General features: G+C 40.3%; 3 protein-coding genes across 5 annotated transcripts; 2 read left to right on the forward strand and 1 right to left on the reverse strand.

Annotated features, from left to right (window-relative positions):
• Window positions 1–30,302: 30,302 nt before the first annotated feature.
• On the reverse strand, window positions 30,303–40,511 carry qdpr (quinoid dihydropteridine reductase). Its single transcript, NM_001011492.1, is given in 7 exon segments — window positions 30,303–30,566; window positions 31,536–31,619; window positions 32,956–33,064; window positions 35,612–35,752; window positions 38,673–38,769; window positions 39,995–40,087; window positions 40,400–40,511. Coding segments are annotated over 7 exon segments (726 nt in total). The 5' UTR covers window positions 40,496–40,511; the 3' UTR covers window positions 30,303–30,460.
• Window positions 40,512–46,729: 6,218 nt separating this feature from the next.
• Window positions 46,730–55,432, forward strand: clrn2 (clarin 2). The gene is made up of 3 exons (XM_018091001.2): window positions 46,730–47,665; window positions 52,465–52,644; window positions 54,392–55,432. The coding sequence occupies exons 1-3, from the start codon at window positions 47,413–47,415 to the stop codon at window positions 54,655–54,657; spliced, it is 699 nt and encodes a 232-aa protein (XP_017946490.1). The 5' UTR covers window positions 46,730–47,412; the 3' UTR covers window positions 54,658–55,432.
• A 4,029-nt stretch (window positions 55,433–59,461) lies between these two features.
• On the forward strand, window positions 59,462–71,878 carry lap3 (leucine aminopeptidase 3). 3 transcript variants are annotated; one of them, XM_012960775.3, is made up of 13 exons: window positions 59,462–59,531; window positions 61,647–61,762; window positions 62,270–62,324; window positions 63,448–63,553; window positions 64,222–64,381; window positions 64,554–64,718; window positions 65,563–65,721; window positions 67,141–67,265; window positions 67,412–67,500; window positions 68,022–68,124; window positions 69,381–69,460; window positions 70,059–70,171; window positions 71,261–71,878. In XM_012960775.3, the coding sequence occupies exons 1-13, from the start codon at window positions 59,508–59,510 to the stop codon at window positions 71,454–71,456; spliced, it is 1,491 nt and encodes a 496-aa protein (XP_012816229.1). In that variant the 5' UTR covers window positions 59,462–59,507; the 3' UTR covers window positions 71,457–71,878. The 3 variants fall into 3 exon arrangements, with proteins under 3 accessions (XP_012816229.1, XP_017948259.1, NP_001011124.1); XM_018092770.2 differs by lacking the exon at window positions 59,462–59,531 and adding an exon at window positions 61,257–61,449 and having other exon boundaries at window positions 64,557–64,718; NM_001011124.2 differs by lacking the exon at window positions 59,462–59,531 and adding an exon at window positions 61,329–61,449 and having other exon boundaries at window positions 71,261–71,528.
• Window positions 71,879–72,089: the final 211 nt, after the last annotated feature.

Raw genomic sequence — 72,089 nt, forward strand, 5'->3', positions numbered from 1 at the left:
CAACCTGCCTACACCTGGTACATTTAGCTCCACCATTGATTGTTACTAATTTTCTTATGTCATCGCCATGTTTTGTCACCATAGCAACAGTTTCAGTCTGGACTACACAAATGGGCTTCTCTTGTGCTAAGAGCCGGTACTTTCACTGAAGTTACTAGCGTGCTTTTGTTCTGTATTCAACCACAGACAAAATTTGCTTAACTCCTTGAGACTTGGATTGCGTTTCCACATTCTCTGTAATGTAAAATATAAATGGACAGATGGTACCAAATAAGCCATAGAATAAATGGGGGTAACTTTTTTCAAACTGATAAGCAAGGCCTCCATCAGGGAGGGACAGGGGAACAGTTGTCCCTGGGCCCAGTGGGTTTTTGGGTCTTAGGGGAAGCCGGTAAGTACAGCACTGCAGGGCCCACCTTAACTACACAAGTATCTCTATGAATAAAGAGCGGGCAGGACAGGTAGCAATTAATTGCAGTTTTTAGTATACACATTATATATACATATATATATAAATATACATATATATTAAAAAGTAAAATGTATGGCACTGTGTGTATCACAGACATTATACGTTGTATGGTACCACATTTGCTAATCCAATAGGAAAATCATACTGGTTTTTAAAAATAAGTTAAATTCACATTTGGCTCATCCCTTTGTTCTGTATTTGTTTGTGGGCTAAACCTCCCCCCTTATTACTCCAGGCAGCAGATGTTTATTGGAAAATGTTGTGTTGATGGTGCAGTCAGGGTTTTATTGAGGTACGTGTAAACGGGAAATATAGTCAGAAAACTGTGATAAAACAAGATTAGCAAAAAACAGAGAAAATAAGCACATCTTTACAGGTGGTGGGGTTGGGTTGGACTCTGTACCAAACAGAGGCAGCCACCAAAAATTCTCTAAACAAGGAAAACAATTGTTATGTTAAAGATTATAATTCACAAATAATTTCTCAGCCTAATTCCTACTCACATTAAGCCATATGGTGCTTGGTGTGTGAGAGACGTATGTGCCCAATTCTTTTGGCACAAGAGTTCTGTGTAGTTTTGTTCGACTGACTACAGTCACCTAAAATGAATATCCAGAGAAAGAAAAGATCTTATGTTGCTCTCTTGATGTGACACTTCTTCGCTCACTAACTTCATTTTCTAAGCAGAGCAACATCACAAGACGTTTCTCACTTAGTGCTGCTGTACCAAGATACTGTTGGAAGAATCTTTATGTCTAATCCTACTCAATAATAGATCCTATTAAGTAAAATACAGTGTTCTGATTATGAAGTTTTGAGCTAAATTCTCTTTCTTTTCCATTAATTATAGAGATTTGAAACCAGAAAGTATTATGTTAGACAATGCTTGTCACAGCAGGATAGTTGATTTCAGCCCAGATTTAGAAAATATATGAGGGCAGACAGGCCACAGCCTACGCACAAAGCTATAAGTACATGGCCCCACAGGAAAGAAAGACATTTTCTCGAACTGATATACTTGACAGTTTACAAGATCCTATTTTACATTTGAAAACATTTTGCATCCTGGTCTGTATTACTAGTAGCCAACCTTTAATATACTGCACCTGTTAAATATGTGGCTTATGTATGATCATTTTGTGCCTTAGGTAATATTTTTCTATAACTAGGGTTGCTGCACTTGGTAACCAGCTGATGATGTGAGGCCAAAAAGCAGCGGACATAATAGGACGTGCCTAAGTGGGCAGAGATTTGGTAAGTAGGCAGGGTTACTAAGATGTCAATGGGAATTGATTGGGACTGATTGGAAGTAAGCAGGGGTGGAAAAACCAGGGATTACAAGTTTACCAACAAGTAATAAGGGGTAAGACCTTTGCTAATTATGTAATGGGATACCTATGCAGACATAGTTTATCTTTATAAGCTATTAATGAAGGTAGTTGTTCATGCATATAGTATTCCATTACTGGTCATACTGCAGTCGCCAATGGGCTACTGGATAAACTCGCTGTTTTATTATAATTTTTAAAAAAAATATTATTTGAAGAAGGTTATGGAAGTTGATAGAGAAGGTGTGGTCAACTATTCTAGGACTAATGGACACCTGTGCTAGACTCAAACTGCAAGCAAAGTGATTGAAACCATCATTAAAGACATCAAAATCAGTCATGTAGGATCAACATTTATGGCAGTTTTAACATTTCTTTCTGCTAGTGTTTTGATGAAGCTTGGCTTCTCAACAGAAGCCCAGGGCACACTGAGCATGTGTAGTGATGGACACCAAAAGATGGTGTAGTAATACCCAAGATTGGAAACAGCTTTGAACAAATTGAGCATTGATTATTACTGTTATATAGCTCCTGGATCTCTGTGCCGGTACAATATATAAATACAGAATTTCTAGTAGAACTTTTTAAACTTTAGTTTTTTTTTTATCCTATTGATTATATGTTGTATACAGAAGTTATGTTGCTGCTTTCCTTCAAACATCTTAAAGTCTTCCCAACTCCAATTGCTTAAAGACCTTCCCAGCTGACTCTGGGGTATCCTGCCCCTCCATGGTAGTGGTTCCCATAGTATTGCTTGGCTAGTTGGCTGCTTGAAGACTTTAGGTGAAGAATAAGAGCAGGGGATATGGGCTACTCCACAACTATTTTCAAAAGCAAAAATGGGTCTGTGATTATTAATCATTAATCATATCAATTTAACAATAAAATAAAATCCTGAAATTAAAAAGCCTAGCGATTGAGCCTTTCTCCAGAGGGATCTGTATTTCTGAATGTATGCATTGGCAAAGCACCAAGCCCAAATTTATAGTTTTATTTCCATCCTGCCAGAAGAAGGGGATTATACAGTAAAATATGGATGGTGACATGGCTCTTCCTATTACTGCTAATGAATCATTATCAATAAAGGCAACTTATATGGATTAAATCTATGTTAAAACTGATACCATTTGAAGATGTTCTTAAATGTGCAGGAATATCATCCAGCATTTGGAACTAGAAACAGGCAATGAGAAAGCATTGGCTGAGACATAAATCAGATGCAGATGAGCCTGGCTTTCTGCATAGTTGCTTTTGTCACAGGTCTGCCCCTTCATGAACCAGCAGGAACCACAAAACAAAGGAAGGCCTAGTATGGATGTTTAATGCGACAGATAAGCCTTACTCAATCATGTGCACGACAACACAGAAAAGCTTGTTATAGTACTGTACACGGCTGGATGGAGCCTATCGGACTGTCTGTCGGACTGTTCATTTGTGCACCACAAATATAAAGCAAGGTTTCAGGCAGTTAAATGCCGGCGAGTTTTTGCATTGTGTAACACTTAGCAAATAATAACAGCAGCTCAGGATTCCATCCGCGTATCTCACACAGATCTCTTAAACTTGTTCCAAGTCTCAAAAATCCCACAGTGTCAAACAGCAGATGCCGGCTCATTTGGTGAGGCGCAGTAATAAGCACAGCGAGAGAAAGAGAGACGCGCTTAATTATGAACTCAACCTGGCTTGTTTAAATGCTATTCATTACCTGCATTGTATATTTATTTATTTGTCTTGGCAAGCAAAAAAACACCATTGAAAAGCAGATCAAATATCTTAGTTTAAAAATAAAAAAAAGACAAATAAAAGTGCTATTTTGGACAATATGGACAATATTACTAGCACTGGAGGGGCACACAGACCACATAATGGTCTGTAACATGGATATTATTAAATAGTACTAAATGCAGCTGGAAGGCATATGGGACAAAGAAACATGTTTATTTATTTTTATCAGTACCCTTTATTTGCAGAATTATTCAGTCCCTGCCCCTATTATTAATTTTTATTGATATTCTGCTCACTTTACAGAAATGATATATCATTCACACGATTCCCTGCACAAATGGAGATTACAATCTAAGTCCATATCACATTCACAAACAATGTGGTCAATTTATTAGGATCCAATTAACCTGCCTGTATGTTTTTGGAACGTGGGAGGAAAACTACATACACACCAAGCAGACTAATTAACACCAATTAACCATTCAATGTGTTTTTGTAGGCAGAAGAAGAAGACATCCAAAAAACAGTCAGAACATAACATAACTAAGTAGGGAGCACCCTGGAGCCCAGATGCTATAAAACATCAGTGCTAACCAGGATTCAACACATGGATAAATTACTAACAGGCCATTGCCTAGCTACACCTTGCACTATAAGGAAAGCTTTATTATTGGCAGTTTAAACCATACAGGTCAGTGTTTGGCTAGGGTAATGCTACCTGCATTACTAGAGTTTAATTGTTGAGAGAATTTTTGTTCTAGGAGTAAAAAATACAGTTCCTGTGCTTAGAATTCTCCTGATTTGGTTGAGGAGCTATGTCCACTGCAATTGCCTTAGGAGTCCAAGTGTTGATATTTTTTTCTTGAAAGACAATTATGTTTCAGGGATGTTCCTTGTATCAGTTGTATAGACTGTTGTTCTCTAACAGGAGGCACTAAGTGATGACAATTTTATGATTACCATTTCTGTTTCAGTGGGCCATGCTTATAGTATACGTTTATGATCTCTTGTGGAAAGATGTCCAACAGTGCATGGTTTGGGCGGCCTGCAGTGCATGGTTCTGAGATAGATTTCAAAATCTGTTGCCAGTTTTTCACAGTTTTCATATTTTTCACAGTCCCCTCAGTGCTTCCTCGGATCCTGATTCACTGGTACATACCTACAATTCAATTCTGCCACAAACCATACCCATGCCCCCCTGCAACCAAAATGCAGTTGTGCCCATAATCCCCATCCAGGCTAAACTCTCTGACATGATCTTTCCATTCCTGCACACAATCTGCTGAGCACATTTGGAGGAAATCCCATACTAAAGGCCACTTCCTCCACAATAAATTTATTATGGCCTGCCTCAATGCTGCCCTATCCCAGGCTAAACAAGAGTACTGTAGCACACTCATAAATAATAATAAATCCAACTCACAACACTTGTTTTCCATATTCAACTCACTTCTTCATCCCTCAACAAATGAATCTCTCACATCTGACCATACCCACCAGGACTTTGCTTAATTCTTTAAAAGCAAAATAGATTCTATGCAGAAACAACTTTCTCACCCTTCAAATACTAGTAATCCCAACCTTCCTTAATCTTATCTTTCCCTATTTAGTTCTTTTAAGTTTGTAATGCTGTGAAGTTTCTCAGCTTGTCCTAAAGCTGGCCATACATGTGGCGATCTGACGCCACACACCGTCAGGGCTGAAACAGCAGATAAGGAGGTAGAAACAATAGGATTTCTACCTCCTTCTGCCGATTCAGCCCTGACGGCAGATTTTGGTCAGGCGCCTTTTATGGCGCCCGATCAAAATTTTCTAACCTGGCCGATAGGTGAATCGTCCGATATCAGCAGCTTCCTGCGATATCAGTCGACTCGCCGGCATGCCATACACGCACCGAATATCGTACGAAACGAGGTTTCGTACGATAGTATCGGTGCGTGTATAGCCAGCTTTACTCTCAGCCTATAACCCGCTCACTGGATCCTATGCCCTCATCATTACTAAGCAGAGTGCCCCTGCCCTTACTCACTCATATATTCAGCACTCACTCATATATTCAACTCATCTCTAGCTTCCGGTACTTTCCCCTCTTTATTCAGGACTGTGTCAAGCCTATCTTAAAAAAGGCTAAGCAAGACCCAGCTTGTCTATCTATCGTCCTGTCTCTCTTACCCCTAGCCTCTAAACTCCTGGAACATCTTGTACTTTCTTGTGTAACTTTCTCTGCACCCATAACCTGCTGGACCCTATGCAGTCTGGCTTTCAGACTGGACACTCCACTGAGACAGCCTTATATAGAGTTGCAAATAACCTCCATACTGCCTAGGCTAAAGGATACCTCTCTATTCTTATTCTTCTGGACTTACCTTCTGCTTTTAATACTGTGGACCATTCTGTCCTTGTGTAAATTTTCTATTCTCTGGGTACCTGGGATCAAGTTGCATCCTGGTTCTTTTCCTACCTTCCTAACTGCTCTTTCTCCGTCACTTTTTGCTAACAAATCCTCTTTCCCAGTTCAGCTTAATGTGGGGGTGCCTCAGGGTTGTGTACTTGACCCCCTGCTCCCTGTACACTCTTTCTTTAGGAGACCTTATTTCTTCAATTGGTCTTAAATATTTCTTACATACAGATGACATTCAGATATATTTAGATACCCCTTTACTAACCACCCAGATCGCTAACTGCCTCCTAGCTATCTCCTCAGGCCCGGATTTGTGGAAAGGCCACAAAGGCCCGGGCCTAGGGCGGCACAAGTTTAGGGGCGGCATGCCGCCCCGCCGCAACAGATTTTTTAAATTTGGCTCCCATACGGAGCAGTCGGGACCTCTCCCCACTGCTCTGTATGGGAGTTTGAATGTGCGCACTGGTGAAGCACGATCGCGCATGCGCACTCGGGGGGAGAGGGTGATGTACGATCGCGCATGCGCACTCGTGGGGGGCGGGGGCGGCCTCGGGGCGCCCAGAAGTTAAATTCGGCCCTGTATTTCCTCCTGGATGAACCAATGGCAGACCAATGGCCACCACGCCTAGCCCTTCTCCTCATTTCACAGAAACTATTGATGAAATGACCATTAAAGGACAAGTAAACCCTAAATTTTCCTACCATGTTTATAAGTTGGGCACATCTTCCCCACCTGAACCTTATCATGTGTACTCCATATATCCCCTCCTGCCAGCGCCACATTTTTGGTAAAACAAATAATAGCTTTCGCCTTGTGGCCATTTTCTTTCTCACACATCTTCAGTGACATCTCCAAACAGCACATGTGCACTGTACAGTTTATGCAATGAAGAATGCAGGCTTACATAGGCAGAAGTTAGTTTGATAAAAAGTCCTGCTTGAATTTAGCACTGTTAAGCTGAACTCAGGAGATGTGGTTAGGGAAAAAATAGGAGCAGACAGCTAGAGCAGAGTTTTTATGGGAACTCCCAATGCAATCTCTTCATCATCTGCTAGACTGGTGGGCGTGTTTAGTAACTTAGTTGAGAAGAATTGAGCATGCTCAGTTAGCCAAGAGCCAAAGTAAATTCCTGAGGGAGGGGACTATCGTCGTCTCTGCAGTAGAAAAGCCGAATTTCTGTTTAAAAAAACATAAATTTGGCTCTGAAAGCTATAAGGGGCGGCTTTTCGCAACCCCTGGTAACTGGCCACTGCCGCCTGATGCAAAGTTCTTGCATCATGGCAGGAGAGGTCCTGATCATATTAATAATACTACCAAAAATCTCAATATTCTTTTACAAGTAATGGTTAAATCACTGACCCACGCCCTTCTCCTATCCCATTTAGATTACTGTAATCTCCTACTTACTGGTCTCCCAGCTCTCTCTCCTGCAATCTGTCTTAAACTTTTCTTCTAGGATCCTCTTGCTCTCTCCTAAGAGGGAACCAGTTCAGCCCCAAGTAAAATCTCTAGCATGCTGTTAAGCAAAGAATACAATAGAATAGAATAGAATACAAAATACTTTTGCTAACTTGCAAAGCCCTTCATTCCTCTGCTCCTCACTACATTTTTTCACTTGTCTCACTATTTTTCCTGGCCGTCTCCTCTGCTCCTCTCAGGGCCACCATCTGTTTATACCATCCACACCAACTTCCATATCTTGTTTTAAACCTTTCTATCTTGCTGTTCCTCAGTCTCTCAATCTCTTTAAGAAAAACTCAGATTCTAACTTCTGGAGCACTAGTGAACTATTTAATTATTTTGTCTAGTCCTGCACTTAAGGGCCAGCCCCCAAACCTTGTGCACTTTTACCCTCCAATTTGTGCCTATATGTTACCCACAAATTTAGATTGTAAGCTCTACAGGACAGGGACCTTTTGAACATTGTAAGATTGAACAGTGCTGTATATTTTTGTAGTGCTTTATAAATAAAGTCATGCATACATACATTTTAGTATATAAGAGACTGTGTCCTTTACCTCATTCTTGCTAGTCTTTATCATAATCATTCAAAACAGTATACGATCATATACATTAAGCCAAAAAAATGACACTTGGCTAAGCATATTAACTGCATATGAAGAGGCAATCCCTGCTTTGTGCATTCTGCACTGAAGTTATACATAAGTTATACCTTGACAGTGCAAAGATCGCTTGATCCACAGTTATTAATAGAGAAGAAATCTGAATACATAGGAAGCCCAGTGCTTTTCCTGTAGAATGCCTTAGTTATGCAATGTCAATAACTGTCACAGTAGTGCACACTGCCTCAGCCTTCTCTTAGGGGCCTATTTATTATGTTGGGTAAAAAATGGCGACAACATTTGTCAGACATGGCCAGACTTTGCCACATAAAAAAACGACTTAATTTTTTATGCGTTTTTCCTTCCACCATAATTTACATAAAATAATGGCATCAAATCTGGTGTTCAGACACTGAAATTCACCATTTATTCTACACAGCCTTTTACACTATTTTTTGGGCAAATTTCTTTTTACACAGCATACTAAATAGGCCCCGTAGTGTTTTTAACTTGCTGCTGCCATCTTCAGGAAAAATGAGTAGTGAACATTAGGAAATCCAGCCTAGAGTGCCTAAATCCTGCTTATAAAGAATATGAACACTGACCAAACAACTAATCATTTGGCTTTCTTCATATAAAAAAAAAACATTCCAAAAAGCTTCTATTCCAAAAGAGAATATTGTTTTGCTTAATGGACAGAAAACAAGGTGGAATCATGCTTACCTACATAAATCCATAGAGTAAGCTGACCGTGCACAGGTAGGGCATTCTGGATTTCAAGCATATATAACACATAGGAGGATGATAAAACATAAACAGAAGCAGCTGGGTAACTTAATAATGGGAATGAACATTTTAATTCCATACAATAAAAAGTATGTTTCAAAAGAAGGTGTATAAACCTTATATATATAAGTGTGGCAAAACGCTGGCCCAAATCTGAGTGGCATTAGCAAAAGTCATTCAAATGTACGTGGAACTGTGGATATTCTAGGTTCAAAAATAGACAAACAAAATCATAAAAATAAATATAAGTATCATAACAATACTGTATATTGTGTTCTCAAATGATATTTGCTTTGAAAATTGTAAGAATTCCTGGAATTTTTATTAAATCCCCCGACACGCTGCAGGTAACCTTGATTTCCACATGCTCAGGGCAGGGGGTCGGACGGGTGGGGGGCCCTGCGGTGTGAAGGCTGCCCTGTGTGTGAAGGCCGCAGTGGGGGCCATTGGGGGTAGCTGGGGCCCCTGAGGTGTTGGATGTCTATAAAGAAAGACTTGTGTATGGCTACCATTAGGTCTTTGATTCTAAAAAAACACTGGGAAGTGTAAACAATAACATTTTGGAGGCAAAAATCCAAATGTTTAGTGATGTACATCTTTATGACATAATATACAATTATAGAACATTATGATGATATGGCATTGATTGTGTTTATTATTCCTGTTAAATCCCTTCTTCCTGTTTCTTTTCTTTCTTCCATTTCTTGCAGTATAGGGTTATTTTGGAAGTTTGGTTAAAAAAAACTTTTCAGGTTTGAGGATCTTTCCAAACCCTTATTACGCTGATGAGACACTGTAGCCTCCAATTTAACAGCTAAATGACCATTAGCAAAAGAGAGTAATGTAGAACTGTGCTGATGGTAAAATCCTTTAATCCAAACCCGGGGAATGTTATTGGTTAAATGTAACATCCTTTGAAGACGGATGTAGATAGATTAGATATATGTATTTTTCTGTTGCCAACCTTTGCATTCTTATGTGTCTCTTTTTTCAATTTAAAATTTCAGCCATTTTATTTCTCTATCAGTTACCCTTGTCTTATAGTATTTCTCATAAGGGTTGGTTATAGAAAATATTCAAAATACATACTTGTTCCATATTCCTTTCTTTGCTGAGCATCCCAGGCTTTTACTGTCCATTCATACATTTCCTTGTGACCGTCAGTGCTAAATTTCATAGCATATGAATGTACAACTTAATACCTAATATTTTGGGTTTGAGTCAAACAATAGCCCAACAGTGAACTGGATAAAAAAATACATTGAAATTCACAGGGAATTTTTCCATGTAGGCAACAAGAAATGCACCGTTTCATGCTCCATATCAATATATCAGATGACATTAAGACCCTTTGTGCGCAATCATCTAGAAAAGACCCATATATTGAAGTCTGCTTCTGACCAATCCTTATTTTAGTCATTCAGAAATCCAAGGCCAAGTTTTACCAACAACAAGTTAAAAGAGTACTGGAGTTTTGTCATGGGACAAACTGTGCCCTATTTCTATTCAGTCAAAGATAAAAGGTTTTGGGCACTAAGCTACCAAGAAATGCACTCCCCTTAAATAAAAACAGGGATTGATTGTCCATATATTGTAATGTAATTGTATTGTAATTCAAGCTGGACACCCCCAGTCTGGTCAGTCCTACACTCACTTTCATCTGATTCATTAAGATTTCTACTGCTTCATTATATATTATATTGGAATTTAAAAGCAAGAGGTTCAGTTTTGAAGACAATTCTCCATTGAATTGGATGCCAGTGTAGGGAATGGGGAATTGCTGTAAGTGACATTGGTGGGTAGTCTAGCTGCCACTTTTTTGTACCAACTGTAATCAGACCAGTTCTGTAGGAGACCATAATATAGTGCATTGCAGTAATCCAGTGTTAATTTTAGGGCCAGTTAACCCTCACTGAGACTTACCTACATGCCATTGTGGTAACTTGCAAAATTCTGTTCGCTTATATTTCAAATTGCCTCGTGGGAATTGAATCTATAAAAAAAATTATTTTAATTAGCTTTTTATTTACATGTTTTATTGTCACACGATTGTCACTGTAATACTATTGACAGGTTTATATTACTTGCAGATGGAGATGGGGGGGTCTTTTTTATTTTTGGCTTCTCTTTCTCTTTGTATCACAAGCCAGCAAATTCTCTTTAAACTCAGGGTTTTTACTGACTGTAAGAACATTTAATCTACAAGTGAAAACTATGCTATGAGTGACAGGGAGAAATGATTTGCTTACTAAATAATCCGCTATGGTTTACGGCACAGTTATGGAGCAGTCTGCTCTGCCACGTGTAAAATAAATAGAAGCAAGAAAAAGAATGGTGAGGTGGAAGCGTTAACTCAGTGATCCCCAACCAGTGGCTCAAGAGCAACATGTCGCTCACCACCGCCTTTGATGTTGCTTCCAGTGACTTTAAAGAAGGTGCCATTTCTACATTTCTGGCTTGGAGGCTAGTTTTGTAGACACAGAGTTACAGTTTTACTCCAAGCAGAGCCTCCTGCAGGCCAGCAGTCCACAAGGGGCTACCAAATGGCCAATAACAATTTGGCATCCCCAAAAAACTTTTTTCATGTTTGTGTGGCTCACCAATACTATTTACATCTGAGTGTGGCTCATGAGTAAAAAAGGTTGGGGATGCCTGCCTTAGATCGAGTTTTTATCTGCAGTAGTTTGTCTATTCCCATGGTGCCTCACTGAACCCCCGAACGCAGATGAGACAAAACGGCATCTCACATTTGGTGGTAGGTATAGACAACATGGAGAATAAGCTCACTTAACTCATGTGTTTCTGGGTGGTGGAGAGCATAAAGCGCCACCAAACTTGGACTGCATATGAAAATGCTCATGTACAAGAACCCTTATGCTTAATCCACTCAAGCTGGGCTTTCAAGAGTATCAGAAACAGGGGTCCCCAAACATTTTTACCCATGGGTCACACTCAAATGTAAAAAGAGTTGGGAAGCAACACAAGCAAGATAAACGTTCCTAGGCGGTGCCAAATAAGGCACAGGCGTTACTTGGCACCGCCTAGGAATGTTTATTTTGTAGCCCTCATGTGGACTGGAAGCCTGCATGAGGCTCTGTTTGGCAGTACAACTGTTTTTTATGCAACAGAAAACCCCCAAGGGGTTAGTTAGCAACATGTTGCTCACAAGCTACTGGTTGGGTATCACTGATCTAAAAGGACATTTTCTTTAATGTCCATCAAGTGGTTGGGGCTGGGTTCCCTTGGCCACTCCCTGGGCTTTCTTGGGGGGCCAGCTCCATAGTCTGGAAACCACTATTTATTGGAAAACATTTTAATACCCATATTTAGCATGCTAAATCCTAAATCCTAACAATACACTCTGCGGTATATATGTGTTTGTGCCGCTATGCCAACTAATTACTAGTCACATAGCATTTTGCATACAACTGTTTTACAAAATAGGTAAAATTAAAATGCTACTTATGACTTATGAGTGATGAATTACTGTTGCCTGCATATGTCTGGAAACCAATAAAGTCTACAGCATGAATGTGACACAACGTATTCTCTAAGAAGTAGCAGAAACTGCCAGTACCGGTGCTAAAACAATTCAGCACAAAAATTCTCTATGTGATTATGACAACTAAATGTGGCCTGCTGCATCCAATTTCCTAGCAGAAAGCAATTTAAAGAACAAGGAAAGCCTAATTTAATGGGGGTGCTAATATGTTATGTGCCCCCTCAGTGAATTAAGATTTTTTTCCCTTGGGGCTCGAGCTCCTTTTAGAAAAAATTGTATTGGCCCAGGAATCTTTCTGAAGAGGTGGTGCACCACCACTGTACCCAACTCTCCCAGGTTTCCTTGCAAACATTAAGGCTTGTACATGCACAGCAGTGTAAAATTGGTAAAACATTAAAAAGGAATGCCTGGAAGAGACAGGTAAGATTGTGGCGTGGCACTTCTTTAGAAAGTTCCTTGAGTTGGTGCAGTTTTTTCCTAAAAGGACTGGCCTGGAAGTTTTGTCACTCCCCCACCAGTAAATTGGGCTTTTCTTTTATTCATTCATGGGTAACCTGATCCTATTTTTACAGTATTCAGATGTTATAAACCACAATTTATAGTCAGTATATAAAATATTTTACATTTATTAAACAGTAATAAATTCTTTTTTTCACCAGTGGAAAAAGGCCTAATAATTATGTAATAACTTTTCTCGAAACAGTTACTAAAACAGCAAATTAAAACAAATCGTAAAAAAACTATTTCTGTAGTAAAGAAATAAATCAGGTAATAGTAATTTTAAGACTTTCCCCTTGTCTCCGTCCCTATATATTAGGAACCTATTTAGTGTTTCTGTAGGCGAAGAAAATCAGCATCAAAAGTATTCCTTCACGTACTTTCTCCTCGTCTCTGGCCCTGTATATTAGGCACAAATCTGGAGTTAATGGCTTCTATTTCCATAGGGCTAAATAATAATAAAGACTGGAATAATTTTCCATGTTTCTGCCATATATACTGTACTACTATGGGATCTGTTATCCAAAATGCTTGTTCAAAAAAAGGAAAAGTTTTCTCAGAACTAAATTGTAAACCTCTAGGTGGGGGTGCAATGAGGGTGTGACCACAAAATTCATATGGACAAAGACAAGAGGCCCTCTGCGCTCATTATCAATTTATAGATAGGACATTTAGACATTCCATGAATTAGGGCAGTGACACACAGGGAGATTAGTCGGCACGCAACAAATCTTCATTGTTGTAGGCGACTAATCTCCCCACAATGCCATCCCACCTGCTAGAATGTAAAACACCGGTAGGATGGCATACTCAGCGCCCCAAAGTTGCTAAAGTTTCCTCTCAAGGCAACTTCGGCAAATCGCGGCACCACGTATGCCATCCCACCAGAGATTTACATTCTAGTCGGTGGGATGGCATTGCGGGGAGATTAGTCGCCCGCGACAACAAAGATTTGTCACGTGGCGACTAATCTCCCCATGTGTCACTGCCCTAAAGCTACTAAAAAATGCCCCCTTTACACAATACAACATGCTGGCCATTGCTCCTGTATAAACTCCTGCAAAAAAAGGAAAGTTGTGTTTACCATAAAATTTTAAACCTTTAGGTGGGGGTGCAATTAGGCTTTGTCAACAAAATTTATATAGGCAAAGAAAAGAGGTCCTCTTAGGTTCAATAATTTGAATGTCTGCTATTTATTAAGTGCAAAAAACCCCAAAACTCGAATGTGAAACTTTTTCCATCTAAAAGCTGGTGAGTTTCTATAGAAGTCAATGGGAGTTGTTATTGGATGTTCAATTCAAGTTTGAAACTCGATTATTCAAGTATTCCAGTTTTTTTTATTGGCACGAGTTTACCAATTTAATAAATAAGTGAGCATTCGATATGTGAGTTTAATCAATTTAGAAAAACAAACTCGAATTCACATATTCAAAAATGGATAAATAAGGCCCTTAGTGTTATGGATCCTGATATCTACAGTAGCAAAAAACAGTACAGGTATAGGACCCATTATCCAGAATGCTCGGGACCAAGGGTATTCTGGATAAGGGGTCTTTCCGTAATTTGGATCTCCATACCTTAAGTCTACAAAAAATCAACAAAACGTTAGTTAAACCCAATAGGATTGTTTTGCATCCAATAAGGATTATTTATATCTTAGTTGGGATCAATTACAAGGTACTGTTTTATTATTACAGAGAAAAGGGAAATCAGTTTTAAAATTCTAAACTATTTGAATAAAATGGAGTCTATGGGAGACGGGCTTTCCGTAATTCGGAGCTTTCTGGATAACGGGTTTCCGGATAAGGGATCCCATACCTGTATTAATCCTTTCAATACTTTTCCTTTGTCTCTATTTCTTGCTCCCATTACTACAGTAGCTAGCCTATAATAGGAAATGGTGGCAATAAAAAGGAGTATAATGGTCACATACCAACACAGTGCGTTGTGCAAAGTGCAATTTTTGGATGCAAAGTGACATGTTTTTACCAACATTGCAGGCTGCGCAGTGTTCATGATTCATCAAAATAGAGATTGAGATTCTAAGCAACTTCAGAAACAGAAACCTTTGCTTCTCAAAATACTGGCGAAACCATTTTCTTCCTTGCGTTTTTATATTTGTTCATTTGCTGCCCGCCACCGAATGTCAGAGAACTGGCCAAATCACTGGATTCTATTGCGGTTTCTAGCTGCGGGTCGGTAGAAGTTCCAATGGTAAATATTAACCCAAAGCTCTTTGTTCTGTAGGTATTTCAGCAAATATTCCTAACACATAGCAGCACTAAAAAAGAAGGCAGAAATCCCACAGAAGCCTACCTAATTTGTGCTTAGCCTTGGGCACATTTCTGGAGACGTATAGAATCACTGGTTGCTATGCGCAATCGACTTTCAAACAGGGTACATTGTTATTAAAATAGCATGTGCCTAGAAACGGATCCTCTCAGTCCCCTGAGTGGGAGAAAGTAACAGCTATACGCTATGTTCTCTGCTCACGTTGCTATACTATGCTCAAAATCCATGTACATGGGCACATTGCTCCTGGAGTACACTTGCACAACAACTTGACAATGCCAGTGCTCTCAATGTATTGTCCTATTGTTTCATATAATCTGTATGTTCAGTGTATACATCCATTTATTGTACAGTGTTTCTGCTATATAGTTCACTGTCTTTAGTGTATGAGAGGGGAAATTGGTGGGCAGTGAACCTGGAAAGATGGCCACTAAATAGATTGGTTTCAGCATGAAAAGGATAAGGAAAGGCATATAGCAATGTAGTGCACATATTAAATGGCTCTTTAAAATATCTCAAAATACCTTAATGTAAAAAAATGGCAATTAAATACACCACACCATCTGATCACCAGATGTCACTTTTTTTTTTATAAAAAAAAAAATTGCATATTTATCAAGTGCATAAAACTTTTCTGACTAAAATTCAAGTGTAAAAAACAGCAGCTGCTTGAAACAACTGTGCAAAAAAACAGCATTTATCTGGGATAGGGGGAATGTTTCGCGGGGTTCTCACCTCAGAATTTACTTACCAACTAAATTTTCCCCCATTGACTTGAATGGGTTATGCCATAAATATAATGATGCTAAATAACCATGTAACATACAGAAATTGGCTGGCATAAAAAAGCATGGTTATTGATGGGAGAATATTTCTGAATTTCACTTTAAAGGAGAACTATACCCCCAAACAATGTAGGTCTCTATAAAAGTATTTTGCATAAACAAGCTCATATGTAAAACCCTGCTTCATCTAAATAAACCATTTTTATAAAAATATACTTTTTTAGCAGTATGTGCTATTGGGTAATCCTAAATAGAAAATTGCCATTTTAAGAATTAAGGGCCACCCTCGTACAGAGACAAGTTCAGCCCTTAGGTAACCATCCCTTAGAGAAATCAGGGTAAAATGAGGTCCATGAATGAGTAGTGTCAGACTAACATCCTGTTATAGTGCACCCAAGGGGTGTAAGAGTCAGGGCTAGTAGGCAAGAGCAGTCATGAGATCCACCAAGGAGAAATAGTGTCCCTAGGTGACACCCACCCGAGTAGGGATTTCACTGCACTAAGGCTTAGGGTACAGTATATTTCCTTGGAGAACCACTGAATATAAAGTTATATTTAATCATTTAATTGCCTATGATATGCTTACATCTATTGCCTTAGCAATTAACAAACAGGAAGTACCTTTCTATTCAATAAAACATTGTTTTATGGTGACGAACCACTGGCACCTTTTCTTTGTACTGTCACAGCATCTAAGTTGTGGTATAAATACATCACCCTTTCTCCAGACTTGTGATATGAGGGTCAGGAAAAACTCAACCCACATCTGAAAACCTAAACCACAAAACCTTAACCCACACTAGACCCTAAACCGCAAAACCTTAACCCACACTAGACCCTAAACCGCAAAACCTTAACCCACACTAGACCCTAAACCACAAAACCTTAACCCACCCTAAACCGCAAAACCTTAACCCACACTAGACCCTAAACCGCAAAACCTTAACCCACACTAGACCCTAAACCGCAAAACCTTAACCCACACTAGACCCTAAACCGCAAAACCTTAACCCACACTAGACCCTAAACCGCAAAACCTTAACCCACACTAGACCCTAAACCGCAAAACCTTAACCCACACTAGACCCTAAACCACAAAACCTTAACCCACACTAGACCCTAAACCACAAAACCTTAACCCACACTAGACCCTAAACCACAAAACCTTAACCCACCCTAGACCCTAACCCGCAAAATGTTGGCCATTGTAGGATCAGCACCCAACCTGTACCAGTGTCTTCTCTCTCTGTAAACTTCTGCATGTGCCTTAGGTTCCAGAACAGGAACAGTTTTGGAGCAGTGAAAGATTGTACTTCCTCAGTCTGGCCTACACCCAACCTAAATCAACAATGGTTCAATGGCTCAAATTTCAACCCTAAACTCCCAGACCATAGGGTAAACCTGCAGGTCCTGGGGGTCAACCCAAACATTACTACTCCAGGCTGAGGATTTAGCTGAGGGAAAAAGGGTTGCAATGTAACACAAAGCAGCTCTAGGATTGTGAGAATTCTAGGGTTGTGACACATGCCTGTGATGTCATAGCACCACCCCAACATCATCAAATGTCATTGGACCACTGCCTTTGCCAGATTTTAACCTGCAGCAAAGGTGGAAACCCTATTACCACCTGAGGCTTCAGCAGACTATAGAACTGATCCTTTACAAAGTACATCTGTAAATGTGTTAAATGTTGTTTGGGTATCATATAAACATATACTGGATCAACTGCAGGCATGTACTATGCTTGGGCTGGGAGGCAGCAATGCAAAGCTCTGATGGGCTCCATTTTTGTCCCTTTTATGAGTTCCTGTCCCTTTAAGCAGTAGTTATGGAAGCACAGTTAGATTTCCATAGCGGTAGCTGATGGATTTACTGTATAAGATGCCATACTGTCCCTATTAGCCTCTGCACACTACTCTATTGTCAGACACTATTGTCACTACAGTATGACCTTCACTCACTGTAAATAATGTTTCATGTTGTGTAAAAAGAAATTATTTGATGTCATAGTTTATCTTTACACAATAGAAATGTATGTGAAATAAACAGAAATGCAGTACTTTGAGCAAGAAAGCAAGAACAAAATAAAAGCCCTTTGCATGCACTTAAATAATAACATCTGTGGGTTTGTGAGTGAATGACAACAAGCACCACTATAACTACCTCTTACAAATGTCAAGGTTTAACCTGGCAACATTCATTTGCTAATGTTTTGTTTCTACCCTCTTATGGGGCCCTCTAGTGGCCATGGCTGGTCAAAACAGAAGCAGAAATTAAACATTAAAGAAATATGCTCCATTTAGGTTCACATGAGAAAACTATATAACCTGCCATCTGACTGGGATCTGGGTCTAAAAAATAAATATAATTCCATTTTGACAACAGAAAAAATGCCATGTCCCAAAATAGCCCTCAATAGGAACTAGGGCAGTTTACCCATTTTCAAGTTCACTCGAAAAAAAGGTAATTTTTAGACTTTCGTATTGTACCAGGCATAATGTATTGAAAGGAAAACTACACTTTTAGGGCAAATAACTAAAGAACAAAAAAACATAAATTCACTGGAGGTGCCAATATGTTAGTAGCCTTGTTATTCTGTTGCTTATGTTTGTTCTCCATGCTAGTGCTACTTTTAGGGAAAAAACACACCGGCCTGGGGAAGAACGACTGCAGTACCTTGCCGGCAACTTACCTTGCTTCCCAGCTGGCACTCGGTTAGACTTAGGGGCACATTTACTTACCCACGAACGGGCCGAATGCGTTCGATTGCGTTTTTTTCGTAATGATCGGTATTTGGCGATTTTTCAGAAAATTATCGCGACTTTTTCGTTGCCATTCCGAATGCTGCGCAAAATCTGGCGATTTTTTCGTAGCGTTAAAACTTGCGCAAAAAGTCGCGCCTTTTTCGTAGCCATTCCGAAAGTTGCGCAAAATGTTGCGATTTTTTCGTAGCATTCGGATTCATTCAAGCTTCAGTATGGTGACTTTTCTTGGGCCAGGTTGGAGCTGCAGGGTGCCATTGAGCCCTATGGGAGACTTTCCTTGGGCCGGGTTGGAGCTGCAGAGTGCCATTGAGCCCTATGGGAGAGTCTCTTTGCGCCGGGTTGGAGCTGCAGAGTGCCATTGAGCCCTATTGGAGACTTTCCTTGGGCCGGGTTGGAGCTGCAGAGTGCCATTGAGCCCTATGGGAGACTTTCCTTGGGCCGGGTTGGAGCTGCAGAGTGCCATTGAGCCCTATGGGAGACTTTCCTTGGGCCGGGTTGGAGCTGCAGAGTGCCATTGAGCCCTATGGGAGACTTTCCTTGGGCAGGGTTGGAGCTGCAGAGTGCCATTGAGCCCTATGGGAGAGTCTCCTTGGGCCAGGTTGGAGCTGCAGAGTGCCATTGAGCCCTATGGGAGACTTTCCTTGGGCCAGGTTGGAGCTGCAGAGTGCCATTGAGCCCTATGGGAGACTTTCCTTGGGCCGGGTTTGAGCTGCAGAGTGCCATTGAGCCCTATGGGAGACTTTCCTTGGGCCGGGTTGGAGCTGCAGAGTGCCATTGAGCCCTATGGGAGACTTTCCTTGGGCCGGGTTGGAGCTGCAGAGTGCCATTGAGCCCTATGGGAGAGTCTCCTTGGGCCAGGTTGGAGCTGCAGAGTGCCATTGAGCCCTATGGGAGAGTCTCCTTGGGCCGGGTTGGAGCTGCAGAGTGCCATTGAGCCCTATGGGAGACTTTCCTTGGGCCAGGTTGGAGCTGCAGAGTGCCATTGAGCCCTATGGGAGACTTTCCTTGGGCCGCGTTGGAGCTGCAGAGTGCCATTGAGTCCTATGGGAGGCTTCCAAAATCATGCTAAGTCTGAAAGTTTCGCCCGCCACTTACGAGCGCTCAATACGAAAAAGTCGCGACAAGATACGAGCGAATTGTAATGGCTACGAAAAACTTGCGTTTTTTCGCGAAAATCGTATTGGTAACGAAAAAGTCGCAACAATTCCCGAAAAGTCGTAAAGGCGTCGAAAAAAACGCAAAAAACACAAAAAAGTCGCAAAATGTTCGTTTTCCAATCGGAATTTTTCGAATTCGTGTCTTAGTAAATCAGCCCCTTAGGCTTGCAAGGTTGTCACTTGTCTGGTTTTGAACTGGACAGTCCAGTTTTGCCTTTGGCTGACCAGCTCACATTTGTCAATCTGGGTTTAAAAAAACACCCACAAAATACTGTGGGTGGGACACCCAGGATGTGGCCAATCCCCACACCCCTATGAGAGAGAGTTTTATTTCTAAAAGAAACACCCCTCTGTGGAACTGAATTCATATTGGCACTAGGGTTGCCATTTATATAGTTCTAGTTCCTCAAGGGGCTGTCTAGACAGACAAAACTCCTGCGAATTGTATGCAGTGGGAACAATAACCCCACCCCCAACATCACTGCACCACCTTCATCACATGACTACTCACTTGAGATGACATTGGCAGTGTAGGTGATGATGTCATTATAGGTTTATAACCTGGCAAAGGTGGCAACCCTAATTGGCACCCCCTTAGGGAAACTGGGTTTCCTTGTCCTTTACCAGATAATTGATATCATCATAAGTGATCTAGTAAGGATTTTACCAAACTGGAATATATCAGTAAATATTGCCCTTTACACCTATATATACACCTTTTCCCTTGAGCCGCCATTTAGTGATGGGCTGTGTGCTCCCTCAGAGATCAGCTGACAGGAAATAATGCAGCTCTAACGGTAACAGGAAGTAGTGTGGGAGTAAAAGGCAGAACTCTGCCCATTCATTGGCTGATGTGACTTAGCATGTAGCTAGTATGTGTGTGCCTTGGCTTGTTTGTGTGCACCGAGATTTATATGAACCAGAGGGACTCCTTAAGGGCACAACTAGAAAAGTATATTTTTTATTAAAAGGCTACATTTATATGAAATAAAAATACAGGTATGGGATCCCTTATCCAGAAACCCGTTATCCAGAAAGTTCCGAATTACAGAAAGGCCATCTCCCATAGTCTCTCCCATAGACTCCATTATAAGCAAATAATTCCAATTTTTAAAAATGATTTCCTTTTTCTCTGTAATAATAAAACAGTACCTGTACTTGATCCCAACTAAGATATAATTACCCCTTATTGGGGGCAGAACAGTCCTATTGGGTTTATTTAATGGTTAAATGATTCCCTTTTCTCTGTAATAATAAAACAGTACCTGTACTTGATCCCAACTAAGATATAATTACCCCTTATTGGGGACAGAACAGCCCTATTGGGTTTATTTAATGGTTAAATGATTCCCTTTTCTCTGTAATAATAAAACAGTACTTGTACTTGATCCCAACTAAGATATAATTACCCCTTATTGGGGACAGAACAGCCCTATTGGGTTTATTTAATGGTTAAATGATTCCCTTTTCTCTGTAATAATAAAAAAGTACCAGTACTTGATCCCAACTAAGATATAATTACCCCTTATTGGGGGCAGAACAGTCCTATTGGGTTTATTTAATGGTTAAATGATTCCCTTTTCTCTGTAATAATAAAACAGTACCTGTACTTGATCCCAACTAAGATATAATTACCCCTTATTGGGGGCAGAACAGTCCTATTGGGTTTATTTAATGGTTAAATGATTCCCTTTTCTCTGTAATAATAAAACAGTACCTGTACTTGATCCCAACTAAGATATAATTACCCCTTATTGGGGGCAGAACAGCCCTATTGGGTTTATTTAATGGTTAAATGATTCCCTTTTCTGTGTAATAATAAAACAGTACCTGTACTTGATCCCAACTAAGATATAATTACCCCTTATTGGGGGAAGAACAGCCCTATTGGGTTTATTTAATGGTTAAATGATTCCCTTTTCTCTGTAATAATAAAACAGTACCTGTACTTGATCCCAACTAAGATATAATTACCCCTTATTGGGGGCAGAACAGCCCTATTGGGTTTATTTAATGGTTAAATGATTCCCTTTTCTCTGTAATAATAAAACAGTACCTGTACTTGATCCCAACTAAGATATAATTACCCCTTATTGGGGACAGAACAGCCCTATTGGGTTTATTCAATATATAATTGATTTTTAGTAGACTTAGTTATGGAGATCCAAATTACGGGAAGATCCCTTGTCCGCAAAACCCTGGGTCCTGAGCGTTCCGGATAACAGGTCCCATACCTGTATATATAAAATAAAAATAATCTTATTGCTGTCCTAAATGACTAGCCAAGTGTGACACTCGGATCTCCTTATGGCAGTTGTTCTCAACCTTCCTAATGCTGCGACCCTTTAATACAGTTTCTCATGTCGTGGTGACCCCCAACCATAAAATTATTCCTAAAGTGATACTGACAGCAAAATAATACTTTCGATTATATGAGTCTACCTCCCAAAATACCTATTACTCATGTTGATCGTTTTCTCCAGAAACGCTTGTTTTCTAAATAGACGCTTCTTAAGATCCTGGACGCGACTGTGAGACAAACCCGACTGTCTCTGTTCCTGAGCGCCAACGTGTGCGGTATGACGTCATCGCGCACTGAATCAAGAAAGGGCAGCGCAGGACCCGTCGCCAATTGGTGTAAAGGTAAGCGTTTTTTTATTGCAGGGGAGGCGATACAGGAGCCAGGAAGAGAAGAAAGAAGATGGCGGCGTTGTGGGACTTAGATTCAGAAGGTGCGGACAGAGGACCAGCTGGACCACGGAATTTTTTTTAATAGCATTTCAGTAGCTATCAGGTAAGTAAATAACATGGCAAGTAAAAAAAAAAAATGTAAAAATCTGTCAGTATCACTTAAGACCATTGGAAATATGTGTTTTCTGATGGTCTTAGGCGACCCCTGTGAAAGGGTAGTTCGACCCCCAAAGGGTTCCCGACCCACAGGTTGAGAACCGCTGCCTTAGGGCCAAATGACTGTGAGGAGGATGACAGACCTGTGGCCCCAAGAATCATCGCGTAATTGACACCAACTCGCCGTTCCAGCTTTCTTATAACTATTTTAACGAGTTCTGCTTATTTTTCCCCTCAGTAAAACTGTCTCTATAAGCATATACCTTCTGTGTGTCAAAAATAAATATATATTTACAAGCCCAGGAAAGAAGCAGCGCTGAGGGAAGTCGGTGACATGGAAGCAGATAAGAGATAGACGTATAAAGGAATTTAATGTGACATACATAAATCAGAAAGCAGATGCAGCAATCTCCGGGATGTGACTAAAAATGTTTGCTCGACAGTTTACTTTTCAAAGTTTTACAGCATCATAACTATTGTAATGGCTGGAATAAATTGCACCCAAACACAAGAATCACTCTTCTTTTTATTCCTAGTTTTTTCCCCCACTTTAATAACCAAGCGAACAGCATTTCCTACATAATTAGGCAGAGAATGTCTATAAACACGACAGAGGGAAAAAAAACACTGTAAACCTGTCTCATGTCTGAGCAGTATATTGTATTCTCAGATGTGATGTTTCTATGGCAACCTTAACTTGCTGCCCTCGTTAGTTTAACCTAATCCTACTTTGAAATTATAGTAACCCCGCCCCTTTGCCTGGCCTGGTTGATAATGCAATCCTTGCACATAGCAACTGATCGAATGAACAGCAGGAGGCGCTAATCCCTTTGCTGTGTAAGTATGTGGACAATTAAACTATAAACCACACATCATTTTGATAATTCGTTCTATTTTTGGGGGATTGTGAAAGCTTGTGGGATCTTGGTGCCTGGATAAGTGCAGCAGGGCAGAAGGGTAAAGCCTATTTACTTGTACTGTTTGTGATTTCTTTGGAATCGTTGGAGGAAAATGCTCATCAGCAGTGATACAAGATTTTTTTTATTGGAGGGTATATAATCAAAGTGTGAAAGACCATATGGGATCTCTTATCCCGAACCACAGTATCACTGCACAAGTGATCCTGTGGCTTAAAGGAGAACTAAACCCTAAAAATGAATATGGCTTAAACTGGCTTAAATATTTTATATACTGAACTTATTGCAGCAGCCTAAAAATTCTGTATCTCAATAGCAGCAATGATCCAGGTCTTTGAAAATGAGGAGCACCCCATCTTAGTAATAAAAGCTAATGTTACAGGGCTGATTATTAAATTCTGATGTTAATTGCACTTCTTTCCAAGCTGCCATGTTGTAATTATCTGTATTAATTACTAGTCAGCCTTATGTTCTATTATATATATACAGTGGTGTGAAAAACTATTTGCCCCCTTCCTGATTTCTTATTCTTTTGCATGTTTGTCACACTTAAATGTTTCTGCTCATCAAAAACCGTTAACTATTAGTCAAAGATAACATAATTGAACACAAAATGCAGTTTTTAAATGAAGGTTTACGTTATTAAGGGAGAAAAAAAACTCCAAATCTACATGGCCCTGTGTGAAAAAGTGATTGCCCCCCTTGTTAAAAAATAACTTAACTGTGGTTTATCAATTTCAATTTTCAATTTCAATATCAATTTCTGTAGTCACCCCCAGGCCTGATTACTGCCACACCTGTTTCAATCAAGAAATCACTTAAATAGGAGCTACCTGACACAGAGAAGTAGACCAAAAGCACCTCAAAAGCTAGACATCATGCCAAGATCCAAAGAAATTCAGGAACAAATGAGAACAAAAGTAATTGAGATCTATCAGTCTGGTAAAGGTTATAAAGCCATTTCTAACGCTTTGGGACTCCAGCGAACCACAGTGAGAGCCGTTATCCACAAATGGCAAAAACATGGAACAGTGGTGAACCTTCCCAGGAGTGGCCGGCCGACCAAAATTACCCCAAGAGCGCAGAGACAACTCATCCGAGGGGCCACAAAAGACCCCAGGACAACATCTAAAGAACTGCAGGCCTCACTTGCCTCAATTAAGGTCAGTGTTCACGACTCCACCATAAGAAAGAGACTGGGCAAAAACGGCCTGCATGGCAGATTTCCAAGGCGCAAACCACTTTTAAGCAAAAAGAACATTATGGCTCGTCTCAATTTTGCTAAAAAACATCTCAATGATTTCCAAGACTTTTGAGAAAATACCTTGTGGACCGACGAGACAAAAGTTGAACTTTTTGGAAGGTGCGTGTCCCGTTACATCTGGCGTAAAAGTAACACAGCATTTCAGAAAAAGAACATCATACCAACAGTAAAATATGGTGGTGGTAGTGTGATGGTCTGGGGTTGTTTTGCTGCTTCAGGACCTGGAAGGCTTGCTGTGATAGATGGAACCATGAATTCTACTGTCTACCAAAAAATCCTGAAGGAGAATGTCCGGCCATCTGTTCGTCAACTCAAGCTGAAGCGATCTTGGGTGCTGCAGCAGGACAATGACCCAAAACACACCAGCAAATCCACCTCTGAATGGCTGAAGAAAAACAAAATGAAGACTTTGGAGTGGCCTAGTCAAAGTCCTGACCTGAATCCTATTGAGATGTTGTGGCATGACCTTAAAAAGGCGGTTCATGCTAGAAAACCCTCAAATAAAGCTGAATTACAACAATTCTGCAAAGATGAGTGGGCCAAAATTCCTCCAGAGCGCTGTAAAAGACTCGTTGCAAGTTATCGCAAACGCTTGATTGCAGTTATTGCTGCTAAGGGTGGCCCAACCAGTTATTAGGTTCAGGGGGCAATTACTTTTTCACACAGGGCCATGTAGGTTTGGATTTTTTTTCTCCCTAAATAATAAAAACCCTCATTTAAAAACTGCATTTTGTGTTTACTTGTGTTATCTTTGACTAATAGTTAAATGTGTTTGATGATCAGAAACATTTTGTGTGACAAACATGCAAAAGAATAAGAAATCAGGAAGGGGGCAAATAGTTTTTCACACCACTGTATATTCTATATATACAGTATCTTGTGACTTTTTTATTCTATATATACAGTATAGTGTGACATTTATATTCTATATATACAGTATATTGTGCCATTTATATTCTATATATACAGTATAGTGTGACATTTATATTCTATATATACAGTATAGTGTGACATTTATATTCTATATATACAGTATAGTGAGACATTTATATTCTATATATACAGTATAGTGTGACATGTATATTCTATATATACAGTATAGTGAGACATTTATATTGTATATATACAGTATAGTGTGACATTTATATTCTCTATATACAGTATATAGTGTGACATTTATATTCTATATATACAGTATAGTGAGACATTTATATTCTATATATACAGTATAGTGAGACATTTATATTCTATATATACAGTATATAGTGATTGGGCCCCTAAGCTCAGGTAAGTGACAGCAGCACAGAGTATGGGCAGGGAATCAGCAGAAAAGATGGGGGGCTACTGGGGCATATTTGGGGGCACTGATCTTCCCTTCTAAAGGGCTGTGGGTGCCTTGGGCTGGTACAGAATCCAAACCATAATGTGCAGCATTACTTCTTTAGTTATAAGGAAAATGAGGAAAAAATAACTGTTCTAGACTCACCAAATCTGAGGTGATATCCCTTCTGTTGTCTGCCTGCAGCAATATTACTGTAAAAAAATAGGTGCATGCTTACAAGAAAGAAACATTCCAGGTGTAGCTTGTTAACTTTTCTGGGCTCTCTGCCAAAAGCTACTTTTTAAATTAAGTTTGAGAAACATTGTATCTTTTTTTAGCGGTCAGTGCAGGAGATCAAAGGGAAATGAGAAAGAATCCAGGACTGCAGGCTGAGCTGTCAAAATCAGGACAGTTGGGAGGTATGATGTCAAGCTCCTGTTGACATCACGATTGCCTGAGGCTATCCTGCCCTTAATCACAGGCAGGCGTTGCTACAATCATCTATAGCACAATAGCACAATGTCCAGTGATAATAATGATAAAATGATAATGCCAGATGGTTATATATTTATATCATTATACCTACAGCAGAGTTTAAATCAGACACATTATATCATATTTAAGGGCACATTTACTAATCCACGAATCCGAATCACGAATGGGAAAAAATCGTATTGGAAACGAAAATTTCGTAAGATCGCAAATATCACGAAAATGCTTACGAAAAAATATCGTATTGGCGATCCGAAAGTCACAAAATTTTCATACCGAACAATTGTAAACAGCGGTAAAACCTTTCCGATTTTTTCGTGCAAACGTCCGAAAAAGTTGTGCGCCATACGAAAAAGTTGTGTGGACGCCTGAAAAAATCATCGAAAATACGCTTGGAGCGTTTGCATGAACGCTTGTGCTTTTGTAAATGTGCCCCCTAGTGTTAAGTCCCTGTGGGGATACGTATTGCTTATCTCAATGCTTACATTCTGAAAGGTAGATTAACCTGATTAACATCACAATTTCCATACCTTTTATTTTTATAAATTCTACCTGTTATATATATATATATATATATATCAAAAACCTTTGCTCACAGGGTCCTCTGCCATGAAGCCCCTTACTGCAGTACCCCCCATAACCCTTAGATGGCAGCCTTGTACATTCCATAAACTGTGCCTTTTCACAGCATTGATCCTGAGCCCCTTGGTTCCTTGTGTTCCTGAGCCCCTTGGTTCCATGGTTCTCATGATCACAATATACAGCTGCAATGTAATTCTAAATACCTGGGTATTAAATATGATCTATGATTTAGAAGGCAATTGTTTTTTAACGGAAGCTTATTTAGTGTTGTTGACTATGAAGATTTTCATTCATCCCAGGTCATGGTATATCTAGTATAAGTAAATCTAAAGCTACAATGCGATATTGTGATTGGATTAGTGGAAGAGTATATATGCTGAGGACTTCCCATACCAGTCAGTAGAACTGAAGAAGCTGTTCAGATGAGTAGTGAAACATCTTCAATGATTACCTAGCAAGCCTAGTTGCTTTAGATTTACTTATACTAGATATTTAGTGTTGTTCTTATAAGGGGTTGGAAGATTATCAACAATTTGTTTGTTTAACTAGGAATCGTGGAGAAAGATCCAAAAGAAAGTTGGTGAAGGTGAAAATTTCTAATTTAAAATACTTAATGCTATTCCTTGTAATTATTAATGATTATCTTATTGTACAGCGCTGCGGAATATGTTGGAGCTTTATAAATAAATGTTAATAATAATAATAATATATTCCTTCTATTTGTTTATTCTAGTAGGTAAATTGTGACACCTAGTGGAAGAAAGTGTAATTTATTGCAAAAGGTTTTATAGCTCTAATATGCCCAATATATATATATATATATATATATATATATATATATATATATATATATATATAGGGACTGGGTTAATGAATTAAATTCACCTTTTTGTTATTCTTAAGAAAGGGCAGTTATGCCAATAATGTATTTATAATGTCTTACAATGACAATAATGTCTTTAATACTATATCTCACTACATGACTTTCAAATAATGGATTCTACCGCTTTATTTCAAAGCTTTTTTTGTTTTGTTTTTAATTTTTATCTCCCTGTCATCAACAACTGAGCATGTCCTTCTATTCTTCTTCTAGATGCTATTCTTAACCACTAGGTGGCGCTTGGATGGCTCTTCGACAGTGCAGATGATTTCTGACAATTTTAACCTGCAGGATGCTGAAACCTCCTCCAGCCTTCAGGTGACCTGCTGTTTGAATGGGTGAGGGGCAATGTTCCCTCAAAGCTGTGCGCTTATGCACACACTAATTTTGAGACCAAGACACACAACAAACTGAACAAAGAATTTGGTGTGATATAACACAAAATGTTGTACTTACTCTGACCTGAGCACAACGTTTTAATACATGCACATGTGTATATGAAAAAATATTTTCTGCACATGGCAAGAAAGAATTAAAGGGAATATTGGCGAGAGGTGTCTGGGGTGTCAGAACCCAGAGCTTCTCAATGTATTTGGGGTGACAATATACTCTGCCTCTCACTGTATCTATTTAGAATGTGCGGCTGTTGTTCGTGGAAGTCACTGTGCCCTTATTGACAAGTTTATGAGAAATGCATAAGGCCATCTCAGCCACTTCCTAGGGAAGCAAGCTGCAATTGCCTTACACCAGGGCCTGACTTAAAGAATTTTTGTCCCTAGGCCCATACCCCGATCACTGACTCCCCAACTCGCACACCTTACTAGTCCCCCTCTTTCCCTTGCCACTGTCGCTGGTCTTCCTTCAAAGCAATCATCTCCACTTGGGACTGGGTAGGTGGCAAATTCACATCAGTGCTCAGTAGAGATGCAGGCAGCAGGCAGCCCCCCCTAGGCCTGGGCCTTTGTGGCCTGCAGTTCCTAGCTAATCCATGTCCATTAGAGCATATTAGTAACTGCCTGTACTAGCAGCTTAAGCAGCAGCTAAAATGGCATTTCCACCCTCACAATATTAAATGAAAATCACCCAGGATAAAGACACATGAAGCAGGAACAGGTATACCTCTGGCTCAGCCAGCCACTGCTCCATTGGCATTAGCCAAGGTGCTTTATTTCATATTTTCAAAAGCACAACAGGCTCTCTGGAAAGCACCAGAAATCACGGCAGGAGGAGGGAACCTTGCCTCAGGCGGCAGCATGCCCCCAAGTTACCAGTGGTTGCAAAAACATGCTCCTGCCTGGGGAGTAACTACTTGGGGGAGTGGGCAGGAGTGTAGGGGGTCCAATGAAGCCCTAATTAGTGAGCAATTTCAATGTATCTTGATAGAATATGCCAACTCACCAATGTTTTGGGGCCTCTGCACTAGTGATTCACTCCCCTCCCCAGTGCAGGAAAAGCAGGAGTCAGAACTGCCCCTGGGAAGTTACATACCCCCAGTGTGTTGCAGACCTTCAAATGAAAGGGAGGCAACATCACCGGTTTTGGCTATTTTTCCACTTGCTAAAATACATGACGGCTTCTCCACCAGCATGTGTTAGTGGCGGCAGTTACATAGAAATATAGAGCTCCTGTCAGTTTAGACATATGAAGCAATGTTAGGAAAGCTGTTATCTTATTACCTGTCTATTGTCCTAAGGCCAGGATAAATAGACAAGGCCCTGTTCACATCAGTTCATGAGTGGGTACTGACATCAATTTGCAGCACAGCAGTAAAGAAAGACTACAAATTATTAAATAGCACAAGACCGGCTTGCCTAATATTGTCATTGTCAAAGGTTTGGAATTTCAGCAGGTATCTGGTTGCTAGGGTTCATATTACCATAGCAACCAGGCAGTGGTTACAATGAAAGACTAGACTATGAACAGTAGACTAAATAACAATAAAATTGTAGCCTCACAAAGCAATAGTTTCTGGGCTGCCAGGGTCAGTGACCCCTATTTGGAAGCTTGAAAAGAGTCAGAAGAGGAAAGCAAATAATTTAAAGAAAAAACTATAAAAAATAATGAAGACCAATTGAATAGTTGCTAAGAACAACATTCATTGATTACCTGTGAAAAACAGCATGTTTCCTTATTTCCCCTTTAATAGAAAAGGTGTGAAATTAATTTACTCCTCCTTTGCATGAGTAACTTAACAGAGACACACAAATAGAGAGGCCAGAAGGCATTTAAGGTTCATAACAATGTTACAGCTATTTAATCAAAGACACGGTATCCGTACATGAAACAAGGGAAGGCAACTATCAAACCAACGGGTAGCATGGGCTGGGATCTTGCACAGCTATAAGGAGATACAATACTGCAGGGGTTAAAGTGATTCCCATCTTATAGATGAGCTGGAACCAGTTCAGTTTTGCCTTTCTCTGTTATCACTTCAATGAGACTCCCAGACTGTGGTCTGTTTTGCCCAGTGATCCAGTTATAAAAGGTTCTGTATCAGGAAAAAGAAAATAAAATCTATGTCAGTAAGTTTAATTGTAATTGCACAGATGAAAAGTAGAGGTGTCCAACTGTTCCCCAAGGTTGTATTTTTGTGGGTTTTTGTTTTCTTGTATACAGTATTATACTTACTAAGGCAAGATCCTTTCATCACTGATATTTATGACTAGGTAGCCACTTACATTAAAGTCGCTCTATTATGTACTGTGTTTATATACTCAGAGATGCTATTTATTCTATAGAGGGCTAGGTTTTTATACATGCACCGATGGGACGTTCCTTAGGGTGGCTGCTTCAGTAGGGAAGCGTGTGGGTATCTATGTAGAGGATGAAACCTGCTTTCATTTCACCTTCCCCCTAACATTGAATTTCCACTGGTAGGTCTGGTGGTGGCTGGGGAGGGATTTAATAACATTATATTATGCTTGATGCCAGTGTTAATAACAGGAAAGATAAAAATATAGGAAACTAACACATACACATATATATATATCTATATATATATATATATCAATCCAAATGGTGTCCGCACTCCAAGGCTCAATATTCTGCGGGGTGCATAGCCAAAATTATGTATATATAGAAAATAATCATCTGTGGCCAGCACACCCTTCAATGCTTTATCAAAAATTTATTGAAAATATATTGTTAAAACTTATATATATATATATAATTTTGGGGGGATATAGATTATAATATGGTAGATACCAGAAATCAGCAGGAAATAGCTATTATTTCTAGGTGCTCTAAATATAATCTCCTTATCATGTCGCTTCCTTCTAGTAAAGATACACACAAAGCCCAATGATTGTTTCATGAGTAGCAAATGAAACCAGGGAACCTGAATGAGCAGCCCCCGAGCAGAGCAGCCTTTCCAGAAGCCAAGGGTGAAGGCAATAATGAAGCACACACAGGCTGCATTGTATTGCTGGAAGATAATAACCAGATAGGGTGTACTCACTCAGCAATAAAGTCTAACGGTGTCCAGCAAGTGTAGTCTGCATCGGGCATAGAGGCTCTGTTGGCAGGAGTATCCAAGGTAACCCTATGATGGAAAGAGATAAGCTTATTAAATTGCTCTCTGTACACACAAACAAGCTGCCTGCTTTCAATATCCGTGCAGCTGCACCTTAGCTAATACATGTTAACATTTATTAAACCAAAATGTGGGGTCAATAGGTTATAATTTCACCACTGATCTATGGGAGACTTTAGGTGTAGGCACATGCCTAGGGCACAGTGAGGGGGCGCAATTCCAATCGGCAGATGGAGAACTAAGTGAGTGAGATGACAGCCCAGGTGGGTGAGATAGAGTTGATGGTGGTGATGGAGGCAGCAACAATAGAGAGGGGGGGTCACATGTGCAAGCGGGTTGGTGGGGTTCCAGGCCAAGTAGTAGCTTTGGGGAGTAAATCTGCTTGGTTCAAGGCAATACTACTTGGCCAAAAAGCCCTTAGCTCAGTGGCCTCAAAATGGGTGCCCATTTTTACATGGCAAGGTTTGGAAGCACAGAGACACAGTTTTACTCCAAGCAGAGCCTCCTGCAGGTTAGCAGTCCTCATGGGGCTACCAAATAGCCAATCACAGTCATTATTTGGCATCCCTAAAGAACTTTTATCATGCTTGTGTGGCTCACCAACACTTTTACATCCAAGTGTGGCTCACAAGAAAAACTGGTTGGGGATCCCTGTTTTAACCCTATCAAGACTTTTTTTGATAAGAGATGAAGAGGTCTCGGTGCCCAATTACACTAGCAGCCTTTAGTTTTTCAGTTGCCATTAAACTATAACTCCCTGTATACCAACAGCTGCCATTCTGGGAGTTATAATTTAGCAACTCCTGGAAAGGAAATTCTTTGGCTAAAAAGCTGGAGGGGTTCACAAGCTGGCTTCCTGCCTGTTGGGGGAAAATCATGATTTTTTGAAAAAATTAAAAAATGTGAGCTACACTTTTATTGTTCATAAGGAGAACTAAAATACAATTATAGAAGGATTAAGAAGAAGCTTTCATACAAGGGAGTCATCTTGTTTTATTCTGGAAGAAAAATCAAAACAATCTGCCAGTACAGGTAGCTACAATGTGCAGCCACTATCCTTGTTGCCTATAAAGCAATGGCACAGACACTATAGAGATGCAGAACCTTATTGTCTAGCAGGCTCAGTCAAGAGTGTGATCAGTATTCAGTTCACATCCTAGCCATCTCATGATACAGTGAAGAAAATGCTTCCTATGAATGTACAGTCATATATATACGGAGTATTTGTCTCTGTTTATCGCTTCTGTGCTCTGTAATTGCAAAATCAATTGTGTTTGTGTGAAGCAACAAATGAGTATGTAGCAATTGCAATAAAAAAGGGAATTGCCAGGCGTAGGGTACTTACGGGAGGATGGCCACAGCTGCTGATTTGGCTGGCATGCCACTCTTTTCCGCACCAAGACTTTGGCACAGTTGGTGAATGGCTGCTTTTGACATACCATATGCGCTCATTCCTGCACAACAATAAACAGTAAGGCAGTTATTCCAATACAATGTTCCATCATCATATTCATTCTATAGTTACACATTGCTTCATGTTAATTCAAACAGTAGTATTTTAGGTTATAGAATAAAACAGCAGGAAATGTAATGTAATTCATAGACAATTAACAGAGAGAATACTTAAAAACGTTAATCTTGTTTTATACAAATGTCACATAAGAGCAGAATAAAGGGGCATAAGGCAAATTACATTTTTTTGTATATGTGACACATACGGGTACTGTCATCCAGCTAACAAGGACTATTGAAGTCTCCATTTCACAGCAGTTTTGGACTGAGGTGTCTGAGGCCCACAGGGACTGGCACCTCAGGACTCTGAAGAAGGGGTCACCCCCGAAAGCTTGTGCTGTTTGTCCATTTCTGCAAATAAATGATTTAAAGGCATTGCCGACAGACTGGAGTGCTTCTTCCCCTTTGCAAAGATACACCTCAGGACTCTGCCACCCCAGTCGTGAGACCCCCTGATGCCAACCTCCTCGTGCATCTCGTATCTGAATTTTATTCCTTGCAGTGACAGTGATCGGGGATGAGGGGAGAGCCCATAGTTACACAGAAGCCGGCCTGGGTCAGCGGGACCCACCAGGTCTTTTTCCAGTGTCCCACCAGCCATAAGACCCTGATTCCACAAGTAATTCCACCAGCAATATTCAATATTATGTTAGGTACGAACAGGCCAAATATGCAGTGCTAAAGTGCCCTAATCAGCCCCTCTTTACTTACACATAAACTGCTAGACTAGTGCTTGTGCTAGAGTGAATAAGCCCCCGTGTAAATCCTTATAACATTGCCCTAAAAGAACAGTGGTTTGTTTGGGTGAACCAAAAAACATATCTCTTTCATCCACATCTATATCAAAGGCCTTCCCAGGCAGCAGTGCAACACAGGAAAAGAAGCCTTTCAGATTTGATTTAATTGGTGGGAAGAACATATTTCAAAAACTACTTAAAAAACAGATACAAATAAAAGCCCTGTGATTTTTAAACACATACATGGTGCATAACTAAAACAAAGGCTGATCCATGGAAATTTATATATATATATATATATATATATATCGAACCAAGGGTGGCACACCGCTTCAATCCTTGTCCCAGGTCCCGACGGGGACCGAAACGTAACGTTGGCTGTTCATGTATTTTTCAATATATAATTGATTGTTTGCAATAGATCCGGTGTTGCTGGTCTTTTTTTCAATATATATATATATATACACACACATACATACAGGTATGGGACCTGTTATCCAGAATGCTCGGGACATGGGGTTTTCCAGATAAGGGATCTTTCCGTAATTTGGATCTCCATATCTTAAGTCTGCTAAAAAATAATTTAAATATTGAATAAACCCAATAGGATTGTTTTGCCTCCAATAAGGATTAATTATATCTTAGTTGGGATCAAGTACAAGGTACTGTTTTATTATTACAGAGAAAAAGGAAATCATTTTTAAAAATTAGAATTATTTGCTTATAATAGAGTGTATGGCAGATGGCCTTTCTGTAATTCAGAACTTTCTGGATAATGGGTTTCCGGATAAGGGATCCCATACCTGTATATATATTATTAGCAGGACCTTAATTGTTTTTTAAATTCATTTATAATGAATAAAAAAAATCAAAGTCACACAGTGTCAGCTTCTGGACTGAGTCCAGATCTCCTAGCCAGGGGTCAGGATCAAAGGATGAAGTGCATGGAGAGAGGAGACAATGCACTGGGAAGGGTAAAGTTCTCTCTCTGGGGATATCTGATCTGTGTGTGCCGATAATAATGTGCAAAGCATAACCAGCAGCTAGAACTCCGCTTCATTCGTGGTCTTTTGAATAACCCTGTGCCCACATTTATGCCCGCAACTCAAAACTAATCTTTTCCCATCACACATGGGTAAAAGTCTTCATGTGCTTAAAACCGCTGGTTTATAGGACATGTTTTAGTGACATGTCATAATTATATATATGTGTGGATACATGTATAGTATGTCAGACTGCAGTTTGCCTATATGAAAAGGATTGTCTGTATCTATGTATTATTATCATTATAGCCATTGCAAGCAAGTAATAGTTACACTAAGAACAGTTTCCAGTTACATTTTGTGTTACCAGGAGTCACAAGGTTCCAGATTCCATTTAAAAAGGTTTTCCTCCATCTCATTTAAGCAAAATGAAATCTGTATAAGAAACAACCCACCCCCATTCAAGTCTGCACTTTAAATATAGAGTATTGTATATTTGCATTCATAAAAATGGTGCCTGCAATGCAAACAGATCTGTTGAGTGTTTGAACTACCCCGGAGCAGATGTTGGAGCCATCAGGTGTTTGCTTTAGGAAAACAAAATGAGCTATTTCAACAAAAACCCAAAGCGTAGACGATTAAATGAGGTTTATATTATACAGATAAAATATTAGGCTCCAGCAGTGCATGGCAGTATTACAGTTTCCCAGTCAACCATGTTGGAAATTTATAAAGAGCAGAGCACACAGGGAGAGTATCACTTACGTACCTGGGGTTGCAGACAATCCAGCTTTTGCCCCAGAGAGTGTCAGCAGGCCCCCTTCCTTTAGGTGCTTTGTTGCAAGGTGACTGGATATGGCCGACGTCCAGACACTCTGTTTCCACATCTGGTCACAGCTCTTATAAAAGGCTAGGTCAAGAACATAATAATACTGATGAGCAAAATATTGTGGCAGGTTTTGCCTTGAAAAAACAGTTACGTGGTATGAAAAAAAAGTCATTGCAAAAAAAAACACCCATTGAGTTCAACTCGTTTTGTGAATTTTCTTCATTTTGCAAATTTTTTGGCAAACCGAAATGGGACAAATTCGCACAACACTACATAATATTTGATTTATACAGTATCCAACAGCACCCAGCAAGAAATAGAATAGGAGATATGAGCAACAACCTCACTGCAGCCTTAGATGGAGAAACTAATGTTGGGTCAATATCTGACTAAACCTGCAGCTCATAAAGCTACATATTATAATAATTATATAATACACAAGAGTCATGAGTATCCTGTAAATTGTATCGTTATAATTGTGCTTAGCGATATCACAGGCATGGAATGCTTGGCACAGAGATGTAACTATGGACCAGCAGATGACCTGTGACCAGGCCCAGACTGGCTGTGGATTCTGGCAAATGCCAAAGGGGCTGCTGACATAGAAAATCACTATTTATTGGGATGGTGGGGGTCTGTTTGAGCTTCTGTGTACTTGAAATGCCAGGGCCTGTTACAAATTTTAGTCAGGGCCTGCCTGCAACGAACACCCAACAGCCCCCCTGTCACCTGCATTTCCAGGTCCCAGGATCCCACCCCACATACTTGATGAAAAAGTGGGATCCAAAAGTGGGTCATAGGACACAAGGCATGCTAGTTACATCACTGGCTTGGGAACTTGCTCCTTCCTGGGAAAGTGGTAACATGCCATGCCCCCTCCTTATGGGCAAAATGTAACATGTAGGATCAAAGAGCTATGGCAGGGATGTCGACGCGTGCCCATACTATGGTGCCTTTCCTAAAAATAAATCTATGAAGGGGTAAATGTGCAGAGCACAAAAACAATACTTGCCTAATCTTTAACAACAGAAGAGAAATTCTGTGTATTATTGCAGGAATTAACACCAAATGACCATGTGGTTAGAGTCTCCACTGATGGTCTGGCATGTTAAATCAAACCAGATGCTGAGCATCATTAATCCCTGTGCTTTCCAAGGCACATCTGGCTGAAGAAATTCAATTTAAGTAAAATGCTGACTCACAATGAATCGAGTGCAATTCTCCTTTTGGGGGGAAACATTTCCCCCCCCCCCACGCCAACTCCAGTAGAACATCCATAACAGAGCAAAGGGTTCTCATCCTGGCCACTAGAATATGCTGGGACAGAGCAAGGGGAGTTTTACACAAAAGAAATATCAGGCATGGAGGGTCATTTATATCATGGGAGGCAGGGTGAAGAGTGCAAAATATGGCCACAATGGGCCTTTTTTGTCTAATTTTCCAATCTTTTTGAATTGCTGTAGGTATTTGCATTTCCATTTTGAAACAGAGACCTGTAGCCATCCCTATATAGTACTATATTCGCAAGTAGGGGAAAGGGGTGGTACACAGGCATTCACCCTCCTACCCCCTACCTTGAGCATCTTTCAGAGAGTCATGACAGATTCAGGCCACTAAGGGGCTGCTCTTACAGAGGCTTATAAGGACAGTGGCTGATTGGGATGAGCCAAGATTGAAGTTCATTACTAATGTTACATTGATTTTCAGACCATAAAGACAAAAAAAAAAAAAAAGTGCAAGACACACTGAAAGACTGAATATCAAGTAGTGATTGGTCTAATGCATATGGCCTTGTCAGGTGATCTTTAAACCGTTCCCCCGTTCATCTGAGCAGCTTTTACTCTTGCTTTGGACTTATCACCGCTGAATAATGTACATCATGATGTGGATGAATGAATATCTTTATAAAAACAATGAAATGACTTGTGGGGTGCAGCAGTGTGTGAGCCTATCATAAGGTGCTGGAACAAGTGTTGCAGCCTGAAGGTCAGAAGTCATGCAATGGGATGCCATATTTCATTAATATGGGTACAATATACAGAATAAAGAACAGGCTGGTAGCATCCTAGGTTTAAGCTTTCATCATTAATTAGTTGTCTGTTTACAATGACAAATATGTCCTCGAATGTCTGCAATGAACCAGCTAATGGGACGTTAAGAGGAGTAACCAGGAATTTCTATGCACATTGGTGCAACCAGAGCAAAGTAAGAAGGCAATTATTTAGCAGAAGGGGTTATGGGTTTAGTAAAAAGGAAATTAAGCAATTTGGGTGCTACTACACAGATTGCAGTTCTTAAATAATAAATACGATATAATTTTACAGGAAAAAAACTGCCTCATCCAGTAACCCATAGCAACAAGTAGGCAGCTAAATGGGTGGTTCACTTTTAGTATCATACAGAACAACATATTCCTAGAAATTTTGCAATTGGTCTTCATTATTTATTCTTTATAGTTCACTATTGCTTTGTGAGGCTTCAATTTTATTGTTATTGATACTTTTTATTACTTATCTTTCTATTCACTCTACAATACATATTCCAGTCTGTTATTCAAACTACTGTCTGGTTGTTATAAAACGCAAAACCTTAGCAACCAGATACAGGTATGGAATCCGTTATCCCGAAACCCGTTATCCAGAAAGGTCCAAATTACAGGATGGCCATCTCCCATAAACTCCATTTAAATCAAATTATTCAAAATGTTAAAACATATTTCCCTTTTCTCTGTAATAGTAAAACAGTACCTTGTAGTTGATTCCAATTGTGATAATACAACTGAAAAACCATAGAATTCAAAAACTTGAGACTAAATGCAGAATATCAGAATATCACTGTCTACATCATACTAATAGTTAAATTTAAAGGTAAACAGCTCCTTTAATACTAAAATGGCTTATCCAATCGGCCCTTTATTTAGGCAAACCATTCTGTCTCAGCCACTAATACTATGAAGCTCAGAGGGTCTGAGGTTAATAAATGCATATAGGACAGAACTTACACTTTGCCTTTGCAGAGCCACCTGCCCATCCCCCTGCCACACACAGGATTGCATCAACCTTTTGGCCACTTAAAAGCTCTTCAACTGCTGCAGTGACCTAAAACATAAAATAATGAAAACAGCATAATTTTGGGACACTAGCAAATGACATATAATATAGTAGCTATATTCTACTGGCATCATTCAGCAATTCATTAGTACCTGCCAAATGGTATCATTGGTGTAAGCAATGACTGAAGTGCTGGACTAAAGTTGCCAGTTATGTCTGTCAGAGGATTCTGGGAGTTGTAGGACATATAGTTTATCACCATTTACAAGGAGCATTAAATATTTCTTAGATACTGTAGATGTAGAGTCACAAGGTTTACAAAACTCATACTGCCCAGGGCCCTGTCCTGTGTGTATGTGTGTGCAGATGGGGTCTATGTGTATTTGTTTGCAGAGGTGAGTATATGAATATATGTGCGCAGAGCGGATATATGTCTGTAGAAGGGGTATATGTTTATATGTGTGCACAGGGGGTATATGTGTGCAGAGGGGGTATATTTGCTCAAAAGTGGTATATGTGTATGTGTGTGCAATGGGGGTATATGTTTATATGTATGCAGAGGGGGTATATGTGTGCATGTGCTCAGAAGTGGTATATGTATGTATGTGTGCAGAGGGCTTATAAGGATATATGTGTGCAGAATCTTAATTTAAAATTGCTGTTGGGGACCCAGTGACTGTTCCCATTACTTTCTGTGCTCAGAGGGGGTATATGTGTGCAGAGAGGGTATATTTGCTCAAAAGTGGTATATGTATATGTGTGCAGAGGGGGTATATTTGCTCAGAAGTGGTATATGTATATGTGTGCAGAGGGGGTATATTTGCTCAGAAGTGGTATATGTATATGTGTGCAGAGGGGGTATATTTGCTCAGAAGTGGTATATGTATATGTGTGCAGAGGGGGTATATTTGCTCAGAAGTGGTATATGTATATGTGTGCAGAGGGTTACATGTGTATACGTGCAATGGGGGTATATGTGTATATGTGTGCAGAATCTAAATAAAAATTGCTGCTGGGGACCCAGTGACTGTTCCCGTTCATACTTTCTGGGTGACTTTAGGGATATTATACCTACTTTAGTTTAAACAACATCAGTTGGTCCTTATTTGTTTTATGGTTTTTAAATCATTATCCTTTTAGAGTGTAAGCTTTGTGTATGTAATCTATATGTTCAATGAATGTATGCACCTACAGCGCTGTGGAACATGTTGGCACTACTCCATCTCAACTCTCTTCTGCTTAACAGAGATCTCACACATAGAATAACACTCACCTGATCCGACTGCTCTGTGAATGAATCCGACAGTTTCACCACAATGCTGGCACTTGCGCTGGCATTTTCTGTAATGTCTATAGATGCCACCCACTGTGCGAGAGAGACAAAGATTGATAATGCTGGACAGCGAGCCTTTCAAAACTGTTTCTGAACTACATTTCTCCTGGCTGTCATGGGATAGTGGGAGTTGTAGTTCAGCGACAGGTGGCAGATATTGTTACTTTGGGAAATGGCAGGTAACAATCAGCTATAGAAGAATACAATGTTTAACATTAGCAGGTTTGCAGGTTAAAGGATACAAATCCCCAGTGACGTTCCAGGAATAAGAAAGAAGGACATGCAATGGATAAGAAGTGAATAAACAACTAAACGCAGCAGTAATGCCGGGCTCTGTGTATTTACCCATTGCTTGGATCTGAAATACTCCACACACTTGGATCCCAAGGCTCCCCTTCCACCATAGACCAGCACTCTCTGCGCCTCACTGACAGCTGCCATTCTGTATGAGCTCCTGAGGAACTGCGCTCTCTCATCGGCACCTCATGCCTTACTAACCCCTCCCATAGGATGGCCACGCCCTCCCCACTGATGTCATTATCCCTTCTGGCCATTCAGTGCTTCTCTTTCCCTATTGCTTTGATGTCAGCAGCCGCTGTGTGCTGATTGGCCAGCAGGGGCCCACCTCTTGCTCTTCTGAGGTACCGCTCTCTGCTTCTTATTACTGTCATTTCTCCTGTGTAAACACGGCTGGTACGGGAGAGCAATATGAGAGTTATAGTTCAGCAGTAGTTGTAGGTTAGTGGGAAGTTTGAATGATGAAAGATAGGCATATAGCTCTGGGTTCTGCCCGTCTGCCTCAAGGGGGATTCAAAAAGGTTGGTAAATACCTGCAAAGCTGAAGGACAGCGCTGATCATTTATTAACATGAGTGCCATAAGTGCAACGAACCAGTTATTTACTCTCTCTTGTCAGTGTATGTAAGTAACTGAGCCCCATTAGATAAGTTAGATGCCACTTTGATCAGGTCTAACACACAGGGAATTGCCTCTCTGTTATTTCGATTGCTGCACTTTTTAATTTTGTTTTATTGTTTTTTGCTCAGCACAATAGAATGCAGGTGACAATCCAATTACGATAATATTATTATGGTGGGGTATTAGGGTGAAGACACACTGAGCTACTAGTAGCAGCTACTTTTTCATGGCTACTAAACTCCAGAAAATACCCTGCCATAGACAATACTGAGAATTGCCTCTGCTAAAACACATGTAGAGACAGTTATCAGTAAATGATCAGCATTGTCTATTTTACGAATCATTGTCTATTTTATTAATCTAAATAAATTGCTAATTAGCCATGCAGGATGTGTATTCAATATGTGGTTAGTATTAAGGGCTCTGGCACACGGGGAGATTAGTCGCCCACGACAAAACTCCCTGGTCGCGGGCGACTAATCTCCCCGAGTTGCCATCACCTGCCATCCCACCGGCGAAAGTGTAAGTCGCCGGTGGGATGGCAAATCGCCGAAAAAGCCTCGCGAGGCAACTTCGGTGATTTGCGCGAAATTGCGCCACCGCGCGTGCCATCCCACCGGCGACTTACACTTTCGCCGGTGGGATGGCAGGTGATGGCAACTCGGGGAGATTAGTCGCCCGCGAACAGGGAGTTTTGTCGCGGGCGACTAATCTCCCCGTGTGCCAGAGCCCTAAAGGGGTGAGGTGGCAACCTTACATGTTGTGCGTTAGTGAGTACACTGTGCCAGTGAGTAACTTACTGACCCTCAAATTGCACCCCTAATGCAGTTGTGCCCTAGGCAGCTGCCTACTCTGGCTACCCCTAGTTTTGGCCTGGCATTTTGCATCATGCAAGGCATACCGCCCAACTGTCCCGCTTTCCGCGGGACAGTCCCGGTTTTGGTAGCGCGTCCCGCTGTCCCGGATAGTTCCATGAATGTCCCGCATTTCCGTAATGCGCGACATTCATGGAACTATCCCGACAGCGGGATGCGTTGACTGCAGTCAGGTGTTCCCCAGTGGCTCCTCTCTATATGCGGCTCCTTGTTCTGTGGAGCCAGGTCCTTTTATAAGGTTGCGCCCGTGCGTATTGACGTCACACGCACGCACGGGCGCAACCTTATTAAAGGGCCTGGCTCCACAGAACAAGGAGCCGCATACAGAGAGGGGACGCTGAAGAAGAAGCTGCAGCATCAGCATGTGTATGGGGGACACTGTGTGGGGGGCTACTGTGTATGGGGGGGATAATGTGTATGGGGGACACTGTGTGGGGGGGCTACTGTGTATGGGGGGGCTACTGTGTATGGGAGACACTGTGGGGGGGGCTACTGTGTATGGGGGGGCACCTGTGTATGGGGGGCTACTGTGTATGGGGGGTACCGTGTATGGGGGGGCAAAACTGGTAGTTAGAACTCACTTATAACTCACTGCCTTCTCTCTATATTTGTATTTTATATGTAGGAGTTGCTATATTGTTTTCCTTAGGTAGTACAGTATGAGGGTATAGCACATTTGCGTCTGATCCCGCCATTTCAACGGGAGTATTTTTTTTAAAAAAAGGGGAGTGGCAATTGGGGCATGGCCACACAAAGTGGGCATGGTCAAAAAATTTGGCGCGCTGCACGCGCTAAATATTTTTGTCACTCTTTTCATTTTTCAAATGTTGGGAGGTATGTGCAAGGACATACTGGGGCTTATCTATAAATGGGGAGCAGAGTACAAAGAGCACCTAGTCCCCTGGTAGTCGGAACTCCAGAACACAGGGCTAGCATAGCACGCAGCATGGGCTGCTTTCATGCACATCATCCTTAAGCCTTTAAGTACCAAATCTGTTGTGTGATAGGCACAGGCGTCATATGTATGGCATGCTGAGTGTGAGTATACAGTGTGTATGTTTGAGGTATAAACCCATCTGTTGGAATATATTGGTGCTTTATAAAAATGTGTTAATAATAATAATAATTAGCATGCATAAGACTTGCACCTAGCATTAGCTGTGTACGTACTTTAAGATCACTTATTAATGTAAACCAAGTAAATGGCTGAACTCTCTATAGCAAAGTTAATGGATAAATTCAGTAAGCACAGCTTGCCATTCTAAAGGTTAAGTGTTGTCAGAAGTGACCCTTCACCCCAGGCCTATGCCTGCTTTTATGTCTGCAAGCAGTATTTGCTTTTCAGGTCAGCGGGTCTATATACTCAGCTTTGTGTCTCTCCTTATTAGAACCTGCTGCCGGTTCTGCTGCAAGGGCTCATGTGGCCTGTGGGCTAGAGAGAACGGCAACCTGAGACACATTAATAGGAATACATGCTGCAAAGATACATTCTCATGCTCAGCTAGCAAAACTAAGCAGAAAAGGAAAGTATCATTGTTTATTACCTATCAGTTTTTATTTAAAAAAGACAGGTAATTAAGTTGATACTGATGAATAAAATACAATGCCGTGCTTTAGCATATTCCTTTTCAATAATATACTATAGATCCTTTCAAAAACATATATACAGTAAGTTGTAAAAACTTAGATTCTGCAAACTTCCTGTGTCCAAGGGGCTTCTGAGTCTGCTATGAGGATGCCACCTAATCTTGCATGGGCACTGCTGCGTGGGTCTATCAATTAGACTAACATCCTGATCTCCTTCCACTTCAATGGTTAACCAGCCATAAACTCAGCTGTCCATACACAAGTGAATATTGGCTGCCAACTCAGTCACTCTTGATCAGACTGGCAGCCTCCTGCTCTGAGTATGGGGCCAAAATGATACCCTTCCAACACATATCTAAGGCAGATATTGATCAGACCTTCTACTTTCATGGCCAAATGAAGAAAAGATCTGTTTATCTGATATGTTTGTGTGTGTATGATGAGTAGTCAGATACATATTTGCCAATAGTCCATATTTGCTAGGCCAATGCTGGCAAGTGACCATAATCAAAGTGAGGTTTATTGATCATAACTGTAAATTATATTCCATGGCCAATGCACCATGGACTATTCACATATTTCATAGTTAGGCTTCTTAGTAGACCAGTGGCTCAGGGGCAACATGTTGCTCCCCAACCCCTTGGATGTTGCTCTCAGTGTCCCCAAACAAGGGAGTTATTTTTGAATTCCTGACTTGGTGGCAAGTTATGGTTAAATACAAACAAGATTTACTACCAACTAAAGCCTCCTGTGCATAGAGGCTGCCTAATAGCCAATCTTAGCCCTTATTTGGCTCCTCCATGAACTTTTAAAGGTTGGGGACCCCTGTAGTAGATGAATCCTAGCAAACCAAGGGCAGGACATGTACAGTACATACCAGGCTGACCTGACCTATAGGTGGCCCGTAAGTGTTCAGCACAGCTTTTTTTTTTGTAACTTATATTTTTATTTTTCAATAACAAAAGCAAGGACAGAGAAATAAAAAGATATATGATACAAAGGCACATTAGTTATCATGAGACAATTAACTAATAGAGCTATTGTTCCAGTGATAAGTCTTAATTGTTTTGTCTGCTTTGTTCAGCACAGCTTTATGTTGCAGACTGTCTAGCTTTCTAAGAAGCCAATGGCCTTTATCAATGTTAATGCAAAAGCAGTCAGTATATTTTTTACCATTGCCTTGGTAATAGCCCTCACAGTGAACCAACTCAAATATCCTTCCCTGCTGGCAGCTACTTCCCATTGTATTGAATAAAAATTGTGTCTTTAATACACTGGGAACAATAATATATTTATGCCACTATGGGATGCAGGAAAAGTGTTCTGTGACTGCCTGGTTCCTTATACAGAATTACAATGCTCACAGCACAGGGTCTGCCATTGGCCTAAGGCCTAAAGCAGCAGTAATTAATGCAACATATAAGATAAAGCTGGGTACAGTCTGGTTGGAAAACACACTGCAGACAGAAATGTGGAAAGTGAAAAACTATCCTTTTATTACACTTACTTTAAGTTTAATGTAGTGTAAGATACAGTGGACAGGTTTTAAATAACAGACACTGCGATGATCATCTGATTTGGACTGGTTTTCCATTTGCTCAGGAGCATTAAACTGCCAGGACACCTGGAAGAAATCTAATTAAAAGCCTTCTATGGATCTGTACAAGGATGTTCACATTCACTTCCAATGTCACTGTGTTTTGAGTATCACTGTACAATAGGTTTAGACTTTTGAGAATTGCCAGTACTAATTTCTATTTGTACTCAAGCCAGATGGGAATAAAATATCCTCTTCTCAGTTGGAGAAAGTAGCGAAACACTCGGCAGAGCCTTGAGGTTAGAATTACCAGCTGATAAAAGCGCCATTCTGAGACATTAAGGGATAGTGCTCAGTGAGATCGCTCCTTAAGGAAGAACAAAACCCTATAAATGAATATGGGTAACAATGCCATATTTTATATACTGAACTTATTATACCAGCTTAATGTTTTAGCATCTCAATAGTAGCAATGATCCAGGCCTTTATACTTGTCACAGGGGGTCACCATCCTGGAAAGTGTCAGTGACACTCACATGCTCAGTGAGCTCTGGGCAGCTGGTGAGAAGCTGAGCTTAGGGGTCTTGGCAAATTATCAAGCAGAAAATGAGCTTTATTCTGTGACATCTATATTCTGTATATACAGTATAGTGTGAGTGGGTCCCTAAGCTCAGGTAAGTGACAGCAGCACAGAGTATGTATCTTCCCTGCGAAAGGGCTGTGGTTGCCCTGGGCTGGTACAGAAGCCTAAAACACAATGTGCAATGTTTCTGGCCTACTTTTTTAGTTAGGCTTTAGTTCTCCTTTAATAGCAACTCCATTGAAAGTTATTAGGGAACTTAAATATGATTTCTTAGGTTTCTTCATATAAGAGTTAAGTTTCAAAGCTTATTTGAAAGATACTTTCAAGAATGAGTTCTAGAAAGATGAGTTCTAGAAAAACTGTTCACACAAAGTGGTGAAGAAGGTTCTAGTACAGGTATGGGATCTGTTATCCAGGAACCCATTATATATAAAGTTACAAATTGCAGGAAGGTCATCTTCTATAGAGTCTTTTTAAGAAAATAATTTTTATTTTTAAAAAATGCATGAACCTATATTGGTAGCAAAACAATCCTGTTGGGTTAATTTCATGTTAAATGGTTTTTAGCAGACTTAAGATGGCCATACACTATTAGGTGAGATCGCCAAACATGCAGATCTTTCACCCGATACTCCCACCTAAGGTAGGTGATAACACGCTACTCCAGTTGTTTGATTGGAAAAAAGGAGCCGTCAGAGCAAGAACCACATCAATGAGCCAATGTTTCTTGTTTCTTGTTTCAATGTTTGCTTGATTCGATGGGAAAATCAAATCTGCCTGATTAACATCTAGCCGATTTGCAGCCACATATTGATCAGGTAAGCCTGTTGGAGGGCCCCATACAGGGGCAGATAAGATACCGAATTGGTCTGAAGGACCCGCAGCCTAAAGGTGGCCATACATGTTAAGATCGGGTATAGGTGTCTGTTGGTTCGGGGACTGCATCAACAAGCCAATGCGGTCCCCGATCCCAATAAATTTTTAAACCTGCCCAATCGAGATTTGGCCGATTGCAGGCCAGATATCAGTCGGGCAGGCCTGTCGTTAGTGCCCATACACGGGCCGATAAGCTGCCGAATTGGTCTAAGGGCAGCTAGAATCGGCCCGTGTATGGCCACCTTAAATCTGCCTGTGTATATCTACATTACAGAAAGATTCCTTTCCTGGAAAACCCCAGATCCCAAGCACTCTGGATAATTGATCCTATACCTGTTCAGACTATTGTATAACGACATACAGATGGAGTGGGTTTTAATCTTGTATAATTACTCAACATACGCAACATGCTGCACTGGTACATTATTCACTACAACTAAAAAAAGAATGTTGGCCTGAGTTGGGCAAAATACAACTTAATTTTTATTGTTTTTTAGTTAAATTGAAATATTTATCATCAATGGAGATGTGATAACCTTCTGTACACTTGTACTTCTGACAGATCAAGAAGCAATTGGATGTGGTTATCCACATAAAATGTCATTCATCTTCAAATTGCATGGGCTGAGTACAGGAGCTTGATGGTATTTGCTGCTTTCAGTGCTTGTCATCTGAGTATTTAAAACAAGAGACAGTAAAACCACCTGGTGAAATTCTAGAAGCACGATGCAGGTAGAGTTACTGCCTTCAAGAGCATCACGGCTCGTTTGTATTCTGCTCAAGATCTCCATTGCAAGATGTCTTTCTCCATCCAGCATTTCTATAACACCCGCTCTGTACCCTGAAGCTGGAAAAAACACACTCTGGTTACAAAATGGAACTTGCTCTGGATCTGTGCATCAATCTTCAGATGTCTGCCAAGGGCATTATGGGGTTCCACTATTGCACGGCAGCCCTGGGAATGATTTCATGAAAGCTCTAGAATGCCTGGATGTTTTAAGAAAATCCTATTCTCCTTGGCATCCGTGGTCAGTTTTGTGTCTTTCCTCTTAATCGTTGTTGCCATGGGGACTCAGAAATGGATGACCGGCACAATTCTGTGTCAGACTGGGGTCGATCTAGTCAATGCCTCAGATCCAGAGCTGGTGAAGTTTATTGGAGATATTTACTACGGACTGTTCCAAGGTGGGAAGGTACGGCAGTGTGGATTAGGAAAGAGACGCTTCAAGTTCTCCAGTAAGTATTGATTATCAGTGAATTACTGAAAGCACATTTAGTGGATGCTATGTTTAAAGGGGAATAAAAGGGGCTTGTTATTCAGGCACAGAAAAACATACGAACTGTATACATTGGGTGGCCACTGGGTGCTGAAAGTTGTGGCTAAAGGACATCTGTATGGCCACTGGTAGTCCATTACTGCAAACCTAGGTTTATTAGCTAACACCTAATAACAGAAATATACTGCAAATACAGTACCTGTAATATATTCCCTTCCAAGTTATACAGATAGGGTATTTGTTTGTGTATTTAAAGCAACAACCTTTCAGTCATCGTATAAACATGACATTTTGTTTCCCAGAGTCTTATTACAGTGGTTCCCAAACAGTGGGACTCCCACTACAGGGGCTAGAATAGTGAAGTGTACCAGCTTCAATGGCAGTTAGGGTGTCATTTGTTTAACTAATCCAAAGCAGGGTGACAGGGTGAGTCAGTATGAAGGACCTTTAGTGTTACACAGGATACCTCTAGAACTTTGTATCTACAACCTTGACATGAGCCTAGGGCCTGACCAGATGTGGGACAGCACTGTGGGGCATAGCCCTTAGGTTAAATAATATCAGTGATTGTGTTTGGCTTAAACAGTTCAACATATTTGTATTATACTTCTTTATATATAGTTTCAGCATATTATACTGAATTTTGTTTAATCACAATTAAGTAACTTATATTGAAGTATATGAGATTGCCTATTGCAGTTGTGATAGTCTCATGAAATTGTATCCTTCTCCAGCTTTCATGCATGACATCCCATCTATGTTATATCATTAGGAAACTAAAGTAAAATGTAACTTCAGTACTGTAATTCTTACCCAGGTCACATTGCTGCTGGCTTGTCTGAGGTTCCATTTAGCATAGGGGGCATTAACAACACCCCAGGGCCAATCAAAGTAGCACTAAGTAGTGCTCATATAAGTAGCTCTTGCATACAGTGGTCTGCTGCTCTCTTCAGTGAGAACCAAATCAAAAATCTAGCGCTCCATACAGAGAGCAGCGCCAAGTGGTGCAGCCAAGGCCTGATGTAAGCTGCGCCTTCTGCCGATTCCTACCTTGCACCTCAAAGTGAAGCACAAGGTAGGGAGTCAAGAGGGGGGGGTGCGCCTTCATGCCTTTACCTTGCCTCCTGCCTCTGCGAGTAGATGAGTCATTGCATTATTGCTGACCCACTTTTCATTTCCTGATCTCATACCACTGGGCACGGAATAGGGGAAAGACAATTTAACGAACAATAAGATAACAGAATTATCTATTAAATATATTTTATAGATATTTGTAAAATTCCACTTTCTTTTAAAGTCAGTGGCATAGCAACAGATCCATAGATACCCACTGTAGAATTTGGTGCTTCTTGTCAATCCCATATGTCCTAAGCAACTGCCATTTTCTTAAAACCCCCCTTTCTATCCATCTTTACTGCTCATTCCGTGCATTTGGAAATGACCTTTTTAGACTATATTTTTTTTCTTTTATAATTAAAGGATAAATTGCTAATGCCCATTGGGTCCCCTGAGGCCCAGGGCCTGGGTGCAGTTGCAATACAAGTATCTCGGTGCCCTTTTAAAGCCCTGCTTATTAAGTTTTGCTTATTTGAAACAACACAATAAGGCGCTTTTGAAGCAGATCTTGCATTTATTCTCTGCACAGGCCCTTTGATGTTTCTCATAATAATAATTTGTACCATATGGCACACCATGTTACTCCCAGTACACCAAACAGTTGGACCAGATGTACAGCTACAGGCTCACAGGTTCCCACTGAAGAATTTGGTGTGGTGCCCCCTTCTTGCCATTCACATATGTCCCAAGCAACTGCCAATTTCTTAAAACCCCCGTTTCTATCCATCTTTATTGCTCATTCCCTTTTAGATTAGTTTTTTCTGTTATAGTTAAAGATCAAATTACTGATGTTCACGGGGTACCCTTAAGCCAGGGATCTGAAACCTTTTATACCCGTGAGCGAAATTCAATGGAAAAAGTGTTGGGAAGCAATGCAAGCATGAAAATTTTTTCCAAGGGTGCAAATAAGAGCTATAATTGGCTATCTGGTAGCCCCTATGTGGACTGGAAGCCTATAGAAGGCTATGTTTGGCTTTACACTGGGTTTTAGGTAATAAACACTTGCCTCCAAGGCAGAAATTCAAAAATGGGCACCTACTTTGAGGCCACTGGGAGCAACATCCAAAGTGTTGGGGGGCAACATTGCTCATGAACCACTGGTTGGGGATTGCTGCCTTAGGCCCGTGGCCTGGGTGCAGTTGCAACACAGGTAGCTCAATGCCTTTCTGAAGCCCTTCTTATTAAAGGGGTTGCTCACCTTTACGTTTACTTTTAGTATGATGTAGAGAGTGTTATAGAGACAATATGCAATTGGTCTTCATTTTTTATGATTAAAAATGCATACATAACATACCCAGTTATTTGGATTAATAGAAACAAATCCTTTTCATGTGCAGTTGTTCATATTTTTTATTTGTTTCAATATTTCCTGTTCTGTCAACAGATGCCTATCGGTTTGACTTGTGCAAATGTTAAGTTTCTGTATTATGCTTTTTATGACTTATTTTTTGCAGTGCATGTCTTTAAAGGGCTGTGTTAATAGCGAAACATGTCTGATTATCCTCTCTAGAGAGTTCATAGGCTCCATTTAGGCAGTGAATATACTGTTTGTACTTTGAGGAGTAACGTCTGTATGCAAGAACCAAATGCTTCCATACTGTTCTCATTAGGAGATGTCGGCAGAGATCAATTACTGTTCTGTTGTGCAATGTGACAATAAAAACAATATGCCCTTCTAGCCTTCAAATGAACAAAATTAAATTACTCATCTAAACAAACCCTTCCTATTCTTGTTTCCTTTCAGTGGAAAAATAATTACTATACTGATCCCCCTCTCCTTTTTTTTTTTGCAAATTTTACATTTAAGTGAAATTATTGGCCATAAAATAAAGCATTACTGGAGTTAAATGTTATATATGAATTATTAATATAAGGATCGGTCAATATTTTTTTTTTTTAATAGACTAGGTACTGTAGCTTATACTGTGCACAGACCTTTCCTTGTCTGCCTTTATACATGGGGCATATATATCAAAGAGTAAAACTAGAGCTTGCCTCAGTTTGCCACTCTCTATTTCGGTGATCCCCAACCAGTGGCTCAGGGGCAACATGTTGCTCACCAACCCCTTGGGTGTTGCTCTCAGTGCCCCCAAACCAGGGAATTATTTTTGAATTCCTAACTTGGGGGCAAGTTCTGGTTGAATAAAAACAAGATTTCCTACCAAATAAAGCCCCCTGTAAGCTGATAGTGTGCATAGAGGCCCCTAATAGCCAATCTTAGCCCTTATTTGGCTCCTCCATGAACTTTTATGGTGCTTGTGTTGCTCCCCAAGCCTTTTTAAATCTGACTGTGGCTCACGAGTAAGAAATGTTGGGGATCCCTGCTCTATTTATTACTATGAGATATTTAGAGGCATGTTTGCCATTGATAAATAAGCTCTTAAATCCCATAGAAATGAAAACAGTATCAGAATTTCATTTTGCCAATCTGTGGGGAGCTCTAGGTTCACTCTTTGATGAATGTGTCCTTTAGTATGAGCTGCCATATTCCAATGCAAGGACAGAGGCACTCTACACAGGGCAAGAAACAGTACCCCTAGATTGGAGGTTTTCTAAGCAACTGAGGGATAATGACCAAGGTGAATTAGGGTCAGTTAAGCTCAGACTTTGGGCTATTCCTTGTTATTGAAATATATCTAAACAGAACATGGATCTACAGTCCTACAAGGTTCTACCTTTGCCAAACAGTACAGGAAAACAATGGACAGACACACTAAATGGTCACAGACAGGTTCACACACACACACACACACACACACACACACAAGGAACAGCCAAAAATAAAAAAAAGTGCAAAGTAACCTCACAAACACTCACCAACCGAAGAACAAAAAAAATTAAAAATAAAGCTACACTGCCTGGACACACATACAAAAACATTAAAGCAAACAAAGCAACAACCTAGGACAGGTAAAAGAGACAGGGACACCACATTTGGACCAACAAAACATAGCAGTTCCACCCTTCCCTATTCTTTCTAGCTGGGTTCCGACCCCTTAACTAGGCACTTACCTATGCCCACATGCCCCCATTACATTTGTTATGCAGTATTCACTCCATACCCATAGGCCAAGCAGTAGCAACTTAATAGGCAGATACCTTAAACAAGGGTGCCTGCAGTTGATGGATTTACATATTTCGAGATATGTCTCTAGGCAGCCTTTTATAAGGTGCAGATTTCTTTTCCTTGAATCTTCTTGTAAGCCCTGTGTTCCTATACAGCAGCTGGAGATAGGGAACACAAAACAGTAAAGAAATATGTCCCATATTGTACTATAGCACCAAGGATCATACAACAGCTAATTCAAACAATGAATAAGAGGAACATTCTGCAAGCCAGGCAGTAAAAGATTCCACATGTTATACATGAATAGGTCAAGAGGTTATGTGCCCATAAGGGAAACAACTTCTAATTTCACCTTTCATATCCCATCTTATAAACAGGACCTATTTCTCTATGGGGTAAGCTAATGTTATCTAAAGTTTATATGGATGTTATAGTGCACTACAGTGGCTGTAGTATTCTGGGAGTTATAGTTTAGCAGGATCTTAAAAAAAAAAAAAAATATATATATATATATATATATCATTTGTGGGGATTATGTATTTGTTTAATATATGTGATTTATTTGTGTTTTACAGTTTTCCCACATATGGTGAAAAAACTGAATACCTCGCTCCATGTGTTCATTATCCTCTTCCTTTGCTCGGCCATAGCATTTGCTCTGATCAGCTTTGGATTCTGCATATACAATGTGATCAAAGTTCCCTATCGGTCAATTAAAGGACCTGCTGGAATTTGCCTCTGGAATTTAATTGCAGGTAAATAAAGCAACACTTTTGTTCTCTACCTGCACATCTATGTGCTACAATTCATGTTACAGAATATTAATGACTTATTCAAAATATAGGATTTCAGTTTAAACAAAGGTTGGAACTGGGCATTATTCCAAGCAGCGTACACACAGGGCTGTCTTATTGTGATTAGGGCCCCAGGCAAGATGACTTTTTGGGGCCCCCGTGTATATAACAGCAGGACTCTCTATGACCCTTCAACTGTTTGGTTAAACTGTAAAAACAACAAGCTTATCATTATAGGCCTTATGACCTTAATATCTACAACCCAGAGGAACAAAAGGTAATATGAAACATTTAAATATACTAAGGGATTAAAGGGATAATGACAAAATAAAAAGTGCCCCTTATATCATCCCAAGGGCCCAGATTAGTTTCTTTTAGTTATTGTTGAAAACAATCAGTCTTTTGAGACAAAGCCACCTAAACTTGTGGGTCCAGTTTGATAACGAAGAGAAAGAATAATAAACACAGGGAATGGTTTATTGCAGATCGTATAGGAACTATCAGTAAAGGATTTCAAACAACATATACCCCCAGAATGAATACTTAACCAACAGATATTATTTATATCATATTAATTGATGAATTTTACCAAACTAGACATATATATCAGTAAATATTGCCCTTTTACATCGTTTTCCTTGAGCCGCCATTTAGTGATGGGCTGTGTGCTGCCTCAGAGATCAGCTGACAGGAAATAATGCAGCTCTGACTGTAACAGGAAGTAGTGTGGGAGAAAAAGGCAGAACTCTGTCCATTAATTGGCTCATGTAGTGTGCCCTTAGTTTGTTTGGGTGCACTGTGAATTTTATGACCGGATTGGCCCACCCCTTCTCCTCCTCCGTGGGTGTGCACTGGGCGTGCACTTATGAAGATACACAGGAGTTACTGGGCCGCTGGATGGGGTGATGCGGTGGGGGGGAGGGGTACGGAACTTGGGGTAAGTGAAAGGAGAGCCCCCCCCCACAGTTGCACCCTAGGCCAGTGCCTCCTCTGCCTACCCCTATTTCCGGCCCTGCTAGAGTCCTACATTGTTTGAGGGTATAGTTTTCCTTTAAGGACCACATGTTGGTCAACCAGTGATATAGCGTACTGCTGTTTCCATATTGTCATAATGTGGGCATTGTTTGCACATCCTTCATACAGAAGTCCTATTGTCACCTCCAAGCTAACCAACAGGGCAAGCTTTGGGCCTGCTGAGAGGGCACTGACCCTTTACTATAATCATAACAGAGGCTCACTTGATCAACTAATGTCTTTTGTACAACTACAAATTACATACTGTTACTTTGTCCTAGGTTCAGTTCCACCCAAGGCACTATCTGCAAGGAGTTTGCATATTTTCTGGGCTTGCATGGGTTTCCCCTGGGATGCAAAGAATTCAGTGCCAAGCCACCTTGCCCACTGCACAACCCACTGCCCCCTCCCATCGTGCTCCCCCCTCACCGTCAGCACGTGCACACTGAGAGTGAGGGGGGAGTGCGATGAACCAGTACAACTGTGACACGTGATGACTACATGCCAGGACCAGTAATGAGCCAGCAGTGGGGGGCGAGGGCATGAAGTAAGGGAGTAGAAGAGGTAGGTGCCAAGCTCCCATCCAGGATTATGCCCTTGGCGCATGCCTCTTCTGCCTACCCCTAGTTCCATCACTGCGAGAATTAGTTTTTCCATTCCTTCAATTTAATTTTGTATTTTTCTCCTCTCACAGGTCTGTTTATTGTGTTTGCAGTCAGTAGCTTTATTGCTGCAGTGCAACTTCACAGCCTAACGGAAAGAATTGCCAATTTCCGAGAAAATGTTTTCAGGATTGTTATTTTGGAAGAACACTATGAGGATTCCTTTTGGCTGTGTGTTGCCAGTGGCGCAACCCACGCCTTTAACATCCTACTGATGGCAATGAGCAATATTCGTCTTCCGAAATTCAAGACTAAAACAGAAGAGGCAAATGTGACTGCAGAAGATATCATGTATTAGACACAAAGTACTGTAAATATTTGCTATTGTGTTCCAATTCCATTACAAGAACCCAGAAGGGAACAAAGCCAAATAGACGAGGGGGTATCATATGATATCAACAGGAGAATGACCAGAGAATGTGTCTGTCATTGGCAGTTCCTTGCAGAGCCAACATCATGGAGGTCATAGCAGTTGCCCTATTGATGCAGGAGAATTTTGGATTCACTGCCACTTCTAAACCAGTTGGTAGCTTCAGGGTTCCCACAGTGGCCTACATCAATCGTCACAGTATATATGGGCACGCATGTCGTTGGCATGCTGAATATTACACCAACCAACCTGAGTTACAATATTTTTAGAGCAATTACATCTGAATGACATTTAAGTAATTCATTAAGTTTGGCACATCTCCCCCTGGTAAGCAGACCGATGCTGGAATCACTGCATTGTGGGCAAAACACATGATGATTGCATTTAAAAATTCCATTTTGCTCATGCCCTCTACTGGGCTTTCTTATAATCTGTACAGAGAAATACCATAAATCCATGCCAGCATATATATTGCCCTTTACTGAGCACAATCCTTTAGGGAAGTAGGAAGGTTGAATTGCTGTTTAAAGTGGAAATATGCTGTTTTTATAATTCTGTTTTATTCTATACAATGAAGCTTTGACATTCCCAGTCTTAGCTGAGCCAGTCTCCATATCACCAAGTAAAAAGTAACCCCTAGGGGCTGATTTACTAACCCACGAATCCGACCCGAATTGGAAAAGTTCCGACTTGAAAACGAACATTTTGCGACTTTTTCGTATGTTTTGCGATTTTTTCGGCGTCTTTACGAATTTTTCGTTACCAAAACGATTTTTGCGTAAAAACGCGAGTTTTTCGTAGCCATTACGAAAGTTGCGTAAAATCTTGCGATTTTTCGTAGCGTTAAAACTTGCGCAAAAAGTTGCGCTTTTTTCGTAGCGTTAAAACTTACGCGAAACTTCGCACCTTTTAAGTTTTACCGCTACGAAAAAGGCGCAACTTTTCGCGTAAGTTTTAACGCTACGGAAAAAGCGCAAGATTTTACGCAACTTTCGTAAAGGCTACGAAAAACTCGCGTTTTTACGCAAAAATCGTATTGGTAACGAAAAATTCGTAAAGACGCCGAAAAAATCGCAAAACATACGAAAAAATCGCAAAATACCGATCTTTACGAAAAAAAATGCAATCGGACTCATTTCGACCCGTTCGTGGGTTAGTAAATGTGCCCCCTAGTGTAAATAAAATGAAGATAAATTTGCCCTTTGTTACTCAGCTTGGTTTCTGTGGCATTTATAGTATGTACAATAAGACTCTTTTTAAATGCTATTTTTAAAGTTAATCTGAGTGACTTGTAAATAAAGTGCAACTATACCATGTGCAAATGTAAAAGTACTGATATTTTCAAAAGTGGGTTTAAAGCAGAGCAGTATGGGTATAAACACAAATTACTTATTGACTAAGAAAGCAACAGAAAATATTTTTCTCTTCTACTGCTTACTTAGTGGGGCTGGGATATTATATTTTCATTCAACAGATTTTTGGCCCTTTTTCACACTCACCTAGAACACATACCCCATATATATAACGTACAACCGTAGACAGATTTAGAAGTTACTGAGACATTTTCATTATCTTATAAAGAAAAATGTTATAAGCAAGCACAGGGAGCTAGTGCTCTCTCTATATCATACTAAAAATTAATTTAAAGGCGATTAACCCCTTTAAACACAGATGATTAAACATTTAGAATTCTTATATTAGAATTTCTTATATCTTAATTATTGGCTATACACAATTTACTTTGAATTACATCAATTTGGGGTGTAGTTGCAACAGCAACCTCACTAGGGCAATTGACTTTCCCTGACTAACCCATACCTTGCCCACTGGATTGAGGAATCATGAGGAATGGTGGAGCTCCATATACAAACATGCCATGCCCCCAGCCTGCCCAGCTACTCCTTGACTATTGGTGCCCTGTCTGCTTTTGAGCCCAGAGCACTCCTTTAGTACATTGCCTAGGTGCCCCTGCAAAGGGGTTGGAAATTTTGTTTAGTTTGAATACTAATCTGAATATTCACATTTATGTAAAATACCACAAAAAATGTATTATTTTATTGTTTAATTGTTTACCTGAACCCAAGAACTAATCTAAAACTCAATTATATGGTCCTACAACCATAGGAGACTACTATGTGCATATTACAATAGGGGGGAGAAAGGGATTCCTTGAATAAAAGCAAAATGCATCCCAACTCAGGGGCATAACTACAGAGGAATCGGTGCTTGCTGTTTTAATTATCTTGCATTTAATTTGTAATTACTGATGTGTCAAAATTGGACCTTTTTTGTAGTGGCAGCTGTAAACATTGTTTGACCCAGTGCCTCACGTCCCCCCCCCCCATGTCTGGCCCCAATAATCTCCCCATAAAGTATCAATTATTGTCCTGTGATGTGCAGGTTGACCCGCAACCTGCGGGAACCGTCCGGGTCAGGGTTGAAATTTGGGTGACCATTGCGAGTTCGGGTTCGGTATGGGCCAGACTGGGGAAGTTCACTCTTCCACTGCTCTCAAAGTTTCCCTGTTTTGGAACCTAAGGCATGTGCAGAAGAAGTGTACAGATTGGGTGCAGGTCTTACCATGGCAACATTTTGTGGGTTAGGGCGGCGTGTGGGTTAGTCACATGGCTATGCAGCCAACAGGAACTCAGAATTGAGTCAATCAATCAATGCCCTTAAGCTGGAAAGACTACCTTCAGCTGGCTTTGCTAGTCCAGAAAATGTCAAGCAAGAGAGGAAGGCATAGTTTATGTTCCTGCAATAAACACTGCAGGTGAAGAGGATGCCAGCTTGCCAGCCAAGGTGCCAAACCATACTTTTTTAGCCAGAAAGTTTATTTATGTTCCTATGCTTTACTGCCAGTGGAGGAGACTGTTACCCCTCAACCAACTTCACCCAGTACTTTCTCTGCTAATACCAATCCATGTGAAGAGGGCAGCAATGAAGGAAGCAAGGCAGACAACCCAGACATGCAGCGTGGCATTAGCCTAAAGAACCATTTGCAACTACGAACATATACAAATGCTGCAAGTACAATGGGGTGTCCAGCAGAGTGTACGCCTCTTGTCATCTACCCCATCATTTATAAATACACTTGGCCCTTGTGTGGGGCAACTAGGGACCTCTCCCACGCTCTCAAGTACAGTATTGTCCCTTCAATGATGATAAAAGCTGTCTCTACTACAAGAGCAGTTGCAATTCTGCAAATTACCTAGTGAGGTGCTAATTTAAAAGACACATTAAAACTTTAAAAGGACTTTTAAAGGAAACATTAAAGCCACAAGCCAGTTACATTGCTTTGTTAGCCAAAAGAGTTATCATACGATGTCATATTCAGGATATTGGGGCTGAAGGCGCAAGTAATACCTAATACTCAGCATTTGCCTTCTTGCTTCTTTCCCCATGAATTTCCATACAACCCCCTCAGCCACCACAAAGATAAATAAGACCCTAGCAACCAGATAACTACTTAAATTCCAAACTGAAGAGCTTCTAAACAAAAATTGAAATGCCACAAAAAATGAAGACCAATTGCAATATAATATCACTGTTTACACCATACTAAAAGTTAATTTAAAGATAAACGACCCCTTTAACGGATCACAGAAGAGGTGCTGGACCTTCAGAATCACCTCTCTGAAAAGCGGTTTGGCACCACAAGGCTAGAAATATCCAGCTTGGGACCGGAATAATAGCCCTCACACATTGGGGGGCTTAGTGGTAAGTACTCTGCAAAAAGATGATCAAGATTGGGGTACATTTTGGGGTACAAACAGCTTATCAGGAGGGGCAGCAGAGGATGGAAAGTAACAGGAGGGGATAAATGGAACTCAGTTTGTTGACCAATAGATGCAAGGGGGCAGGCAGCAGCCCGACTTTGTTGGGCCCCCCAGCAGGCAGCACGTCAGCAAACATCAGAGAGGACTCATGTGTCATAAGTGCACGAGAGGGTAGGTGTGCAGTGCGCTGTTGGCACAGGATCCACGGAACTTCCACTATCCTCAAAGGTTGTGGTAGACCCAGGGTTACCACACTGGCCTAAAGAATTGGAAGCAGATGTACTTTTGATGCAGAACACTGGAAATTACATTCAAACTGAAAATTGTTGCTTCTTGGTTGCAATTATACTGGAATTGTGAATGAAAGCACTGCATTGTGGGTAAAAAACATGGTGACTTTCAAAGAATATAGAGCCAGGTGTGGTAGAAATATAATATGTATTTCTGGCAATACAAGGCTGCAATACTAAAGAACTAAAGGTGTAATCAAAGGAAGAGGGGGGGGGGGTGCCAAAATGTTAGGCACCCCCCAGTCATTATAATCTCTTACCTGATACACCGGGATGGTGCTTCTGCTTGCTAAAAACTGCACTGGCCCTGATAGAAGCTCATTCACAGTAGAGAGAATGCATGCACAGTAGAGTGAATAAAGGATCTTTTTGCATATAAGTTCTGCTTTTTTTTATTGGGGGAGTTGACAGCTCTGCACTTGGGGGCCTAAACATAGCCATATGTTAGATCTTCTGGGAGTTACCAACTATTTGACCCTGTCCCCCCAGACCCCCATAACTACAAGCGTTTCCCCAAATTTTTACAATTTCCCCCTGTGAAATTTAAAAAAATCCTGTCAAAACTCTCCCTGCAAAAACCTTGTTAAATTGTACGCATGTGCACTGTGCTTTCAAAGTTGCTATAAAATCAGTGATAGCACCATTAACTGAGCAAAGTTCATTTTCAGTACCTGACGAGGAGAAGGTTCTGTGAAACACCCAGTTTATAATGGACCTCCAGTTACAGAGAAAAGTAAGCCTATACTGCTATACTGGTACATGCAATCTTTCTTCAGTTACTACTATTATACTACTATTATACTACTGTTATACAGCATACTACTATCAGCCTGCATGCAGCCCCGGCCGGTTCTGGAGCCGACTGCAAAGCCACAGAGAGCAGATGGGGGAGGAGAAGAAGGAGGGTCTGAAGCAGCGAATTTAAAAAATATTCCCTGCTCTGCATACAGTAAAGGCTGGCTCTGGCTAGGGCTGACTACAGCAGCTTAGTAATATGCAGCTCTATGTAGCTTCCCACCCCGTGCATAGTGAGGGGGTGCAGGCAGCCAACAGAGGGACTTGAGTTCCAAGCCTGTGTGGGAGGGTGGTTTGTACCTTTTAGGGATACTTACTTACTGAGCATCTTTATACATGCTACCTTATGAAAACTGCCATGCTCCCTATGTGTAAAGCTGGTTTGGCATTATAACTCGCAGACATGCCAGCAAGATCACTGCAGAAAAAGGATTAAAAGCATTAACTCACCCACACTGGCACAAGCAGAATACCACACATGTTTCTTCTCTCCATCCAGTGCTGCCATGCTGCTTGATTTGCTCTTACTCCTACATATCTGAAGTGCCTGTAAAAAATTAAAGATGGCCATGCATTCAACTTAGGGCTGCCAACTTTTCTGGAAAAAAATAGCCTTCCTATATTTTTATCTATCTTACCTCTTAAAGGGTTTGTTTACCTTAAAATAAAGGTTTAGTATCATGTAGAGATTGATATTCTAAGACAGTTTGCAATTGGTCTTGACTTTTTATTTTCTGTGTTTTTTTTATTTAGCTTTTTGTTCAGCAGCTTTCCAGTTTGGAATTTTAGCAGCTATCTTGTTGCTAGGGTCCTAATTTCCCTATTTTTTTTTCATTATTTAGCTTTTTGTTCAGCAGCTCTCCAGTTTGGCATTTTGGCAGCTATCAGGTTGCTAGGGTCATAATTTGTTTACCTTAAAATACATGTTTAGTATCATGTAGAGATTTATATTCTAAGACAGCTTGCAGTTGGTCTTCACTTTTTATTTTCTGTGTTTTTTTTTATTATTTTGCTTTTTGTTCAGCAGCTTTCCAGTTTGGAATTTTAGCAGCTATCTTGTTGCTAGGGTCCTCATTTCCCTAGCAACCAGGCAGTGGTTTGAACATTAGACTGGAATATAAATAGGAGAGGGGCTGAATAAACAGATAGGTAATCAACATAACAATAAAACTGGAGCTTCACAGAGCAATAATTTTTGGCTTCTGGGGTTTAGTGACCCCCTTTGGAATCCTGTAAAAAGTCAGAAGGCAAATTATTCAAAAAGGTTTGACCATTCTAAAACATACTAAAAGTTAGCGGCCCGCTTAATAACATTGGCATCAAGTATCAATTATCTCTATATATTTGCACTTCGTAAAATACAAACGTTTGTCTGCGTCAAACAACACAGAGGTATACAGAATCTACAATTCAGTCTAAAGCAAATGGACTTTTCTTGAAAACGCTTCACCAATCATCCGAGTGGCTTCTTCAGTTGAATGAATGAATGAGAATTTTCATAGACACAGAGGTAGATTTACCAGTGTTCTACAGTGGTTTTGTACATGTCAATGTATCAATAAAGTTGTTTGCGTGCTATGCTGGAATGCACGTTGAATGCCTGCTACGAGCTTTCTGTCAGCCTATCCAATCAGCATCTTTCTTTCATTTTGCCTCGTCTCTGAGATAGGAGGGTGTGGGCGCAGTTTGATGATGTCACCCTTCAGTGTCAGTGGCTGCACATGTTGTTAGAGGGCAGAGACAGCTGAATAGCAGGCGTGATGCTGCCTTTCAGAACTTTGCTCAAATGGAGCGTTAATAGGAACTGCTGCAGGGGGTTCGCTGTGTCACAACAGAACTACAATAGTGTGAAAAAGGTAAAGATGTGCTCTTGGGCTTGTGCTGTATTCAACTTAGCTTTCTAAAGACACTATACTCAAAATAATGCTTTGTAGCTTATGAAATAATTTGTGTACAATAATACAATTTATATACAAATTAGCGTCTGCATTGCATTTGTATTAGGAACATCCTGTACCCTGTGTCCTCTTAATAGACTTGTTTTGTTTTATAGGGTCTTGTCCTTGGAGTGTATGAGAAAGAAAAGGAAGAAGAATCGCTCACTCTGACAAATGCAGGAGATGCTGTTGATAATGCTGTTTTAGGAAAGCTGCGTGACCAGTTGGCCAGGTACCTTTGTGTTTTCTCATTTCCAGATGATATTTCTCACCCTGATGCAGTGAGCGTAGTGCACTTGCAGGTGCAATCGCCATGTTTTTTCCCACAAAGCCCCATTTTTTTCCACCATTGTGTGTGAAATGCAGGTGTTGAATCAGACGCACTAGCACTGTGTTTGACTTGTGCGGTGCGTCCGGTACAACTTTGCATGCTTTTTATTGTAAACTGGATGCTCCAAATATTTTTGCAGTCTGCCTGTAGTCAGTTCCAGCGTTCTCTCACGTCAGATTTGGTGTGTGGTGCAGAAATTAAGTCTGTACCTGATTCCTTAGCTGCAAGTGTGCTGCGTCTATTGATGCAGGGAGCTAAGGGTGCCCCGGAGCTACCGCCTGATCAGGAGGTGATGGTAGCTCCACAGTTCTCACAGTGCAGTACATCAATACACACAGTGCTCAATTCAAAATTGAAGACTGATAGTTGAAGGTTAATTCTGGATTTTTGCTTTATCCTTTCTAACAGATCAGGACCATCTCTCAAAAAAGGCAAATCACGAATATTTTATGGGTTGCATGAGGTAACAACACTTTCCTTTTGCAAGTTAAATGGGCTAAGATATTCTAGAAATATAAAATTGTCTGCTTGTATTGAGTGTTATTGGGAACTCTTACAAGATTGCGGATAGAATAAAAGAAAAAAAAATGTATTTGCTATACTGGAACCATAGATTGCATGTCGGTATACCAAACTCACATTTGTAGCTCAGATTTTTACTGAATCCATATTTTCCATGACAAGCAGCTCTGTAAAAGTTATAAATTCAGATTAATTCTAGGTTCATTATCTTTTGGTGTTGGCAAAAAACATAGAACTTATGTCTGGAGTGATAGCTACCGGACCAGCAGTAATAAATAACAGGCAAATGGAGGTCCAGTGTGCCACCAGATATAACTATTGAAAAGCATTTTATCTAAACCATCACCACACCAATACATTTATATGGTGTCAACATGTTATGAAGTGCTTCGCAGACTGCATTGTTATAAATTCATAGAGCTGCATACAGTCTAAACAATGAGGATTTGGTTACAATTTATGGTTACACTATGCCAAGGTGCTGCGCCATTCCCAGATTCTGACAGCTCCTACGTGTACTGTCTTATGTTGTCCTAGCAGTGTTCATTTAATACATTTATTGATCCCATCCTAAAAAGAAAACCCTGTCATATTTCCCTAAAATGTTATAACTGATATGTATGGGTATCCTAAAGGTTCAAGTTAGACAGCCCCTAGGCCAATAAAGAGAAGCAGATTTAGGACTTTTCTAAAGTGGGGCACCTCAGGGTGGGTAACTGATTTGGAATTTTACAATCATAAAAGGTAGGTAAATTCTAGTTTATAATTTAATGCAGTTTGCATGTTAAATTACTGTGAAAAATACATTTAAAGATACTTGTAAGTTAGTACAGAAGTGCACACTGGCACTTCCTTTGGATATCAGCCTAGTGACCTTACCTTTGTGTGCCTGCAGTACCACACATTTGACATGTGACATATATAAAAAGCAAAGGCCTCCAGAGAGTCACAGTTTTTATGCATAAGTATAGGGAAGGCTTTTGAATATTCGTAGGGTTTAGCATTTGAATTTAATGGGTGTTGCTTTCTTCCATAAATGCATTATACCACACATATTGTTTTAGGATTTTCCAAGCATTGTTGTGGTTGGCCTTGGCAAGAAATCTGCAGGAGTCAATCAACATGAACTCTGGAATGAAGCCAAGGAGAATATTAGAGCAGCAGTGTCAGGTAAAGCATCAATTTTTTACTAGTGCTTTGCTAGGGTTTGAGCACCTGATTGCAAAACTGAAAAGAAGCATATTTACAATGTATTTCCCTGCCCTTCCGAATGCAGAGCAGTGCTAATAGTTTTCTTAATAGTCTGGCCGGCTATCAGGGAAAGGATTCCTGCACACAGCTCCAGGAGGAAGAGGAGACAGACAGTGAAGTCAGCTGCACAGAATTGATTATGTTAAAGAAACAGTACAACATTTCTAATTGAAGTATATCGCAAATATATTTCTTTTTACAATCAGTACATGCAAAATAGTTTTTTGCCTTTACATACCCTTTATCATAGTTATAATGCTAGCAAGAAGTTACTCTTTTTGTACAATATACCATATTTACCCCCTTCTTGTTCTGAGATTTCTTCAGGATTTGCTATACTTTCTCTTGGCCTAAGAGCTAATAAAGACATCTGCTCTAGAAGTCAGCCTCTGGTACCTTTCTCCTCTTTTTCACAGCAGTAACTACTACTGTGTGCTACATTATTCAGTGTGTTTCTCCCCTCTTTGCACCTTCCCATTCCTCTACTTCTTTAGAAGGAAAAAGGTGAAACGAGGCATAAGTTCTTGTGTTTCTATTAAAAATCTTCAGTTAGCATCTAATGTATCTAATTTATTCTTCTGGCCCAGTGGGCTGCAGGCAGATGCAAGATATGGAGATTGTGCAGGTAGAAGTGGACCCATGTGGAGATGCCCAGGCTGCAGCTGAAGGGGCTGTCCTTGGACTGTTTGAATACAATGAGATGAAGAAGAAAAAAAAGAAAGCAGTTACCACTCATCTTCATGGAAGGTGATCAGAATGTCCTCTCAAAATAACGATTAATCCCCCATATTCTTCTTGGAGGCCTGAGGCTAAAGACTAGATAGTCCTACCCATTTGGATTTGCGTAATAGAGATATTAGGACAGTAGAGAAACTGTCAGAAAATAGGATTCCTACAGAGATTTGTTTTTTACTTTTAGCAGCGAGATCACTGCCTGGGAGAAGGGAGTGCTGTACGCTGAGGGGCAAAACCTGGCTCGCCATTTGATGGAAGCGCCGGCCAATTACATTACACCTACAAAATTTGCAGAGACATTTGAACAGAGGTTGGCGAATATGGGCAGTAATGTTAAGGTGTTTACCAGGTAAGGTTAAATGGATAGTATCTCAGATATGCTTAGTCCAGCCACTAGGTTTTTATCCCTAAGATACTTCTCCCCTTCCCTGTTAAGTTAAAGGCTGCATGCTTTATCATTCTCTTAAGGAAATGATAGATAGGAGACTTTGCATTGCCTCAGAACCACTTTTCTCTCTAGCTCTTTGGAGAACAGATGAGAAGTGTCTTGCAAGGAAAGATCTTTCCAGCAATGAAGAATAATATTTGGCTTTCCATTGAAAAATATATTTACTCCCAAGTGTAACTATTGTTTTGAGATTTTGTGATTTTTTGATAATTTTTCTTTGCCCAAGTAGAGCACATACTTTTCTGTATAGTTCAATGTCTTGGTGTGGTGATTTAGTCTGTAACCTAGTACTGCTTTTACCCATTATACATACTGTATCACAGTCTGGCATACAAAAATGTAACACATTAAAAGGTCAGCTGTTGAAAGACAGTTTGCTGTTATGTGTTACTAGATCTAGTTCGGACTAGTAAATGCACAACATATGGCTTCTTAATAAAAACAAAAACCTTGGGGCGATATGTAAAAAAAGAAAGGGGCTTGTTGTTTGTATGATAATTAATAAAATACACCTTTCAAAAAAAAAATAATAATAATAAAAAAGGGCACTAAGTTTGCCGAGGAGCAGTGACCCATAGCAACCAATCAAAAGGCAGCATTTACTGGTCACCTGTAGCAAATATCTTATTGGTTGCTGTGGGTTACTGCTCCTGGGCAAACTTATTACATACTGGGGTTAGTTTTTAAAGAGGGCCTTTATACTGCATGTGATCCAGTTCTAAAAAGCTGCATTTATATGTTCAAGATCAAAACAGTGGATAGAAGAACAACAAATGGGGGCATTCCTAAGTGTGGCCAAAGGGTCTGAAGAGCCCCCGGTCTTCCTGGAAATTCATTACAGCGGCAGCTCTGATGCAAGCCAGCCTCCTCTAGTATTTGTTGGAAAAGGAGTGACATTTGACAGGTACCCTGATTGTTCACTGTATGTGTTGTGTATTTGGCAAGAAAATAAACACCTAGGAAGTGATCAACGTTTCGGTCCCTCCTGGGACCTTTATCAAGACTTGACTTCAGCACCCATCTGTTAAACTGGTTTGGAGTTCGGATACACAGCTTGACATTATATATATATATATATATATATATATATATATATATATAGATATAGATACACATTTATTTATATACATTATTAATTTCTAGTGACCACTGGTATGTTTTTTGGGTTACAACCTCAAGTTTTTCAGTGCTTTCCATTGTGTTGGAAAGGCAAAAGCCCTGGCATTTAGAATGCTACTTTATTTATGCCTCTTGTGCAATGTCCCAGTAAGTGCTATCTATTTGACCTTTAAATGTCAGCAGAGCAGCTAAGAAGAGCCTCACACACTTAAGGTGGCCATACACGTGGCGATCCGACGATGTTTCGTACGACCATCGGTCGCACGAAACATCGTAAGATCCGCCACACACCATTCAGGGCTGAATCGGCAGGTAAGGAGGTAGAAACAATAGGATTTCTACCTCCTTCTGCCGATTCAGCTCTGAAGGGAGAATTTTGGTCAGGCGCCTTCTATGGCGCCCGATCAAAATTTTCAAACTTGTCCGATCGGCGAGTCGTCCGATATCGGCAGCTTCCTGCGATATCGGTCGACTCGCCGACATGCCATACACGCACCGATTATCGTACGAAACGAGGTTTCGTACGATAATATCGGTGCGTGTATGGCCACCTTAAGTCTAAATGCTGTGGTTGCAGGGCTAGCAGGGCCTGCCAGCACTAGCACAAAGGGCATATCTGCACACTCTTTACATGAAAAACAACATGATCTAGTTTATTCACTCTAAGTTGTGAGCAACATTTCAATGAAAACAAATCTGGGGAGCAACACAAGCGCAAAAGGAATTAGATTGGTTAATTAGTAGCCCAGTGTGGACGGCCGACACCAGGCTCTGTTTAGCAGTACACATGGTCTTTATGCCTCCAAAACATGCATCCAAGTCAGAAATTCAAAAATGGGCACCAACTTTGAGGTCACTGGGAGCCACTGGTTGGGGATCACTGCCTTATACCCTATACCTGTACAGTAAGATTGCAATACAAAAAATGTTTACCTGCTGTAAGGGCTTGCCAATCTTTTACAATTCTGGGAACAGCATGGACTCACTAAAGTGAAATGTAGGCGCTAACAATGAGCCTGCTGAGCAGGTTATAAGAGAATATTTATTTGTTTATTTATTAATATGTTTGTCCTACCATCAAGTATCCATAATACTGATATCCTTAAGAGACTTCAAATGGAAGGAAATTGGTATCCAGTGGGAGCATGACACTGTGATATTTTCCTTGTACAAATATATACATTTTTTTTTTGACTGGCTGTAGTGGTGGAATTTCTCTGAAACCTTCTTCAGGCATGGATGCAATGAGAGGCGATATGGGGGGAGCTGCTACAGTTTGTTCTGCCATCACGACTGCTGCAAAGCTAAAGTTACCTATCAATATTATCAGTAAGTATATCTTTACCTTGGGATAGACAAGCCTCACTTAGAAACACCATGTATACATGCAAAACAAAATCCTCAGTAAATTAACTAGGATATAAAGGACATGAGTTTAATTATAGCCAAAATCTTGTGTTTCCTGACTCTTCAAGGTCTAGCTCCATTGTGTGAAAATATGCCAAATGGACGAGCAAATAAACCCGGTGATGTGGTCAAGGCCAAGAATGGAAAAACAATTCAGGTATTTAAAGAGATCAAAAACACGTCTCTAGATGATGATTTATGTTTGTTTAAAAACAGAAGTATGCTTGTTTAAATTATTCAGAAGTGCCCTGTCTCTACATTGTACAGGTATGGGATCTTGTATCTGGAATGCTTAGGACCTGGAGTTTTTCAGATAAAAGGGATCTTTCTGTAATTTGGATCACTGTACCTTAGGTCTGTTAAAAATCATTTAAACATTAAATAAACTCAATAGAATTGTTGTGCCACCAATATGAATTCATGCAGTTCAGCTGCCATAAAGTACAAGGCACTGTTTTATTGTTACAAAAAAAGGTCACTGTAGGAAAATGGGAAATGCTTTGATAAATTTAGTAAGATTGTTACCAAATTCCAGACTGTCAGAAAAAGTTTAATAAATTGACTTCAGACTACTGGGAAAATGCCAGAAATCACAGTTTTAACGTTAGTTTATCCAAGGAAGACTGATGAACTATTACTGTTATTTGTATATTCTGATAAACAAGCTGTTTCGTGCAGGTTGATAATACTGATGCAGAAGGAAGGCTTCTTTTAGCTGATGCTCTCTGCTACGCACACAGTTTTAATCCTCGGGCAATCGTTAATGCTGCAACATTAACAGGTACAGTGTCCATTCTGGCATATATTCCTTAATTAGGGAGAAACAGCCTGACAAGCAACAAATCATCTTTGTGAAAGTCATGTGTTAATCATGTTTTATATTGATGTTGTATACACTTAGTGGTAGCTTCCAAGTAAACTTGTATTTTGTAGGCACTTACACTAGAGAATGAGCAGTCACTTTCTGTGTACTCATCTTTCACGTAGGCAAATCAACCTGTGGCCAATTACAGCATTAGAATGTTCACATGACTACAGGGTGTATTGAATCACAGTATTCGAATTTTAACACTTTGAGTGTTATCAGAGCCAAGTTGGAGAGAGAGACCAACAAATATCTGACCATCTGGACCAGTATTCTTTGCCCCCTTTTACTTCTAAACACTTCTTCTCTCTCCAACTATGATGACCTCAAAAAGGTGCCCACTGTGCATGCCTGATTGATTTTATTTGGTACAGAGGCAGTGAGCATGCCCAGTAGGCATCTCTTCGAGTTCTTCATAGTCAGAAAAGAGAAAGCAAAAGTTGGCAGGGCTTCACACTAGACAAGGAAGTCAGTAAAAGAGCTGCAGTTAAGCTACTTGTAATAGAGAAACAAAAAAAATTCTGCATGATAGGTATGTTATTCTGGGGGCTGTTTGAAGTCATTTTAGGAGATTTTAAAATAAAAAAAACTTACTTATTCTTTAAAGGAGTTTTTGCTCCCTAAAAATTAGGATTACAGCTGCCTGTGTTGGTGTGTAACTGATGGATAGACTACCATCTACCCCTATTTGTTGCACGACTCGGTACAGTCTAATTACCTTTAACAATTTAGTTGCTGAGGGATTCTGGGAGAAGTTTTTCTGCAACTACTGAAGACCCGAGACCTTATGCACATTTGTGTATTTAGAGCAACTGTGTAAAGTGTCTTCTGGCACCAAAGTTACAGTGCTAAATGCACAGCAGGCATTAGAGCATAAAACACAGGCACAAAACAAGGTTAATTATATGCATTAAAATCTTATTCAAATTACTGCTGAACAAGCATATTGATGGGTTGTATGGGTGACATTTTTGCAGGCATGGTATAATGATAGAAGGTAATGCTTTAAAGCTGAGTATGATGAGCAAGAGGGGGCATGAAGCCTGACGTGATACAACACAACTTAAGGATATATTAGATCCTGTCTTGAGCTGGGAAGGTGTAGTTTATTCACAGTTAGAATTATACAGGAACAGAATGGTACTGCAGTAACATCCCCTCTGATTTTGTAGGTGCAATGGATGTCGCATTAGGATCTGCTGCAGCTGGAGTATTCACAAACTCTTCCTGGCTTTGGACTCACCTTCAGGAAGTTGGTGATATTTTTTAACACGTTATAACATAAACTAGAAAAGCAGGGCTTGTTAAATAGGATACTTATCTTAGAATTACATTTTTAGTATAAGGAAGATGTAGATATTCTGAGGGAATATAAGGTTGGTCCTACTTGTCCTAGCAGCTAAGATGAATTTACTCATTAAGTCACTTACAGTAAGAAGCATGAAAAATCCCTAGGCAACCTAAGTTATGGCCCAGTAGATGCACTATTTGTGTATTAGTTTACGCACAGATTGGGTGGGTTTAGACCCCTACAGCCTTCCCTTTCTTGTCCCAACTCACTTCTGTGACCGACAAAACCAAGTGGCTCTCTTATTTATACACGCATGCCTACTCCCTTCGGTTATGTCTAAGGTGGGCATGTTGGACACAGATACTGTATATATCATCAGTATTATCACACCAGTCCAGGTTGGGTAAGGGCGAGTATAGGGTTGATAGGAGTCGAAAATGTTTCGACCCGCACATCACTAGCATGTACAGCACTATGAAATTAAGCAACTGTCTTCGTGTAACAGCTTAGGATCAAAGAAAAAAACCTAGGATACATAATGACGTCTTATATGTTCAAGGCCAGCGTTGTTACCGGAGACCGTGTATGGAGAATGCCACTGTTTGAGCACTACAGCAAACAAGTGACTGAATCAGCTCTTGCTGACCTGAACAATATTGGAAAATACAGCAGGTAACAGGCTGGGGCATGAATATTTCTAAGCAATTTTTTAAATTGTTGTGGCTAGTAAACTTACAACTGGCCTTTCAGCAGTCCAGTGGTTAAAAAATGCCTTACTGTTTAGTTTTATTGAGATCTGTCTTGTTCATATAGTGACCCAAGTTAGATTACCCAAAAGAGGAGACAGATCGAGTGAACACACGCACGTTTTTAGGTGATTCTTTACACCATTTTTCCTGTTGTGTTTGTAAAGCACCAGATATTTTTTAGAAGCTCAGTAGAGGGCACTCACAAGTTAGGTAAAAGCAATAACACTTAGCATTCATTTTTCTGTAGATTTATGAGAGGTAGGTCTGCTGCGCTAGGAAAAATAAGGGTTACTACATTTAATAAGCACAACTGCAGAGTTGCATTGGTAAATGCTTTACATTTTATTTCAGTTCACACATAAATTCATACACACATCAGTTAAGACTACCACATTGTTTCCTGAAGCATTTGTTATAGACAATCAAAGAACAATTACAAAACTGAAGAATATTAAGTCCAATTTTAGGCACTCAGGTCAGTCGTTTGCTAAAATTTCTCTAATGTCACACGTAGCGCAGGCAGCGTATTCTTGACAAGCCGAAAAATGCTTGGTGATAATACGCTATGTAGGCTTCAAAATCCTGCACCCAATAGCATTGAATACACTCAGGTGTAGGCATATGTAGCTGATATCCACCAAAAAAGGTGAGATTTTGCATTTTTGGTGAATATCAGCTACATGTGCCTGCACCCGAGCATATTTTTCAGCTTGCCGAGAATACGCTACTTACACTACTTGTGCCATTAGCCTGAGGTACAATTTGAATGACTGATAGCAGGCAGGTTCTTCTGACAGTAACACATAAACACATAAACATACTCACCTCATGAGTATATGGGAGTTGCAGGCCCATGTATTACAGTAATATTTAAACATTTACAATATGTTAGGCACCCCTAGTGATTATTATTTTTTACCTAAAACTGGTTTATAAGAAGGTTCATTTTCCAGTCACAGTCAGGATACATTATATCGATCATATTCTTTTTATCCACTTGTATTTCCTACAGATCGGGAGGAGCCTGCACAGCTGCCGCCTTCCTGAAAGAGTTTGTAACTGCACCTCACTGGGCTCATCTGGACATTGCCGGCGTGATGTCAAATAAGGATGAGGTGCCGTACCTTCGCAAAGGCATGTCCGGCCGCCCCACGAGGACATTAATAGAGTTTGCTGCCCGTCTCAGTGAAGACAAACAAACTATTTAATGAAACATCTCTGTTTTATCTTGAAACCACACAGAATTATTTCTATTATTAAATTTGCCAGAAAACCTGAAAGAAGCATAATGAATATTAATGTTAAGACTTTTTTGTAGAGTTGCTTGTATGTATCATGGAACAAATTTTCACATACTGTATCTCTTATTTTGTGTACTAAAATTAACAAACAAAATAAGCTAAACAAACTGAGCTTGCAGTTCTTGGGTACCAAATACTGGGGTTATTATCCATGTCCTACAGTGATTTTAATGGCACTCCCAGCAATAGCAGGGACTGCTTCCTCTATAGTTATGCCCCTGTTTTAGGATGCATTTCACTTTTATTCCCCTGACTCTACTGTACAAAACACACACACACAGCAGACTCCCTAGTTATAGTTGTAGGACCATGTTAATTGAGCTTTATATTAGTTCTTGGGTTCAGCTAAATAATGAAACAATAATAAGGCAAATTTGGAGTAGTTTGCATAAATCTGAATATTCAAATCAGCATTTACACTCAGTAATGCAGGTAAGGTTTTTTAAAATTCTTTTTAACCTTTGTGATGTCACTGCACATAACCCAACCTCTTTGAAGATGCTCCATTGCAGAGCACTAAAGGAATGCTCTGGCCCAAAC

The sequence above is a fragment of the Xenopus tropicalis genome, chromosome 1 (genome assembly GCF_000004195.4).
Source record: "Xenopus tropicalis strain Nigerian chromosome 1, UCB_Xtro_10.0, whole genome shotgun sequence".
Lineage (NCBI taxonomy): Eukaryota > Metazoa > Chordata > Amphibia > Anura > Pipidae > Xenopus > Xenopus tropicalis.

Bases quoted from the DNA above. Each gene is read 5' to 3' on its own strand.
- clrn2 (XM_018091001.2), top strand. From the start codon at position 47,413: ATGCCTGGATGTTTTAAGAAAATCCTATTCTCCTTGGCATCCGTGGTC. The intron at 47,666-52,464 runs GTAAGTATTGAT...TGTGTTTTACAG, and splicing joins GAGACGCTTCAAGTTCTCCA to TTTTCCCACATATGGTGAAA. The intron at 52,645-54,391 runs GTAAATAAAGCA...CTCCTCTCACAG, and splicing joins CCTCTGGAATTTAATTGCAG to GTCTGTTTATTGTGTTTGCA.
- lap3 (NM_001011124.2), top strand. From the start codon at position 61,354: ATGCTGCCTTTCAGAACTTTGCTCAAATGGAGCGTTAATAGGAACTGC. The intron at 67,266-67,411 runs GTAAGTATATCT...TGACTCTTCAAG, and splicing joins GTTACCTATCAATATTATCA to GTCTAGCTCCATTGTGTGAA. The intron at 67,501-68,021 runs GTATTTAAAGAG...TGTTTCGTGCAG, and splicing joins AGAATGGAAAAACAATTCAG to GTTGATAATACTGATGCAGA.